Below are 72,089 nucleotides of genomic sequence, written 5' to 3'. Positions count from 1 at the left end.
CAACTATTACTTTATCTTTATTTACCCAACTGTTGTGCGAATTATCAAAGCCCACCCATTTAACATAAACTTTATCTCCCTTCTTTCTCAGAACTTTTTCAACAAGATACACATCTGGATATTTCGTCTTCTGTAGCTTTTGCTCATAAAAATTACCTTCGATATCTTTCAGTTTATACATGACTGGATTGGAATAAAAAACAGACTGAATTTTGAAAATTTCTGTTGACCAGTTGGCAGTATATTCTTTTTCAAAAAGTCCTTTAAGTTTACTAATTCTCACTTTATCTCCTTTTTTAAATTTAGCTTTATCATTAGACTCAATGATACCTATCTTATAGTTCGTTTAATTAACCACTGTTAGCTTCATTTTTATAGTTCGATGGAATGTGTTATTGTATTTGCCAACTAGTTTCGAGACTGGATCCGATTCCTTGAAGAGCGAAATTCTTCCACATCTTTTCCTTAAGTGTTTGGTTGAATCGTTCAACAACAGATACATTTAATTCTATAAAAGTCGAATAATGATTAATGCTGTATTTTTTCACCAGCTCATGAAATTCTATGTTATAGAATTCTTTCACATTGTCTGCAGATTTTTTGGTCTCCTGGAGCTGAATATTTTTTCGAGAGCATCAGCCACATTCTTGCCTGTTTTATCCTTAAATGGAACAGCCTAGGCAAGTTTAGAAAAGACATCAATGACGGTTAATAAATATTTGTATCCTCGATTTATCTTCGAAATTCTTTTCAACTTCCCCGAATCGCTTTCGAGTATGTGAGCTTGCCATAAATCATCTATACAGAGAGAAATTACATTTCTTCATGTACATTTTTTTCTCATTGGTTTATGCTGCTCATTAATGAATTCTTCACGAATAAAGAGGGGTCATACATTGACAACTCTCACAAATTTTTTTTTACGAATTTACTTTTCTTCTTTTTACACACTGTGTAAAGACCTTCAAATCTCTATTGTCCATTTTTGTTGTTACTCAGTAAATTTTTTATACTTCAAGCAATAAATGTGATCGACTTTAAGGACTAAATGCGAAGCGTGCTCGACCATTTATATAGAATAAATTATTTCACCAAATATAATTAACTTAACAGTTTTAAGAGAATCTTTCAACATTAGAGTCAAAAACTTGACTTATTTATTATTATTGATTGATTAGAAGAACTTACTTCATAAAGATTATCATAAACACTTACAAAAATATTGAAATCATTAACTGTAAATTCTTTATTTATATTTTGGCCAATAACCATAACTTTTTTTAAAAAAATAACCCTGCACTCGAAAAAAATGATTTTTTTGTTTGCTTCCAGTCATAAAATTAAAATCAGTGATTTGTTTATCATATACTTTATTTTTAAGATTACTTAAATCATCGATAAATGGGACTAAATATGTTTTTGTGAAATAATCCGATAAAGCTTTTTCTACTTCCTTTTTTGTAAAGAAATTCTTTATAGTGTTGTAGTTATCTTGATGAATATGATTGACTTTTTCATTAAACTGTGTAGTGGTGTTATTTGGTAATATTTGATAACTCATTATCTAAATAATGTTTGTTCCCTACATTCCTTGCATCAATTGGATCATTTACATTCGCAAGTCTTCTACCTTTAAAGCCAATATATCCTGTAGCTAGTTTTAAAATAACATTAAATTCTTTCTTAAATGGTTTAATTACATTGGCTATCTTTAGCTCTATTGATGATGCAAATTACTTAATCATATTTTCTATTTTTGGATACATTTCACTTGATTTTATTTAGATTGAATGCAGGCATGCTAAGCCCTTCCGTTTGACCTATCTTATTTCCAAAAATGTGCATTTATTAAATCCAAAATATCATTTAACTTATAACCCGCTCATAAGAATTTTAAAACAATTAGACACAAATGACCACATATTAGATCGAAATTTTGTATTCTCTCAGTATGGTAGTACAGATCAGTTGTTCCTAAATAGTTAACTAGTTGTTTTGGTATATTACCACCAAATGAATCGAAAACAATTTTTATGTTGTTATTCTTATAATAACAGATCCAATGAGTACCAACATGATCAGATGTATCTAAATTAACTATTCCACATTCATATTCTCTTGGATGACCCGGTAATTCATTAATGATATATACACTACAAAAATGTTTAATTGTCAATTGTTTAGCACGTTTTTCTATGTCAAAAGATGATAAAGGACTGTTAAATTTTTCGATCAGCTCTTCGAATTTTTTTTTCTTTCTTCAGATTGACGCCAACTTTCTTCTCTAATGCTCGATTTTGTCTTTTCGGTTCTTCTAGTTCTTTATCAGCTTTTTTCTTGTTTATTACTGCATTTGTGATTGCTGCAGGTCCTTCAGCAAGTGAACCAATAGTTATTATGTAATTCAGCCAAACATTATGGTAGAAATCAACTTTCATATTGTGTTAGCCCTTTTTCTACCTTCCTTTTTGTTAGATATTCAATAATTTTTTTCACAACATGAATGCCTAACATAATGAGCAAATTTCCACCAGTTTTCATATCTTTCTTTCTCCTTTGAACATAAGTCAAAAATGATTCAATAACATTTAATTGTTCATTATTCTACTTTAATTCAATTGGTTTTGGCTTGGTTTTGACACTAGGTAGCAAAATATAATGAACAGTAAAATTGTTTATTTATATAGATTAAAAATTTAATAAGATGACATTTTTATACTCCCTATCCATTGTCATTCACACCTAAACCTATTCCAAATTTTCGTTTTCCATACATTATTCTTCTAACTAACACTGCTGCAACTTTTTCTCCTAATGAAGCATCACTTGCATGCATTCTTTCTTTTGCAGCTAACTGAAGTTCTTTATCAGCTTGGTGTCTAGATTGTAAATCTCTATGACCATGATAAGTAATATCATGTCTTTTACAAGACTTGTCTAGTTGATTAATTCCTGGATCACCACGTGCTACTCTTCCTTAGTGTACGGTCCACAGTAATTATATCCCAGTAGATGCTTCTCTGACAATTGTAAATTTAAAAGCGAATTTTCCATATTTATCACTTTCCCAAAATGTGTGTAGAACATTGTTCAAATATCTAATTAAGTATCGGATTCCTTTTGAATTGTTGATAATGAAATCACTAAATTTGTTCATCACCACCTGCGTTATGCTAACTTTTTTATTGTGAAAATTTTTATTCCCCGCTAGTTCTTTGCCATGGATTGTTGATAATCCATTGATTAATTGCCGAACATCATCCATCCAAACACACTCAACATGCTTTTCTGTACATTTTTTAACTAAACCTTCACCTTTTTTCTCAGGTGAACTAGAATCTATAGTTAGTCTTCTTAAGTTTGGAAAACAGTCATCAACAATAAGTTTTATGAAATGTTTATATTTATTACCTCTACTTGATTTTATTTTATTTGTATTATTATCAGAATATAATGCTCCTGAATTGTATAATATACCTGTATAATTTGATAAATCTACTCCAACGAATTTATCATTCATATCATCCATAGCAATCTGTTTCTCAGCTACAAGACTCATCAATCCATCAGTTCCTTCATATGTCTTTCCACCAATTGTTAATTTATCTTGTTCAAATGTTACTGGTAATTTTCCTATATATTTAAACCCACCAACAGGTGGTAATCCAAAAGTAGTATCTTCACTATGGTTTACATATTTTAGCATTCTTTCACTTCTATTTATTTTCTTAACATCATAAACCTTTATTTTTTCCGTTCTTCATCGTATTTCTCTAGTAAATTCATTATTTCCGACTCACTTAATGTGTAATCTCTTTTATCGCTTTCATAATGTTTAATTGTTGGAACAATGTTAAATTCATCAAAATAATAAGTAACCATTTGTTTTTCAACTTCTCTATTTTTGTCAGTAGCTTTCAGAACATTGTCACCTGATGCTTCAATTCCTTGTGTGACTTTTCAATAGCATCGATAGCCAGTTGATTTTGTTTTTTAAATTTTTCATACTCTGTTCTTGGTTTTTTTCCATTTTTTAAACTCTTCTTTTAACTGTTCTTTTACTCTCCTGGTCTGTCTGGCTTTTTTAACGATTTCTGGGTCGTATCTTGAAAACATTTAATAAGAATAAAAAATATTAATTAAAATATTTTTACATTTAATGTTTATATTTACGTTATGAAATGTACTTTATTTCTGAACTTGCCATCATTCGGTTTTCTAGTCATGTCTATTGTGAAAAATCCTAACTGGTCATTCCAACATTTACTACATATTTCTTTAAAATTATCAAACTTTAAATCTCCTACAACAAACCCATGGTAAATATGATTTAAATTTGTATCATCTTGTCAAATGATATTTTAAAAATTTATGTTACCTTTGACTAACTGTTTCGATGTTTTTGATCACGTCTGAGATAAGAAAGAACAATCTACTCATTTGTGTCTACCTCTAGTAAAATAATCTAACAATATCTTGATTTTTGGAAATGAATTCATCAAATACAACAACTGAATTTTCTTCACATTAATCTAATGGAATGATTTCTTCATTATTTCCAATAAAACTAACAATTTTTTCCTTAATTTTATCTTCAATTTTTCCATATATTTTTATAAGTTCTTGATAGTTTGGTTGATCTAAACTTTTTGATTAAATATACAAATGATTAATTTTGTTCCAGTTTAACTATCTTGGTGCTAGAATATAATTGCCAATCATTAATGTTGTTTTAAGACATCCACTCTGCCCAATTGTTGCACATTGAAGAGAATTTGGCAAAAGCTTACCTTGTTTATTTTTCGACTTTTTCTCTGGAAGTATTATTTTTGGCTGCCAATCAGTTTTGCTCATTTATTAATAAAAATTTTTAATAGTAAATGAGTAGATTATTTCAACTGAGTGTTAAGTCATCTGTACTTAAAGAAGATTGACTGTACCTATACGGAACAGTTACACTACTGTTTCACTAGTCGGTTTTTATTCAACTTTTTTAACTCCAAGTATTACATCGAAAAATAATAAACTTTAATGTGATGGAGAGAGAATAGAAATTCCTGTAGGTCAGTGTAGTTAGAAAAACTTGGAAAAATTTATTCAATCGAAAAAGCCCAATATTCACATTAAAGCAGATGAAATTTTAAACAGAATTGTTATCAAAAGTGATGTAAAATTGTATATAGATACAGCAGATAGCATTGGAACTTTGGTTGGTTTTAGTAATCAAGTTGTTGAGGCTACAGAAATAGCTGTAGCTAATGATGTTCCTAAAATTATTCCATTTGAACTGATCAATATAAATTTCAATCTTGCTGATGGAATGTTTGTAAAGCATACTGATCATTTTCATGGAGAAACTGATATTATCGCCTCATTCAAGCCTAATGCAAAATTTGGTGGGCCAATAATTCACAAACTGGATTATCCTGTAAATATTCCAATTTTTGGTCCAATTCATGACTTAGAAATTACTATAACTGACGAAAATATAATTTGATTGACTTTAATGGTGCTTGTATAACAGTTATTTTAGAAATTTCTTAATATTTTTTTATTTTTAAATAAATCATGAACAAAGTCGAGAGATATCAGTTTCACTCATTCCCTGTGAATGAGAAGACTAAAAATAATTTGAATCTCCCCAACAACAACACGGAGATTAATATAAAATGGTTGGGTTCATCCTAATCATGCCCAATTCTACATGAACTTCAGTATTATTGGAACTGTTTTTACAGATTATTCAACTTATGACGGAAAATCCAATAAAAAATTAATCGATAATTATATAGCAAAACTTTTTGATGTTGTCACCGTAAAACAATGTAACAACATTTTGTCTAGAATTGGATTTTTCATTTATTTCTTCATCAGATGTTATTTGATTGACTTCGACTCTAGCCAATGAGTTAACCATGGAAGTTCATATTATTACTAATGGAATGATAAAAAGTATGAAAAATGGAGTACTTTATTCATTAGAATTATTCGGTGGATTTTTTAAAGAAACAATGTGAGAAGAAGATTTAACAGTAATTTTTACATGGTCATCAAGTGCTACAGATCCCCAAGGTGGAGTTGAAGAAACGACCACACTTCCAAAAGAGGGAAAAACTGTTGTAGAATCAATGGAAATTCGTGTTCCTGTTCTTAAATTCGAACCTGAATATTCACATGAATTGAACAAGATAGACTGAAAATTCCAAAAATTCCCATATCTTTCTTTGAGCCACAAACTGTAGAGATTGCTGGATTGGATGAAACAAGAAATTCTGAGTTAGATATTACAAATTTCTATAACTCTGCAGAATTTGATATGCCTTATTTCATCTTCGTTGTTTTCCAGACAAAAAGGAAAAATAATCAGTTAGTTGACCCTCCCTTATTCGCTAATGTGAAAGTACAGAATATCTATATTAAAATGGAAGAAACGATTTTTTTTCTCAAGAAATATGGAATCTATATCATCCAAATAATTATCTCAAAGCTTATGATGCTTTCTTAGATTTTATGAGAACCACGCAGTTGAATGGTGATGTTAGCGTGAGTCCATTCAACTTTATTAAGAATTATCCTATCTATGTAATAAATATATCTAGAAAAATGAATGTGTTAGCTACTCAGAAAGCAACAATGAAGTTGTGTGCAACATTTAATGAAAAAAATCCGAAAGATACACTTATGTATGTAGTAATGTATGGTGAAAAGAATTTGACATGTGATTCGCAGTATAAAATTTTGGTTGAAAATATATGAAGTGTCTTTTTTGTGGGTGAGTTGTTTAGCACACACCGTTTATAAAAAAAATGTTAATAAGTATGTGGCTAGTGTGCTTTACCTAGCCATTTATAAGAAAATGAAAAACATGATGAAATTATCTGTGAGTGCGCCCAACATACCCACTTACTACTCATTGGGCAGAATTGAGATGGCATTTGGTGCCAGTGTGACATCATTAAGCCACCTTAAACCTCACATCAACTTCTGGGCTCTGGTAGTTTTTCGCACGAGTCGACTACCTGCTGTCTGAAGCGTGGCCAAGCCCGGCGGTGAGGTCGGAGGACGCCACACTTTTGTTTCGTTACAGAGGAAAGTCGCAGAAAATTCTGAAACGTAAGCGTCGCAGTGGAATTCAGTTATGATTTAGAAAAAGTGATCTTTTAACTGTGTTGCGCCGTGTAGTTGAAGTCATATTACGCTAATGTAATGGTATTCTATTTCTGTTGTCATACTCCAGAACTCTTTGTGTAGTTGATGCTGTAGTTCTGGTGGCCCCTTTTAGTTCCCTCTACTAGCATTTCTTCCTCTGCTGAACTCTCCTGCAACTTGTCTACCTTTGATGAGTACACCAACTTCTGCTGCACTCTGTGGGTCGCTTCTGCTTCTTTTCATCTGTTTCTCAATCCTGGTCGTCGATTTTTCTCGCTGTGCACCGTTTGACAGACTGATCCCACACCTCTCCTCCTAACTTATATCGCACGATTTCCTACTTGAGAGTTCCTCTGCACATTACACACGCAACATCTGACAGCACACTTTTCTGTTTACTGTAGTGCCCTCTCGGTACACAAATTATCACCAGCTTGGGCATAGGTGTGACATGTGTAGTCCAACCGAAACTTTGACAAGAGTGTGGGCCGACGTACCCTGAGCTGACTTTGGTGGGGTGAGAGGAAGAAAGTCTCCTACGGTGCAGGGTGATTCTCGAGCAGAGAGAAGCTGCGGCTCGTAGAAAATGAATAAGGGACGATTACAAGGACGATTTAATTTCCCGGTAGTTTAACCTTACTTGGATAAATGTCTTACAGGGGCTGTGTATCTTCACTAATCAATGAGTAAGCCCGCCCACTCTGTGTTAGGTATTTTCAGCCACTCCAGAGTCCTGACTTCTACCTTTCACCACCGGAGATGAGCGCCCTGCCTGCAACCCTTTCCGACAGTACACAGTCAAATATTTTAACCACCACTGGAGGCAAGTGAGAGACAGCGCTTGCTCTCCCTATATTCCAACCGATCCAAAATCTGAACTACAGTTGTACGCAGTCACATATCTTAATCACAATTCGAAGCACGTATGGGACAGCACTTTTTCTTCTTTATATTCCGAATATATGCAGTCAACTAATTCATTAATAAATGGTGACAAGCGAAAGACATCCCTATACTGTGACAGACAGAATAATTTCTAGAGACAAAGCGTACACTATTGGATCAAAAGTATCCGGACACCCGGCTGGAAATGACTTACAAGTTCGTGGCGCCCTCCATCGGTAATGCTGGAATTAAATATGGTGTTGACCCAACCTTAGCCTTGATGACAGCTTCTACTCTCGCAGGCATACGTTCAGTCAGGTGCCGGAAGGTTACTTGGGCAATGGCAGCCCATTCTTCACTGAGTGCTGCACTGAGGAGAGGTATCGATGTCGGTCGGTGAGGCCTGGCACGAAGTTCCAAAACACCCCAAAGATGTTCTATAGGATCAGGTCATGACTCTGTGAAGGCCAGTCCATTACAGGGATGTTATTATCGTGTAACCACTTCGCCACAGGCAGTGCATTACGATCAGGTGCTCGATCGTGTGCAAAGGTGCAATCGCCATCCCCGAATCGCTCGTCAATAGTGGGAAGCAAGAAGGTGCTTAAAACATCGATGTAGGCCTGTGCTGTGACAGTGCCAAGCAAAACAACAAGGGCTGAAAGCCCCCTCATTGAAAAATACGAACACACCATAACACAACCGTCTCCAAATTGTACTGTTGGCACTACACACGCTGGCAGATGACGTTCACCGAGCATTCGCCATACCCACACCCTGCCATCGGATCGCCACATTGTGTACCGTGATTCGTCACTCCACACAAGGTATTCCCACTGTTCAATTGTCCAATGTTTGCGCTCCTTACACCGAGCGAGGCGTCGTTTGGTATTTCATTTTCTGGCGTGACGTGTGGCTTATGAGCAGCCGCTCGACCATGAAATCCATGTTTTCTCACCTCCAGCCTAACTGTCATAGTACTTGCAGTGGATCCTGATGCAGTTTGGAATTCCTGTGTGACGGTCTGGATAGATGTCTGCCTGTTACGCATCACGACCTTCTTCAACTGTCGGCGGTCTCTGTCAGTCAACAGACGAGGGTCGGCCTGTACGCTTTTGTGTCTCTTCACGTTTCCACTTCACTATTACATCGGAAGCAGTGGACCTAGGGATGTTTAGGAGGGTGGAAATCTTGCGTACAGACGTATGTAGCAAGTGACACCCAATCACATGACCACGTTCGAAGTCTGTGAGTTACGCGGAGCGCCCCATTCTGCTCTCTCACGATGTTTAATGACTACAGAGGTGGCTAATGTGGAGTACCTGGCAGCAGGTGGCAGCACAGTGCACCCAATATGAAAAACGTATGTTTTCTGGGGTGTACGGATACTTGTGATTATATAGTGTATAGCTCTTCCACTTCTCTAACTGGCAGTAAACTCGTCATAACAGCTGTTGTTGTGTACAGACTTCTCGGCGTCTTGCTGCAGCAGCATCCATGTCCCACTCTGTACTGGCTTCTAGTCTGGGCAGTGGTACCGTTCCTCACAACTACTCACTGGTACCTCTTTGACAGCTTCCTGGTCATGACTCCTAATTTATGGTACAGACACACTTGGCTCCCAGTGGCGGTAATTTATATACTCAATTATCAGTGCCCTGTGACGAGTTTCTCTCTTCACATTGCTTTCCCCTAACTCCTCTGAAGGTCTTCCTAATGAAAAAATATTTCTAGAACATTCTGACTGGTTCGAATGTACTGTTTCTGCTGCTTAGTGCCATCTTTGCGCTTCCAGGTAATCTGTTGTGTTGTCGACCCAACACTTCCTGTGCATTGGCTTTTTTTTTTTTTTTTTTTTTTTTTGTCATCAGTTTTCTAACTCGTTTGATGCAGCCCGCCACGAATTCCTCTCCATTGCCAACCTCTTCATCTCAGAGTAGCACTTGCAACCTACGTCCTCAATTAGTTGCTGGATGTATTCGAATCTCTGCCTTCCTCTACAGTTTTTGCCTCTACACCTCCCTCTAGTACCATGGAAATTAATCCCTCGTGTGTTAACAGATGCACTATCATCCTGTTCCATCTCTCCATCTCTCCGATTCTGTGCAGAGCCCCCTCGTTGTGTTTGTGGTGTCACCGCCAGACACCACACTTGTTAGGTGGTAGATTAAATCGGCCGCGGTCCATTTAGTACATGTCGGACCCGCGTGTCGCCACTGTGTAATCGCAGACCTAGCGCCACCACAAGGCAGGTCTCGTGATACGAACAAGCACTCGCCCCAGTTGTACTGACGACCTAGCTAGCGACTAGATGTACGAAGCCTTTCTCTCTCATTAGCCGAGAGACAGAATAGCCTTCAGCTAAGTTAATGGCTACGAACTAGCAAGGCGCCATTAGCCTTACAGTGATTGTAATTAAAGTCTCCTGTGTATAGTCAAGAGCGATGTACCATAATGATTGATTAAAGATAAGTATTAATCCAGCTACGTACTTTTCTTCATAGCATTAATTACGTAGCCTGTTCCAGAATTCACGCCCGTCGGCGTGTGTGTACGCGTGCCTTTCTTTCGGCTACCTCAAGTGGCATAACAGTCTTGTTACGTCACTACAGATTGGCGACGAGTCTACAAAGGATCTTGTGTTTTACTTTGCCCTAATTTATTTGTGTCATGGCTTCGCCACATTCTCCAGATGTACTGTCCGAATTTTATCGCTTGCAGAATCAGCAGACGCAGGCGTTATTGGATGCCCTTGGACAGCTCGTCCAGGGTCAACGTACCATTCAAACCGACGCTGCCGCCGCCGCTTCACCGCTACCGCAGCCACAACCTGCCGTTGCACCACCATTTCGAAGTTTTGATGAAACCCACGAGACTTGGCGGGAATGGTCCCGCCAGTTTGCCTTCCACCTCGCCGCCTACAGAATTCAAGGTAATGAGCGGCAGCCGTTTTTGCTTTCTTGTGTCGGTGTGTCCACCTACCGTGTGATAGTGAAATTGTTTCCCCGACGCGACGTAGCAACTCTGTCCTACGAGGAAATTTTGTCTGCTTTAGATGCCTATTTCAAAGAAACAGTTAATGTGGTTGCAAAACGGTATACGTTCTTTCGTACAAAACGTACGGCCGGTCAAACTAATAGGGAGTGGGTAGCCACATTGCACGGACTTACTAGGGAGTGTTCTTTTGACTGTGACTGTGGTCTTTCTTATTCCGATACAATGGTACGTGATGCAATTGCACAGAACGTTTCTGATGTTCGCATACGGGAGCAAATTTTGAAACTAGTTAATCCCTCCCTTCAACAAGTGATAGACATATTGGATAGACAAGACACACTTGACTGTGCTCAGGACTCTTTTGAAACTTCGCCAGCAGTGTGTCACATTAACCGGCCCGCCGGGCGAGCTGCGCGGCCCGGTCAACTGCCCTCGCGCAAACAAGCGCAGCTGCCGCCGCGCTTTAAGCCACGTGTGCCGCACCAGCCCACAAATGCAGTGAAATCATGCCCGCGGTGTGCTACTAGACATTCGCGTGAACATTGCCCGTCACGCCAAGCTATTTGCTTTTTCTGCAATAAGAAAGGACATGTTCAAAGTGTTTGCCAGAAAAAGCTCCGATCAGACAATCACAATCATTCCAGGCCCTTTGCTTCGCGCCGGAATCGAACCGAGGACACTCAGGATCGTGGACACGTACAAACAACTGGGCGCACCTCCGTTGCGTGCAGCAAATGTTAAGTTACATAGTTATTCAGGACAGACAATACCTGTGTTAGGACAGTGCACTCTTTTTGCAACATATAAAGGACAAACAAAACTTGTGTCATTTTACGTTCTTCATTCTTCTACGGCAGTGAACTTGTTTGGCTTAGATTTATTTCAGTTGTTTAACATGTCTATTGTAAATCAGGTCCTATCAGTGAATCAAACTGTGCCTTCAGACAGTGTTTCTCGCTTATGTGACGAATTTGCAGACATTTTTGCACCAGGCTTAGGTTGCGCTAAAAACTATGAAGCACATTTGGAACTGAAAGAAACGTGCAACCGAAATTTTTCAGAGCGCGCAATGTTCCCCACGCATTGCGTGATGCGGTCGCACGACCGTTAAAGGATATAGCATCACAAGGTGTAAGTGAATGTGCGCAATGCCTCTTCCCTTTCAGCTCCGCTCAATCGCTTGCGCCGTACAGGTGATCCGTTTCTCTGGACGACGGAATGCGTACGCGCCTTTCGCCAGTTGAAATCGGCGTTGCTTTCTAATACTTGCCTCACGCCTTTCGATCCCCAGAAACCCCTTTTGTTGATGGTAGATGCATCGGATTTCGGGATCGGTGCTGTGCTTGCGCACAAAGTTGGCTCCCATGATCGCCCTATTGCCTTTGCGTCCAAATTGCTCTCGTCTGCGCAAAGAAATTACTCGCAGATAGAGAAAGAAGCTTTGGCTCTCGTGTTTGGTGTTACTAAGTTCCATGATTTCTTGTATGGTCGTCACTTCACCATCATCACAGACCACAAACCTTTGACATCGCTTTTTCATCCGAACAAGCCTGTACCTCCGCGTACAGCGCAGAAATTCATTTGCTGGTCTATTTTCCTCTCGCAGTACCGCTACGATATCTTGTATCGGTCCACTTCTAAGCACGGAAACGCCGATGCGTTGTCCCGTTTGCCGGTTGCTGAGGATAAAGCATTCGATTCTTCCGAACTTGCTTGCATGTTCATTGATTCGGAAACCGATGAAGTGGTCGAATCGTTTCCGATTGATTTTCGTCGTGTAGCTACAGCCACCGCTGCTGACCCTGTCCTTGCTACTGTTTTGCGTTTCGTTGCTACGCAATGGCCTTTGTCAAAGTCTCGGATCGAGGATCCGTTGGTTCGCCGATTTTTTGCTCACAGGGAGAGACTTTTTGTTCGACGTGGTGTTTTGTTGTTGCGTTCTGATAATGATCAGTCCCGAGTCGTGGTCCCACGTTCGTTACAGTCCTCTGTTTTACGGCTTCTTCACCAAGGACATTGGGGTATAGTGCGAACGAAACAACTTGCTCGTCAGCACTGTACTTGGTTCGGAATCGATGCTGCGATTACGAATATGTGTTCTTCTTGCATGGCGTGTGCCGAACAACAATCCGCACCGCTGCGGAAAGTCTTTGCATGGCCAAAAGCCACTTCCCCTTGGCAACGCTTGCACATTGATTTTGCTGGTCCATTCTGGAATGCTCGATGGTTGGTTCTGGTCGACGCCTTCAGTAATTTTCCTTTTGTTGTCCGGATGTCTTCCACGACGTCCTCCGCCACCATCCAAGCGTTGTCTGCTATCTTTTGCATTGAAGGTCTTCCGCAGACTATTGTTTCCGACAATGGCCCACAGTTCATGTCCGCAGAATTTCAGTCCTTCTGCCAGGCCAATGGTATTCAACATCTGACATCCGCGCCGTTTTCGCCTCAGTCTAACGGTGCCGCTGAACGATTGGTCCGGACTTTCAAGTCACAGATGTTGAAGTTGAAAGAGTCGCATTCTCGGGAGGACGCATTGTTGCTCTTTTTGTCTTCGTATCGCTCTCACCCCCGAGATGGTCGCTCGCCGGCTGAGTTGCTCCATGGTCGTCCTCATCGCACCTTGATGTCTTTGCTGCATCCGCCGCATCAGGTTCCTTTGCAGCGGCAGACTCCTGCTTTTGCTCCTGGCGACGTTGTATTTTATCGCACCTATCGAGGTTCACGGCGTTGGCTCGCAGGGCGCATTCTTCGCTGCCTCGGCCGAGCGATGTATTTGGTTTTGGGGGCCTTTGGTGAGGTGCATCGGCATCTCAATCAGCTGCGCCTCTGTCGTCGCACGGGTTCTGCCGCTCCCCGTCTGCTTTCAGCGACGGTGCCGTCCGGTCAGCGCCCTGGGGACCCATCTACTGGCTCGCCTCATCCCCAGGTGTTACCGACGATGCCTTCCATTTTGCCCCATGGCGGCGCGCCGCCGCAGCAGCCGCCGCCGCCGCCGCAGCCGCCGGTACTCCCGCCGGCGCCGCCCGCATTCGACGCTTCGCTGCAGCCGCCATGAGCCTCCCAGGGTCACGCGCCGCCGATCGCTTCCCGTGACCAGCTGTCCTCCGCCATGGAACTCCCGCCCGCTCCGGACCACATGACGTCATCGCGCGTCGGCTGCCCCAACGCAATGGAGGTCGACCCTTCGGCCCCTCCTGTTTCTTTACGGGCGCATACACCGCATGTTGACGTGCACCCTGGACTAGGTTTTCAGGCGTTTCCTAGCTCCCCTCGGACCGAATGGCCGGGTGCGAGTGGCACAGCCTCGCCTGTTGTTAGGCTCCCCACCTCATCGCATACGTCAACATGGGGTCCTCCCCACGGCGGGCGGAAGCCTTATCTCACGACCGTTCGCCGATTTGCGGGGGAGGAATGTGGTGTCACTGCCAGACACCACACTTGCTAGGTGGTAGATTAAATCGGCCGCGGTCCATTTAGTACATGTCGGACCCGCGTGTCGCCACTGTGTAATCGCAGACCTAGCGCCACCACAAGGCAGGTCTCGTGATACGAACAAGCACTCGCCGCAGTTGTACTGACGACCTAGCTAGCGACTAGATATATGAAGCCTTTCTCTCTCACTAGCCGAGAGACAGAATAGCCTTCAGCTAAGTTAATGGCTACGAACTAGCAAGGCGCCATTAGCCTTACAGTGATTGTAATTAAAGTCTCCTGTGTATAGTCAAGAGCGATGTACCATAATGATTGATTAAAGATAAGTATTAATCCAGCTACGTACTTTTCTTCATAGCATTAATTACGTAGCCTGTTCCAGAATTCACGCCCGTCGGCGTGTGTGTACGCGTGCCTTTCTTTCGGCTACCTCAAGTGGCGTAACAGTCTTGTTACGTCACTACAGTATTAACACTACTAATTAATAAAGTTCCTTTCTTTTCATAGCAGTCACGACACCTGTTCCTGCATGTACGGCTCCATTTAGCATGCTTAATCTTTTCCAGCCCTGATACTGGTCCTCTCTACAGTTACGCTTTGTATGACCTGAATGACGGTAGTCAAAGCACTTGATCTGTGTGTATTCAATATCACTTTCATTTTCTGTGATTTGGTAGCCACATTAATTTCAGCTTGTGCGTACCACAGGTCTTGATGAATTCGATGCGAAATCTACGTGGCAGATACGATGCTGATGCTCATGTAAACACATAAAGTGCTGTCCGTTCGACGTTCTGCAAAATAGCCTGATTAGTAATACCATCTTCTGTGAGTTCGTATATGCTGCTGCTAATTTTACGAATTCGGTCTACAAAAATCCCTATTGATTCTCCGTGTTTCTGAAATATCCCGTTAAGCTTCTCATGGTAGTACTTTGATGTGTTTTTTCTGCTATATCCTTCCAATAAGTCTTCTGCAAATGTCGACAAACGACTGTACATCCCTCGATTTGTTGTGAGACATTACATAAACCCAGCACGCTCTGCTCATTACAGTCTGCCTACTTGTCATTATCCCAGTTTTTCGACCTGTCACGGGTATTCAAATTTTCAAAAATCACAAACACGTCTTACAGTAAAATGTGGATGCCAATGAAATTTTGACAGTATCCAGGTTGGTGCACTAGGATATAATCACTTCCTCTTTTCTACGAGAAATCATTCCACTTCTGCCTGTAACTGTGCTGCCTAAACTAGGGGATAGTGTGTCGCATCCTGGGCCGGAATCTGCTTAGACAAACTGTTCACCTCCACAAGTGCGCCCTATACCCAAAATAACAGGGAAGAAAGAAAAATGGGATAAACATCATACAGGCCTAAAGAAACTCTAAAGTTAGTACATACTCACACCACTGAATAGGACGGAGTTCCAACATAATATAGGAGCGAGGACCGGCAGCTTGCATTATCAAATATAATTTTTTCTTCTGTTTGTCACAGTTGCATTAAAAAATTTTCTTTTATGGAGACAACTTCTACGCATCATTGTCCGTCTCAAACCATTGCCTACAAACAGTACATAGCTATAATGTAATCTTCACTATTTTTTTCATTCCAGATAAATTAGACGTTTCTCGTTAGTGTAATTAGCATTACACTCCGTCGTTGTAAAAGTTAATGTACAAATCCACCAGTGCACGCATATACAATGCCCATAACTGGTATTTTTATATTTGTGCGGATTAGTAACGCTTATTCAGATTCCAGTGACTTTACTAAGACAACTGGTGTAAGCTTCATCTAAACGCACATGTTATACAACATACTGAATACGATATTGCAGTGCTCGTGTTATTCCGAATTACAATGCGAAGTTCCACTGCATATGCTTGCGTCTCCAATAGAACAGGCACTGCGTCGACTACAGCCATTATGAAATACATGCAGTGTATTCTCAGCTGCGAATGTTGACAAACATAAGCTGTAGAATGGAATGACGACAACGAAAGATTGTGCCCGACCGGGACTCGAACCCGGATTTCCCACTCATCGCGAGCGGCCGCCCAACCGTCTGGTTACCCCAGAACGGCCCACGGCCAGATCAAAACTTCCATGTGTTGTCAACCATGCGCCCACAGCTTGTATTCGTACATCCATTCTGTGTATTCCCATACAGGTGAGACATTTCACTTGAAAGTCGTTCGCCTGATGTCGGTGAAAAAATACGACACTGCGACCGCTCGCGATAAGCGGGAAATACGGGTTCGAGTCCCGGTCGGACATAAATTTTCACTGCCGTCATTCCACTATGCAGCTGATGGTTGTCCATATTCGCAACTGCGAAAACGTTTCTTGTATTTCATAGCGGCTGTAGTCGCCGCATTGCCTGTTCCTTTAGACATGCACAGGAACTTTGCGCCGTAATTCGGAACAATACAGGCACTGCAGCATCGAAAATACCGTAAGCAAATTCAATGGTAGTTTGTACCCTTAGATATAAGATTGTGGCGGTAACTCTGTCATTGACGCAAACTTCCGAAAAAGTTCTGTCACTGAGCTAAAAATCCCTTCCAGGAAAAAACTCGAATGTAAATAAAACGTATCGAAACAAGCAATGCAATGGGCAACTCCGTTGAGATTTTACTACACAAAGCGAAATCAGTGGATCCCTGTATCGTAGACTACTATATTCTCTGTTAGTTTCTACTTGTAAAGATAAGATTTCGGCGCTCAATTCTGTCATTGAAGCAAACTTCCGAAAGTATAGCCGCCACTGAGTACAAAAAGCTAAGAGTGCCATCTATTTGTACTTTCATGTTCTGCGAAACTACCAGCGCCATCTATTGCATCTTTAGTGTAGTACGCCTTGATGATGAAACATCTGAATTACTAAGCTAAGAGACGATTTTACATTAAAATTTGAATTAAGATGTCTTTTTTCCATGTTTCAATTTTGATTAAATGAAGCCTAAATATTTCCTCAAGCCACTCACAAGTTACATGTGGAAAAGCCACGTAAATTCGTCTAGTAATTGTGGAGACAGCGGGTTCAAACAGAAAGACGCGATAGTTTTAAATAAGTCTTTAGACGCAATGGTTTTAAATGAATCTTTAAATTACGTTATCTTTTTTTCTGTGATCCCATTTCGGTGAAATAAGGTCTATACGTTTCCCCAAATTGCGCTCAAGTTACCTGCGAAGAACACATGAAAATTCGTCAAGTAGTTTTGGAGATTGGCGTTTAAACTGAGAAACACACAGTCATGACCGTTTTACGGTTTTATTATTAGTATAGGTAAACATAACACGTATTGTACAGTAATTCTGCTATTGAATCCCTTTAATTTACGTCTAATGTCAGTTCAACACAGATAATTCTGAAAAAAATACTTAAAAATCAATTACATATATCCTTGCGGTCTAACGCTCGGCTTTCCGGGCGGGAAGGATAGTGTGGTCCCCGGCACGAATCCGCCCGGCGGACTTGTATCGAGGTCCGGTGAGCCGGCCAGTCTGTGGGTGGTTTTTAGCCGGATTTCCATCTGCCTCGGCGAATGCGGGTGTTTCCCCATATTCCGCCTCATCTACACTATATCGGCGATTGCTGCGCAAACAACTTCTCCTTATACGCGTACACCACCGTTACTCTACCATGCTAACATAGGGCTTACACTCGTCTGGTGTGAGACTTTCCCTGGGAGGAGGGGGGGGGGGGGGGGGCGTCCACCGGAGCCGAACCGCACAATAACCCTGAAAGAGTGGTTCGGTGTGGGGTGGTGGAGGGGTGAAGTGGACTGAGGCAGTCGTCGTGGGGTTGATGTGGACCACTGAGGCTGAGGCCCCGGTTATCATATGCGAGTGTGGTTTGAAAAGTTCTCATCACCAAAAGAGGTCAGCGCTAGCGCAACGAGTTGTTCACGTGATATTCAGTGGAGTGTTGCCTGTAAACACGTGACACGTCACTGCTCTTTGAAGAGAGCTGTGGAGGCGACGTGGCTCTGTTGTTGTTCCCGCGTAGTGACTTGCGAAGATTAAAAACATCGAGATTCGAGCAGTGATTAAGTGCTTTGTAAAGAAAGGTATGAAAGCAACGGACATTCGGCCGATTTCAGGAGTACTCTGGGGGACTCTGCTCCTCCATATTCAACTGTTGCCAAGTGGACAAATGAATTTAAATTTGGTCGGTAGAGCTTAGACGATGATCCCCGTAGTGGTCGGCCAAGATGTGTCACTACTCCAGAAATCTTTGCAAAAGTGCACAAAATATTTACGGAGGATCGCCGATTGAAAGTGCGTGTAATTGCTCACGCTTGCCAGATGTCATCATTTTAACTGACGAATTAGAAGTTAAAAAAACTATCTGCAACATGGGTGCTGCGAGACTTGATGCTGTATCTAAAACGCATGCCGTCTCCTTGGCAAAATTGCACGAACTAAGGTATGAATTGTTGCCTTATTCACCTGATATGCCTCCGTCAGACTTCCATCTCTTTCCAGAACTGAAACTTTTCCTTGGTGGACGAAGATTCACTTCAAACGAAGAACTCATAGCCGGAGTTGGTAAATGTTTTGCAGGCCTAGAGGATATTCATTTTCGAGATGGGATCAAGGGACTGGAACATCGTTGGACCAAGTGCACTAACCTACATTGAAAAATAAAGTAAGTTTCAGCGATGTAACTATCTTTGAAAGCACCCTAGTATATTCGGCGCCAATAAAAACTTGTTTCAAAAACGCGAAGGTCCCGCGTTCGAGTCCCGCTCCTACACGCGTTTGTAATCTTTCAGGGCGTTTGAAGTCAGGTCGCGCTTTACATTCTCCCACGCGCTGTAGTGCATGATTTGGATTGCCGATTTTAACCCCGCAGTCTGTGTGTTACAGGCGGCCGGTGCTGAGTGAACGCCTGCTGGACTACCAGGAGTGGTACCTCTCCTTTCGTGACGACTTCAGCGCGCAGTGCGAGGAGCAGCAGCCAAAGGCGGCAAAGATGTTCGGTCTCGCCGACGCGGTCTACTCCTTCTATCGGATCAACTGGCTGACAACTAAATATAGCCCATCTGTCAGAGACTTCATAGGTGAGTTTAATACTGGGGTTCATCTATTGCAGGTCTGTGCACTGACGACTCCCGACTGCATTCTAATACGAAGAATGAGATTCAGAAACCCTTCTGAATATCCACTTGTAGACCTTACGTGATTGCCATGCAAGGTCTACTTTCCAACGCAAGCTTTTCGATTTCTTGGCAGCTCTCTGTCTGGGATCATTACAAGCCAACTATGATGATTTCCATATATTATCGATTCCTGCACTGCAGTGGTGTAGGAAGACTACGTATGCAAAATTATTGACTGCTCAGAAGAGATGAAAAAACAAGTTTTTATGTGACAGTAATGTCAGAGATGCATCGTTTCCGTGTTAGGAAGGTTTTTCCCTTAGCGGTGTACAGGGACGGTATTCAAACTGCCGCGTGATGAATACTGTTTTAGAAATTCTGCTGAGAATTTACGTTTACATTATTGCACAACTTTCGTCTACGGGCTAGTAACTGTCTAACTCGCTCAGAAACCAGGTGTTTATGAATGAAGGCTGCAGCCTGAGCATAAGGTACAACCAGCTATTCTGGAGTGCAAATCAATGTCCGAAAGAACAGATACCATCTTTATATACAGTTAAGGTTAACCGGCCATTGACCTGCTTCTTCTGTGCTGGATGCCCACGCATTGCCCAAACTCTTACGGAACTCGGTAAGATTGTCTGCAGTGCAATGGGCAGGGGCACTACGAATGTAGTGTGTGGACGTTAAGTTGGGAAAGTGGGTCTCACGGGAAGTGTGCAAGGGATAAACCCCTGAAGTCGCTCTATACTCTGTGCCATCGGTGGCTCAGCTGGATAGAGCGTCTGCCATGTAAGAAGGCGATCCCGGGTTCGAGTCCTGGTCGGGGCACACATTTTCAACTGGCCCCGTTGATGTATATCACCACCTGCCGTCAGCTTAAGGTTTTGACTTAATTATCATTTCATTCTAGAGAGCTTCACGGTCACCGATAGTATTTGTTCTTCCGGACATGTCTAAAAGAAAGATACCTTCTATATATATATATATATATATATATATATATATATATATATATATATATATATATATAAATGTCCTGGAATGTCGCCGTTGCAGTCCACTGGCCTCACATTAACAGCGCGTTGCGACTTGTCTGAAACTTCTGCTGCTCCGTCCTCAATACAGGTAGAAAACGGTCCCACCCAAAATTGTATATATATATATATATATATATATATATATATATTCAATTTTGGGTGGGACCGTTTTCTACCTGTATTGAGGACGGAGCAGCAGAAGTTTCAGACAAGTCGCAACGCGCTGTTAATGTGAGGCCAGTGGACTGCAACGGCGACATTCCAGGACATTTTCTCGGTTTTCGTGATGTTAGCCAAACTAAAACTGCTGCCGCTCCATCCACTGTGCTGGCTGTCGAGCTCCAGAGTTCAGATATGTGAACGACACGCTGGTGATCGAAACCTACCACGGTGCCTCCGTTCTATCAGGAGAACTCAATGGCCCGCAAGCTAAGGTCTGTGAAATTGTCTCCCAAGCTCTTTTCACTCACTGTTCTGCACATCGTTGGCATTTACTTTTCCAGCACAGTTGTTTTTGCAGGAAACCAACAGGGATCTTTCCTCTCCACGCTTCAGGTTATACCTGCTTTCTTCAGCCGGTCTTCCAAGCGCATAGCAATTCTCGACACTACTATCGATAAACCTACTCCTTCGAACAGTGAAACGAGATGGAACTGTAATGCCAGCAAAATATCTGCCGTTCTCCGAAACTGTCCGCAGCTAACCGAGTTTAAAAAATAAATAACTGACAGTACAAACTCTGGTGTAACAACTGGAAGAGAAGCATGCGTCTTTAAAAAGAGCGTCATAGACGCTGACATTGTTTTCCTTCTCTCTGTTTCTCAAAGCACACGTCTAAAACCTCAAATGGTTTTCAACATTCTTGAAAAGAAGCAATGCTGCCTCAGAATGTATAGGTCTGATGAAAAACAAACAATGAAGATAAACTGGTCGACTTTCTAAATTCCACGAAACTCTCGATTAGGTTGCAACCTGAAACTTCCATCCGTCATTTCAGCTCTGAAATGACGGATGAATACATTGGTGATCCACTGATCTCAAAACACAGATAAATGTATTTTGATGTCTTGGATAATGTTATAACACGACTGGAAAAAGAATGTTCACATTGTGATAAGCTGATCTTCCATAAATTAGGTGATCCTACACAGTTCGCCTTCATCGCTCGCAGTTGCATGTAGTACTGGAGATTGTGTTTTCTTTCCACGATAAAGAAATATTTCACTATATCTTTTTGGGAGACGTAATCAAATTAATGACTAAGAATCAGAAGAACCAGATTCTTCCAGAAGATTTCAGAATCTTTGATCTAATTGCTACCGTTCCTGCAATAATTGCTCCAGTCGACATAGTTCTTCTTGTCTTAAACCCGTAAAAACATATTTGAGGAACAGATGTCCCAGAATTGATTATCAGCTTTGCTTGTACCTCAACTGAAAGGCCAGTACTATGAATACTTCAGAACTGAGACACGTGGTATGACGATGTCGGTGACAGGTCCGGGAAGAAGAAAGATCATCAAGATAACTCGTGTTACAAGTGGCGACGCTCCAACAGTTCGTTCGTAAGTAAACGTGAGTGCCGTTTCTGTATTTTTCAGTAGTCATTAGCAGTAACATTGGTAGTCTTGGTAGGCGCCGACGTCACAGTTATAATAGTAGTACAAGAAGCGCTGGTGGTGGTGGTTCTTTGGTTCTTAAGACCATTATTTACGCATACATTAAAAGGAAAGGAAGGAACGTTTAGCAGTATGTTTCCCGGCCTTTCTACACCTACATCCATACTCCGCAGACAACCTGACGGTGTGTGGTGGAGGGTACCTTGAGCACCTCTATCGATTCTCCCTTCTATTCCAGTCTCGTATTGTTCGTGGAAAGAAAGATTGTCGGTATGCCTCTGTGTGGGCTCTAATCTCTCTGATTTTATCCTCATGGTCTCTTCGCGAGATATACGTAGGAGGGAGCAACATACTGCTTGACTCCTCGGTGAAGGTATGTTCTCGAAACTTCAACAAAAGCCAGTACCGAGCTACTGAGATTCTCTCTTGCAGAGTCTTCCACTGGAGTTTATCTATCATCTCCGTAACGCTTTCGCGATTACTAAATGATCCTGTAACGGAGCGCGCTGCTGTCCGTTGGATCTTCTCTGTCTCTTCTATCAACCACACCTGGTACGGATCCCACACCGGTGAGCAGTATTCAAGCAGAGGGCGAAAAAGTGTACTTTAACCTACTTCCGTTGGCTTCGCACTGCATTTCCTTAGGATTCTTCCAATGAATCTGTCTGACATCTGCTTTACCGACGATTAATTGTATATGGTCATTCCATTTTAAATCACTCCTAATGCCTACTCCCAGATAATTTATGGTATTAACTGCTTCCAGTTGCTGACCTGCTATTTTGTAGCTAAATGATAAAGGATCTTTCATTCTATGTATTCGCACCACATTACACTTGTCTACATTGAGATTCAATTGCCATTCCCTGCACCATGCGTCAATTCGTTGCATATCCTCCTGCATTTCAGTACAATTTCCATTGTTACAACCTCTCAATATACTACAGCATCATCCCCAAAAAGCCTCAATGAACTTCCGATGTTATCCATAAGGTCATTTATATACATTGTGAATAGCAACGGTCCTACGACACTCCCCTGTGGCACACCTGAAATCACTCTTACTTCGGAAGACTTCTCTCTATTGTGAATGACATGCTGCGTTCTCTTATCTAGGAACTCTTCAATCAGTCACAAAATTGGTCTGATAGTCCATATGCTCTTACTTTGTTCATTAAACGCTGTGAGGAACTGTATCAAACGCCTTGCGGAAGTCAAGAAACACGGTATCTACCTGTCAACCCGTGTCTATGGCCCTCTGAGTCTCCTAGACGAATAGCGCGAGCTGGGTTTCACACGATCGTCTTTTTCGAAACCCATGCTGATTCCTATAGAGTAGATTTCTAGTCTCCAGAAAAGTCATTATACTCGAACATAATACGTGTTCCAAAATTCTACAACTGATCGAAGTTAGACACATAGGTCTATAGTTCTGCACGTCTGTTCGACGTCCCTTCCTGAAAACGCGGATGACCTGTGCCCTTTTCCAATCTTTTCGAATGCTACGCTCTTCTAGAGACCTACGGTACACCGCTGCAAGAAACGGGGCAAGTTTCTTCGCGTACTCTGTGTAAAATCGAATTGGTGTCCAATCAGGTCCAGCGGCCTTTCCTCTTTTGAGCGATTTTAATTGTTTTTCTATCCCTCTGTCATATATTTCGATATCTACCATTTTGTCATCTCTGCAACAATCTAGAGAAGGAACTACAGTGCAGTCTTCCTCTGTGAAACAGCTTTGGGAAAAGACATTTAGTATTTCGGCCTTTAGTCTGTCATGCTCTGTTTCAGTTCCAATTTGGTCACAGAGTGTCTGGATATTTTATGTTGATCCACCTACTGCTTTGACATAAGACCAAAATTTGTTAGGATTTTCTGCCAAGTCAGTACATAGAACTTTACTTTCGAATTCGTTGAACGCCTCTCGCATAGCCCTCCTCACACTACATTTCGCTTCGTGTAATTTTTGTTTGTTTGCAAGGCTTTGGCTATGTTTATGTTTGCTGTGCAGTTCCCATTGCTTCAGTAGCAGTTTTCTAACTCGGTTGTTGTACCACTGTGGCTCTTTTCCGTCTCTTACGATCTTACTTGGCACATACTCATCTAATGCATATTATACGATGGTTTTGAACTTTGTCCACTGATTCTCAACACTATCTGAACTTGAGATAAAACTTTTGTGTTGAGCCGTCAAGTATTCTGAAATCTGCTTTTTGTCACTTTTGTTAAACAGAAAAATCTTCCTGCCTTTTTTAATACTTCTATTTACGGCTGAAATCACTGATGCTGTAACCGCTTTATGATCGCTGATTCCCTGTTCTGCGTTAACTGTTTCAAATAGTTCGGGTCTGTTTGTCACCAGAAGGTCTAATATGTTATTGCCACGAGTCGGTTCTCCGTTTAACTGCTCAAGGTAGTTTCCAGATAATGCACTTAAAAAAATTTCGCTGGATCCTTTGTCCCTGCCACCCATTAAATGCGTTTGGGTCTCCCAGTCTGTATCTGGTAAATTAAAATCTCCACCCAAAACTATAACATGGTCGGAAAATCTACTCGAAATATTTTCCAAATTTTCCTTCAGGTGTTCTGCCACAACAGCTGCTGAGCCAGGGGGCCTATAGAGACATCCAATTACCATGTTTGAGCCTGCTTTAACCGTTACCTTCACCCAAATTATTTCACATTTCGAATCTCCGTCTATTTCCTTCGATACTATCGCACTTTTTATCGCTACAGACACGCCTCCCCCTTCAATGTCCAGCCTGTCTCGCCGGTATACATTCCAATCTGAGTTTAGAATTTCATTACTGCTTACATCAGGTTTCAGCCAACTTTCCGTCCCTAGTACTATGTGGGCATTGTAACCGTTTATTAATGAGAGCAGTTCTGGGACCTTTCTATAGACGCTCCTGCAGTTTACTATTACCACATTAACAGTGCCTTTCTCAGAATTTAGGTCCGTGATCCGCCACTGATAAGCAGTGCTAAAACGTACAGTTCTTATTCACCTGCGTCAGCTACAAAGAGCCCCACCTAATATGTCGCTATAAACGCAAAGTAAGCGTCATTCACTAAACCAATCTTACCGTCTCCTCATCCCAACAACTCCTTGCGTCCCATCCGCACCATCAAAGTCGTTTATTTCGAAACACTGTTTTACTCAACACCAAGTACCTCTGAGTGTTCACATATATAATCCAGCAAATAATGATAACAGCCCTATTCACCTTCTATCTAAATTTCGAATTCAACTGCTCCGAAACTCTATCCTAGTTTGTCCTGTATCTTCTTTTGTCCTTCGTTTTTACAAAAGCCTTATCTGTCCCATCATCACCTCTGCAAAACATAGCTCGGAATTCTGTTCACTCAAAATATTACCATTCCTTACAGGGTCTAGAAGGTCATGCTCTCTGTACCTTCTCTCATACCTGTCTTCCACTCTCACATGCAATTTCCACTAACTGATCAAAATTCCCTCTCAGTAGTTGCTCCAACTTTAACACAGATGCTATACAGCCTGTAAAATTGAGAAGCAAAACCACCTTGTCTCGCCAAACTTCTGCAAACCAAGGTTCCAGCTGTGACTGTACCAACATGTCCAACCCCTTTCCACCTCCATACCTTTCATCTCCGATTCCAAGGAAACTTCAGCAGCCTGATTCTTCCTGTACCAGAACACAAACCACACACCTACTCCCATACCTACCGATCCATACACCTTTTTTGATCCTCACTCCCATTCTACAATATTACCCATGTGGCACTTGTTGAGACCAGACCTCCATGATTTGCTAGAAACCACACCTTTACCTTCATCACAGTACTACCATCCATGGACTTTTATAACAAATAGTAAGTCTCTTAATTGAAACCAGTAATTTTATTCATTGTAACTGCTAACCTATATGGGTATCTTTTTAATGGCAAGAGGCTGAAGAATAGCAATATGTCTGGAGCTTGCCTACCAATCTGTCACGTGGTGGGTGTGAAATGAAACATAAAGAAGAATAAATGTAAACGTTAAGGTCTTGTTTTCTGTCTTTTGCAGAAACAACCTGCCTATAAGATTATTTTGGAATGTATTCATCTTACAGAATCTACATTTGTGCTCAGCAAATTGCACTGTGTGTGGTGAGTGATGAGTACTGGATCAGTATCATTTTCTTTCGCTTTGTTATTTGAACATGAACGGTGCTCAGGAGAAATGACTGTCAGTACTTCTCAGAATGTAACAGATAAAGCTCTCCTCAAGATGAATGTTGGTTCAGTCACTGTAGTGCCTCACTAACCATGGTCCTGTTGTATGTGGTGGGCTCTGGCTGTCCTCCAACTTTTGAACCATCTTACTCAGACACTTATTGGGATAACCATGGTGCAGCCGCGACAGTTTCCACATCGACAAATCACTGTCGTAGGTGAAAGAAACGATAAGCAACAAAAGAAATCTCAGGAGTAGTCTCTGATTCTCTGACTTTTGGACATGCAGTCGAACAGTCGGCCACTCGGCAACCGAGCTGTGTCCATCCCAGCAGCTCCCCTACTGTGGCGCTATTCTCATCATGCGATAAGTGTCAGAGGAAGTAATACTCATGCAACTCTACAGGCGGAATGGAAGCTATACTCACAGAGTATTAAGAATGAACCGTTCAGCGGGACAGAAAAATTTTCTTCACCGTTTCGCTACTGGAGTTTGTTGAATTATTTCTTGACGTTCTCGCGCTAACGAACAAACTAGTGACAAATCTCCTTCGCTGCTCTGAACTCAGTGTCGCGATATGTCTAAGCTGACAAACAAAACCGAAGTATACTGGAAAGGTGGGAAGTCAGGATGAGTCATCCTTCACACAGTGTGGCGGAAAGTCCATACCGCTACCTCAAAACAAAAAGTTGTAATTGGACTACTTAGATATGAAAAGTACATATTTATTGTATCAGTATGAGGACCAGCGCGCCTTACACAGAGATCTGTGTGTCTCCAAATCCCCTCTGACATCTTGTGAAGTGTCTATGTAGGTACTTTTAAAAGGTTTTGTCAAAATGTTTGCTTGCTTTTTCATTAGTCCTGTTATGTTGACTCAAATGGGACTTTATCCCTCCCCATAATCAGTTGCTGGTGTTGTAAGGTTCAGAATACGTGGTGTCCATTTCGATGGGGCTGGAAATGTTGCAGAACCACTCCCAGACCACAGTGACGTTGCCCACTGTGCAACTCACACACATGAATAGCAGATTGTGCCGGAGTTCTGTCCTACTTTAACCACTCACGATCCATGATTGCCTCGCCTTCGAGCTGAGATGTTAACCTCGTTTGCAATATCCATCCGTATGCCGTTCAAGAAACTGTAGCCTGAAATAGTATCATGATGGCATCCTGGATCATACAATGTGAGACGCGTTCCTTTCTAGCTCTCGCAAATAATGAGGATTTCCCTCGGACCAGAAAACGGTATAACTCTTTTGTTGACTGCAGTATAAGGCACAGTTACTGGAAAAGTAGGGACCCGCCTCGGATTCTCATGGGAAGCACTAAGTGTCTATAGCTGGACGACTTGTAAATTATCCACGCAAGCTTTTCCCATGAAACAGTTTATGTATTAGCGAAAACCTTTTCCTAATCCCTGACTTAATTGCTGAGGTTAGTCTTCACAATTAGACACAAAAACGTGGTGGGCAAAATTTATTTACAAAGTTAATCGACAAAACACCTGTGGGAAACATAGTAGGCACTGTGGCAACAATGTAAGGCAGGGTGCAACTTGCTGTTCCATGTCGTAGACACATAATTCATTCACAAACATCGGCCTACATCCTTTCGTTTTCTAACTTTTTAGTGTGGTCGCTCATTGCTAAGCGTGCTGCCCGATTTCAGCTCAATATTTGCCAACGGATTTCAGCTCAATTGGCTGACGGACGATGGCACACGTTTCTACCCACATATGTCGAGTACAGCCTGTCTTTGAAACAGCCTGAGAAATAGAAGAACAACAACTTTCTCTCAATCAATCAGGGTTGCTTTACGAGATGGGCCTTGGCATATGCTCTCGGTACCTCTGTCACGGTTTGCCCTATCCGTGGACTTTCATACACCCCCGCACGCGGCACTAAACGTACCTTTTCAGTGCAACTGTGTCGGCATGGAATCACAAGTCACAGAATGCAACATTGAAACAAGACAGTTCAGTACCGATGCCAGTGTCTTTCATCATCTTCAAAACAGAGACATCAATAAAACCTACTTATTTCCTGAATTACACAAATTCGAAGGTCTTCTTGGACACCCTTTAGATGATGCGTAGTATTCACTCAATGGATCTCTGGTATCTTTCTTTGTGAACACTAAAATTTACGTTCACTTTCCGCCTTACGTCATCCCTGACAAATACGCCTGGTTTTTGTTGGTTGTGGCCTTCTATAACCACTGATTATCGATGATTTAATTAAACAACACCCAGTCGTATAGTCCAAAGAAGACTTTGGGTTTAGATAGCTATAGCGTACGAGCACCAACTACTTGCTGTCGCTCTTTTCCAGATGAGAAGTGGCAGCTGGAGGACCAAAGCAACGCCGTGCTCAACGTGGACACTGACTGCCTGCAGCTGTTGGCTGATGTCCTGGAGCACCCCACGTGCCCACTGGACGACCTGCCACCGGAGACCATCCAGCAGCGCCTACAGTGCCGCGAGCAGCTGTGGAGCGACGTGGTGCAGAGGTCGCCCCACGTACCCGTCACCAGCTACCTGGCCTACACGCAGAGGGTGAACGTCAACCTCTGTCTGCTGGCCTGGATGGCAGTCAACTCGTTTGGCATTTGTCAGGACGTCCCATTCAGTATCATGCAATCCGTGCACGACGCTCGCTGCTACTTCGATAGTACTGACGACCAGTCGTGTATGGAATCGAACACCACAGACGCCCTCTGCTCTGTCTCCAGAGCTATTCTGCTGCTCAAGTGTCACGACTTTTCTTTCCACGAATCTACTGAGCTGTGTGCCGTCAGATATTACGGAGCTGGACTGTACCCAGATGACTTCAAAGCAACGTGGTCAAATCCCCTCAAAGGTTATGTAAAGCCAACAGAAAGGACACTGAGTTACAAAGAGAGTTTACATAGTGCCACCTTGAAATACAAGAATTTTAAAATCGACAGGTTAAAACCTTTAGAAATATCGTTCGTAGTGGTAAATATTCTTTTCCGTTTTTTGACTGCCGGACTGTACATGCGCCTTCCACATTTACGTAATCTGCCTGGAAAGATTTTCTTGTCCTTCCAGATCACGGGTATAGTCCAGATCCTGTCTTCTGAGGTCGTTTATCGGTTGGCAGGCGTCCCCGACTTATCTGTAATGGTACTGATCGATAGCGCCCTCACGTTTCTCAGCTGTACCTGGCTAAACTCATTCTGCTACCACATGTACGCTTGTGTTCGTCATCTGAGGCTTCCTAACGAGCTAGCACCTACTGAAGCAAGCCAGATATTCCGTCGTCAGGTGCTGTGTGTGCTAATACCCTGGGGTATAGTATGCGCAACCTGTATCGCTTTGGAAAAAACGGCCAGGTACTATCTGATCTATAGTCGGATAATATTGCTTGGGGCGATCTCACTATCGATATCTTTCAACTTGGTTTGTCTCGTTCTGGTGGGGATCATGTACCTACGAACTCGGAAATCAATGCAGCAACTAAAAATTTATAGGAAGGGTAAATTTGCCTCAAAGAAAGAACTTGTTTTTATGTCAGTTAAAACTGTAATCTTAAGTGGAATTGGGATTATTATTAGAATTGGGTTTCACCAGGTACAGGACGTGGCACAGCTTGTGTACTGTGTACATATAGCTACAATGGTGCAGGGACCACTGATGTATGTTTTTTTCATTTGTAACGGAACAACGCTCCCCATACTCAAGAAGATGATACTGGCGGGTTTCAACCCAGACATCACCATCCCGGAGCAAGAGCTGTGCTCAGCAGCTGAGAGAAATCTAGCGAGGAGGGTGAAAGAACAGGCTGCCGTTGCAGAATCCTCGTTGTAACCTCTGTAAGCATTCTTCTGAAAGGATTGTCTTTCACTATAGATCGTTCTAAAGCGTGTGATTAGTCATACAGACAGAACCTAGCAGACGAGACAAAATTAACTGCGACTGATTTCGCAAAACAGTGCCTCAGATTTATAATGGATTCTATATTTACAAATAATTACTTATTTGTATGTGGTTGCATAGAAGACTGTAATAATTAGTTATAGGTATCCTACATAATCTCAAGTGAACACACAGAAGTTAAATAAGAGTTTTACATAGGAGTGGACTAATGCGCTTTTGTGGGATGGGATGTTGAGTTGGTGATATAGAGGTACACAAAAGTGGTACACAGGACGTCAAAAAGTAATCTGTACCCTGTGTTGTAGTCTTAAACAAGGAAGAACACCATTTAAAAAAGGATTTATGCAGATAGTATTATGGTAGGAAAGAGATGTGCCAGAAGTTGAACTGAAAGGACATACATTTTTCCATAAGTGTAACAGCGTAGTATGTACTGTTTATTGTGAATTGTTACCAATAAAAGAGCGGCCATAAGAAATGAGTGACCGACCAGTGGAAATGAAACTGCTACCTGTGTGAATTTAATATGCAGCCCAACTGAAGACCTGGTACAATATAGATGTAATTGTCAGAAACAGTCAAATTACAGCGATAATCACTCACATACCGACCACCTATAATCTTAAGAGCGAATGTCGGGAAGGAGGAGTTGCCACTTAGGATACAGCACAAGTGGAGACTGCAGCACGACTCGCCATCTTGTTACGTCACGAGGTAGGTACTACCAGGTGCGACTTACTCGCCCACACCTCTGATCGCAGAGAGACGCTGACACCAGAGACGATCCCCACTGCCGAGGCGGCCCTCCCCTCCCCTCCCCTCCCTGCCAATCTCTGCAGACCCTCCCCTGCCCCCTTCCCCAGTCTCCACACCACTGCCGCCTGCATGCGTTGCGCCAGACACGTGACGTGGCAACGTTTACTGGTGGACCCGCATTAATTTCCTACTCGGCTACACATGTTAATTCAGTCTGACGTAAGAGCCGGCCGCGGTGGTCTAGCGGTTCAGGCGCTCAGTCCGGAACCGCGGGACTGCTACGGTCGCAGGTTCGAATCCTGCCTCGGGCATGGATGTGTGTGATGTCCTTAGGTTAGTTAGGTTTAAGTAGTTCTAAGTTCTAGGGGACTGATGACCACAGATGTTAAGTCCCATAGTGCTCAGAGCCATTCTGACGTAAGAGACGCTAACCTCGCTTTAACCTGCGAGAAAGGAATAAACTGCTTGTAATTATTAGCCCCGCTGCTACCTAGCTACTGTGAATTAAAATTCCGAGATCCGACTAGGGGACTGGGCAGTCCACTGTTTCGTCCCCCACAGAGCGTATCCGGACTGCACTGGTAAGATGCGTACATCCACAGCAGCCTCCAGTCATAGGTCTGTGTCAACTGAAACAGCACCGTATTGCATCCACATTGGTTAGAGAACAATGCAGCTGTTTCCTACATTACACTGTACGAAATACTATAACCAGCCACAAGTTTTTCTGAATTGATTTTGTTTCGGTATAGGAATGGTTGAATAAATTCATTTCAGAGAAGCAGCATCTGTTTCAAACGTGACAAGAAATTCCTCGAGATGACATTCAGGCTGTATGCTTGCATGAAATACATACACTGAAGGACAAACCATTTGGTAAACCTGCCTAATATAGAGTAGGGCCTCCATGAGCACACAGAAGTGCCCCAACACGACGTGGCCTGGACTCGACTAATGTCTAAAATAGTGCTGTAGGGAACTGACACCACGAATCCTGCAAGGCTGTGCGTAAATCCGTAAGAGTACGAGGGGTTGAAGATCTCTTCTGAACAGCACGTCGCAAGGCATCCCAGATATGCTCAATAATGTTCATGTCTGGGGAGTTTGGTGGCGAGCGGAAGTGTTTAAACTCAGAAGAGTGTTCCTGGAGCCACTCTGTAGCAATTCTGGACGCGTGCATTGTCCTGCTGGAATTGTCCAAGTCCGTCGGAACCCAAATGGGCGTGAATAGACGCAGGTCATGAGACAGGAAGCTTACAAAAAAATGATTCAAATGGCTCTGAGCACTATGGGACTTAACATCTGAGGTCATCAGTCCCCTAGAACTTAGAACTACTTAAACCTAACCAACCTAAGCACATCACACACATCCATGCCCGAGGCAGGATTCGAACCTGCGACCGTAGCGGTCTCGCGGTTCCAGACTAAAGCGAATAGAACCCTCAGCCACTCTGGCCGGCCAGGAAGCTTACATACGTTTCACCCGTCAGATTCGTATGTAGACGTATCAGGGGTCCCATATCACACCAACTGAAGATATCCTACACCATTACAGACCCTCCACCAGCTTGAACAGTCCCCTGCTGACATGCAGGGTTCGCCGGCCAGAGTGGCCGTGCGGTTCTAGGCGCTGCAGTCTGGAACCGAGCGACCGCTGCGGTCGCAGGTTCGAATCCTGCCTCGGGCATGGATGTGTGTGGTGTCCTTAGGCTAGTTAGGATTAATTAGTTCTAAGTTCTAGGAGACTGATGACCTCAGAAGTTAAGTCGCATAGTGCTCAGAGCCATTTGAACCATTTGAAGATGCAGGGTTCATGTGGTTGTGTCCATACCCATACACGTCGGTCCGCTCGATGCAATTTGAAACGAGACTCGTCCGACCAGCCGACATGCTTCCAGTCCAATGTCGGTGTTGACGGCCCCAAGCGAGGCGTAAAGCTCTGCGTCGTGCAGTCATCAAGGGTACAGGAATGGTCCATTAGCTCCGAAAGCTCGATGATTCGTTGAATGGTTCGCACACTGACACTCGTAGGTGACACAGCATTGAAATCTGCAGAAATTTGCGGAAGGGTTGCACTTCTGTCACATTCAACGATTCTCTTCAGTCGTCATTGGTCCCGTTCTTGCAGAATATTTTTCCGGCCTCAGTGTTTTCGGAAATTTAATGTTTTCCCAAATTCCTGATATTGACGGTACACTCCTGAAATTGTCGTAATGGAAAATCCCTACTTCATCGCCACCTCAGAGATTCTGTGTCCCATCGCTCGTGCGCCGACTATAACACCACGTTCAAACTCACTTAAATCTTGATAACCTTCCTTTATAGCAGCAGTAACGGATCTAAGAACTGCACCAGACACTTGTTGTCTCACACAGGCATATTCTACCTGTTATTTATCTCTGTATTTGAATACGCATGCCTAAACCAGTCTCTTTGGCGCTTCAGTGTATATGTGTGTGTGTGTGTGTGTGTGTGTGTCTGTGTGTGTGTGTGTGTTTGTGGCTCTTGTGAGAACTTTAGTGGGGACTACGTAAATCATGTGGAAGATAGGAATTAACTTTGTTTTAAGTTCTCTTCAGGAAGGACTAAACACACGTGATATTTTAGTACACGCTCTTAATGTTCCACCATAATATTTATTTAATAGTCTGTTATGAATCTGCTTTCGGCTTCTTAAGCCATCGTCAGTTATCTGACGGTCGCCAAAGAAGCCGAAAGCAGGTTCATAACGAACTAGTATATGAATATCATGGTGGAACATTAATACTGTGTATTAACATGTCTATATTCCTCCAAGAACGAAAGGAATATTCTATAAACTACATCAAACATTTGTAGCTAACAAATTTTAGTTACAGTTCTTTGACCGTGTAAGAAACCAAGAGTCCAGTTTGGTAAAATGAATTGTTAGAGACAGCTTTGGGATTTAAAGTGGTAGATGCCATGTAGGTTCTGAAGGCCTTTAGTGAAGCGCGCAATACGTTCTACACTTGACAGCAAGAGTAGCTCTATTTATTGTCTGTCTTTAATAAGAACATTCCTATCGATCCCAATATGTAAACATTATATACCGCAAAGTTTGTCATCCTATTACCTTCACGTTAAATCGCAAAAGAATAAATGGGAAGCATAATTTTGAAAATAAATACACGCCTAACGCACTGTAGCTTTCCAGAATTTAATTTATTCAAGTAATAGCAAATGCCACCAAAACTTACGGAATCATAAGAATTATATTCAAGCTGTTCAAGACTATTATGTATTATTCACTATTGAAGCAGTGAGCCTTTTATGTAGAAAATGTAGTTGGCTCTACAAAAAATTCTTTTATTTAGTGTATATATCATGTAACTGCAATATGTAAACAATGGCTTATAGACATTTCTTTGTTCGTAGAGAAAAGAGCAGCTTTCGTCCGCTGCATTGTTGGAGCTTTATCCATCACAACCGAGCGGTACTGCGCACTGTCCACTGCTTTGTCGAACTCTGAACAGTAGTCAGCAGCAGAACATCGAAGTCGCAGCCGACGGCCGTGCTCTAGGACGACCACTTTCACTGCGAAGCTCGTGTTCAGACGTCCTGTACTGTTATTATTAATGCAGCGCCAACACGAAACCCTCGTTCGCAACTCCCGACGACTGTAGAGCACACCAAGGCCAGAAAATCACTTTACTATGAGGGCTAACGGACACAGCTGCCTCTAAATCGCGACACCACGTGGTGCTTTTTATCCACGGCGTGTCAACAGGGTGCTGCACCAAACGAACTGCCGGTGGCGTGGTGGGGGGAAGCCACTGGTGTTACCTGGGCAACGGCGTCATGTCCCCACCGATGAGCCAAACGCCGAAAGTCGCAACTAAGTTTAAACGGGCCGTAATAGAGCTCACTGTTAAACACAAATTCTCAAACATCTGGAAATATTTGTCCATTTCGTATGCAGCAAGAGCTAATCGCGACGCTGAAAAAGGTTTTTAAGGAATGTTTACAGACTTGTCTCAGTTGCTCCCCCAGAGCTTGTGTAAAACTACCTCTGTCGAAACGTAAACGCTTTCAGTAGAGCCTGGCGTCCTCCGATCGACTGCAGTGCCGATGCGCCCACACTCTGTCGGCGTCCGCCTCTGCTGGGTTCACCCTGTCTGAGTGACGTCACTCGTCGACACCCAGCAAACTAAACTTTACACGCGTACCTCCTCCAAACATTCACAAAGTTTTTTTTTTTTGGTCACTGACACCTATGCGTACGCGCTCGGGCGCTCGCGCGCGCACACACACGCACACACACACACACACACACACACACACACACACACACACACACACACAATCCACGTGAAATTGTCAAGGGAGGAAGCTTGATCTGTAACTCAATTTCCGCCGTTCGATCAGTGAAACGTCAGCAGCGGACCTAACGCTTTGAGTTTGTTACTCGTTTACTACCGACTCTGTTGGCAACACAGTTTGCAGACAGTATCCAGATACGTCACTGCTGACGAGGTACGATGTCGTAAACATCGGGATGCACGAAAAACTCGCCTTCGCTTCAAATGGAGCGCAAATCCCTCTGGCTGTGCCACTCGGCGTCTCGCACTGACAGTACTCGGCGACCTTCGGTAAACTTTGAGCACGATTTCAAATCTTTTCTAAACTTGCATGCTAAACGCCGAATATTTAACACATTAACTCAGTTGCAAAGTAATGAGAAGTTTCAAGCTGTTTTATACAGGGAAGTTGGATTCTTTAAAGAATCGGAGGTTTGCTCGTTACACAGTACGAGGCAGACAAACTGGGATGAACTGGCTCACAACACGTTTCGCTCGTACGATCTCGCGGGATTCCTCGACGCGACTGATTACTGTTGAGCCTGCGGTTGTTCCGTCGAGTTGAAGTTCACATTTTCAGCAAGTGAAGAACACGGCTGACTCGGTGGTAACTCGACAGAAGACCCCAAAGCACAGCATTGTTTAACTAATATTCACAACGAAGCCCACAGAACGGAAACTACTAAACCTATTCACTAAACACATATTTTATCGGTTCATCCCGCGTCACGAACACAATTCTAAACAATATATTGACAGGACGGAACTGTTTACAATTACCGCAAAGTGGATCGACTTCGGAAACAAGAGCAGGCGGCATTTACAGATGGACAGTCATCTTGGACGTTGCTGTGGTCATCAATATGTGGCAGATGATCGCTAAAAGGAAAAAAACTCCGTATCTCAAAAGTTACGACTCAATGAACAGCTTTGTCATGTGGCCTCCTGACAACGCAAGTACACACACACACACACACACACACACACACACACACACACACACACATACAGAATGATCAAACGCTGAGTGGTCTGCCGGTCCCCACTCGACCGAGCCAGATATTGCACAAATTTCCTGTGCAGGTTCTCTGACCAATCAAAGGGAGGCGTACTAATTTGCAGCCCCAATAGGGAGACCAGTAGGTAAAGGGTGACGAAAAGTAGCGGTGACATCTCAAAAATTTTGGCCCAGTTTCAGTGAATTATTCTGATAGAACCCTAAAACCTGGCATGATAGTTGCACTGTTCATATTGCGCACAACATGCAAGTTTTATATAATTTGACTCTCTGCTTTTGTTCCAAGCGGCTGACAATATTGTTGCCACAAAATTTTCCCCACGTAATTGGAATACTGGGCTCTCGTTTTCTGACCTTGATACCTGCTGGCTTGTTTATAAAGCGAGTAAGCCAACGATCTGATCCACAGGGAGACGCCTCCCCCCCCCCCCCCTCCTCCCTCCAGAAGCCGGAGTGCGAAGCCCACCTTCTACGAGCGAGGTCAACGTGGTCTGGAACCGTTTGCTGGCGGTGGGACTGGAGCAGCTGTCCAGACGCCAGGAAAACCGGATCAAGCCTTACTGCACACTGGTTGCAGGGGGCGGGGATAACGATACGCATCACTCCGTGCTCTTTGAAGTGTGTAAGGTTTGCGGACAAAAAATATATTGCAACTGTTGCCGGTAGTAATAGTTGAATTCAGTGTAAAGAGCGGGAAAGTACAGACACCTATCTATTATAATTATCAGTACATACTCAGTTTAATTTCAAAATAGACGAGTTTTCTCGTTGTTCTAGTCATCTCGAAAGGCAGCACCATGCACTTCACAACTCATTCTGGTAGAATAAATTCAGCTCTTCGCGAAACAAATTTTATTCCGTGAAACTTCCTGGCAGATTAAAACTGTATGCCGGGCCGAGCTTCGAACTCGGGACATTTGCTTTTCATGGGCTGCAGAGCGGAAATTTCACTCTAGAAATTTTATTCCGTGTTTATAAATGAAACTGTGACTGAAAGTACTCCCGATGAAATAAGTAGGATACTTCGCACTCCATATTCACTAAATAAAATTCGTTCATATTGGCAAATCTACATCAAACTAGAAATGGCCCACTTCATGTCTATACAAGACTCTTACAAATAGTTATCCACCTAGATGAACATATGGCGTTAACTAAGCCGCCTTCTAGGGCCAACAAAAATATGATTCTCAGTATTTCACGCTGTTCTTGGGCGAATTTTAAAGTTCTGTGGTAAACGGCCCGTTAAAAGGTATAAACTTGTATTTAAAGCCCTGAGACAGTGTGAAAAGTATTACGACGGCAAACTCCGTATCTGTCTCGTTCAGCGTATCTCGTGAAGCCCAAATATCCCACAATATGTCTGAGAAAGACACCACTTGGCGCCTTGCAACAAAGTTTGAACATTATCTCTAACCTTCTCAAAACTTTGCCTCGCTTCCATGCATAACGTCAAATACCCGACACAGTGACGCATTTATAAAGTAATCTGACGATTGCAGGAGTACTATAAATGGGAGTCGTAGTCTTCACAGAATCGGGCGTGGGGCGTGGTTTATACTGGTTCTGACCTGAAATGAATTGAGAGCTCTCCATTCTACCTCGTGCCGCTGTAGGACTTCCAGCAACTTCGAAGTTTGGCCCCTACGTCTGTATCTACGTCAGCAGTCGGCAAGTCGAGTCACAGTGTGTGGCAGAGGGTGCTCCTGCTACCACTGACTGCTCCCAGCCGCCTCACCTGTGCCGCTCGCGAGTGGTACATGGTACACGGTACGTGGTACGTGGTCGTCTCGCTGATTTCGCTTCGAGGAGCTGCGTTGGCAGTGCGGCGCTGCGGTCTGTCAGCAGGGAGTGGGCGTCCGCAGACAGCTGAGTGTCGCCAGTGCAGGGCAACACGGCGGAACTATGACGTCATCAGCGCTAGGCTAACACCTTCTGCCGCTGCAAGACAGCCTGTGCGTTAGAGCCGATGAACGTGTATTTCTTTCGTGAAACCATAACATATTCACTGATCGTTGAATTTACCCTTTACAGATAAATTGTGCCGCCCTTGTATGATATCGCGCGCAATGTGGCACACTGATTACAACACAGTGTGATCTCCTCCTGTTGTGTTTAAAATCGTATGCAAAATCTGACTTACTTGTTAAGAAAAACGTCGCTACAGAAACCTAGATCTATTAGTCAGTAAATGACACTAACGGAGATACTTCGTAACAGTTAACAGACAGGATGATGATATTATTGTAGTGATCATAAGTTTATTACTGGGACAAAAATGTAATTCACTGCGCCATGAATGGCTCACCAATGATCCCATAGATATTGGAGATATTGTCACAGTGAAAAGTTCAATTATAAACGCTCATTTAACTAAGGCAAAAGCGTGAAATAAGACTCATTTGTGGTGTAAATTCAAGAACATAATGAATAAATCTACTCAAAGACCTGGGTATTCTAACCACTGCTTCTCAGTATATTTATTCCTTAATGCAATTTGTTGCAAACAATATGTCTCTACTTCCAACCAATAGCTCAATACATAGTACCAATACTAGGAATAAGAACAATCTACATAAAGACCTAAAATCACTTACCTTGGTCCAATATTCAGGAATACACATTTTCAATAAATTACCAGCAACCATTAAAAACTTGATTTAAGATAAAGGTTGAAAAGCTTCTTGGTAGGTAACTCCTTTCGTACTCTACAGATGAATTTTTTTAACAGGGACTGTTAGAACAGCTAAAGTAAAAATGTCTGTTAGATTTAAGCTCTGACAGCATTTGGCCACAACAGTCATGATTAGGTAATTTGTGTATGATATATTTCATAAAAGTGTATAATTATGTTTCGTTCTGACTGTGTACATTCTGTAGATATTAGCAGTTTCAGTTTACTGTAAAGTATCTGGATATATTGACAATCTACTGGCAAAATGATCAGGGAAGTGAGTATTATATTAAAGTGTCCTATGTTTTTATGTTATATCTTCTGACATGTCCCACACCTATAAGACTTATATCATTTTTGCGTCTACAGTACAAAAACTGAATCTACTCTAACCTTTAACTCACATAGCAAAATCAGGGATTTAGTAAGTTTGACACCTTTGTCTGTCTCTCTCATCAATACTCTCAAATATGTAACAGAATATTTTTGATAATGATATGACATCATTGTAAATAGAATATAGGCCTAATTTTATGCACATTCATTTTAAGCAATGCAGCTACACACATCAAGTAGAGAAAAGTAGGAATTAGGAGAGAATGACAAATGTAAATGTTTGTTAACCTGTCACAAAACTTTTTCTAAACTACTTTACAGTTGACAGTTTTCTCTTTTTCATTTAACTGCCAATATGGCTGTCATTAATTTTTTAACATAATTATTGAGAAATATATTACATGCTACATTTACTTCAGACTGAAGAATTTTGTCATCAGTGTGATCTACCTGACTACAAGAAAACTCCCTTAGGAAAAAGACTTCCCTTTTAATTACATCAACAGCTAACTAGATTTCTCTAGGATGTACATCTCATGAAGGAGAGCTCATGTTCTCCAGACACCAAGTTTTTAACAATCAAAACAGTGAAAATAACAGCATTAATGACCTCATTATTAGGGCAATACAATTCACTTCTATCTACCTTTCTTATAAGTTCATAGCTTTCATCACTTTCTATTACTGATAATGTTTTATCAAGCACTAAGTATGTTTTACATGTTTCACACCTCAGCTTCTTAAGAACAGCTCTGGCACAGTATCCTGACAAGTATGTGAAAACAGGCAAGTATTCCTGAACAGACTGAACTTGTTCTTCACTGAAATCCATTATGCTCTCAAAGTTTGATGGTGGTGGTAGGGTAATATCATCTACACAATCACTTTCAAAAGAATCTAAATCCATGCCATCTTCACCAAGAGCATAGGATGAAATTTTCAAGGAAAGCAGAGTCTAAATTCTTAGCTTGGATTCAATTTCAAATACCTGTCTCAAAGATACCAAACACTCATATGTTGCCATAGTTCGATATTTTGCAAATCTTGCTTCTAGAGCATCTGTCTGAAGCTTACCTGGCAAAAGATATTTAAAATTCAGCTCCTCAGTGCAATACTTGTTCAGTTCTAGAAGGGTATGTGATATGGCCAAATGTGTATCATTGGATAATCCAAATGTACTACCAGAAATATGTTACCATTTATCCAGCCATGATAGAAATCTTTATAAATATCTGATATTTTCATTACTTGTGCTCGAGAGTGGTTTCAGCATTGCATCCTTGAAACGGATATCTTCACCAGGTGACCTAATATTAACAATGTTCCACCATGTACAAATTAATTTAATGAATTTAGCAGTGCTCTCAAAACTTTGAATATGATGATGTTCCCCCAAGGCTAGCAAACCTTGGACAGTCATCTCATTGAAAACATTAAGTACAAGTTTGACATTTTGACGTTTTGTCACTCCAGGTTACTTGGAGAAAGAGACTTTAAATTAAGCTTATTGGCAAATTTTACTATCTGTGTACACTCTGTGTCATGAAGTTTTTTAACTGAAGAGAATCTGGCCATACACAGCTGTGTATTTTCTGAATCTGTTTCAAACTGGGGGTACATAATTGACTGATCAGCATCGTTTTTATTAATCCAATTGTTTCTGACACACTTTAAAATGTGAACAGAATCTAAAACATAAAAAAGAGGATCAGTGTCATCACAGGGGTGTTTGTACACAATTGACAGTTGAGGAGGGGAAGCAAAGAATGACATTGCCCTTCTGTTAACTGAATTGTTGTCACTAACAACACAGACTACCTTAAAACCTATTGCATGCAGTCCGGAAAATGTTTTCTTTATTACAGTGAAAAATCCTTCACCATTTATATTTTTTAGTAGAAGAATGTGGACTACATCTTTATATGAAGACAACAAACTCTGTATCACAAAAACCTGAGCACTAGTTGCCACATTTTTAGAATTTAATGCAGCACCCAAAATGTTACCTCCTGTGAAGTCTAAATAAGGTTTCAAGTGTATTTCATTTACATTAGTGAAACATGATCTGATTCACAAAGAAACTGGAATTTCTGTTTTATATACATCAGAAAATTGCCACCTAGCTGCTCAGCTGCTGGGTTTGTTTGAAAATGTGAACAGATTTTATGCAGGGTATTAGGATGAGGTAGCACAAGATACTGTGTACTTCTTATAAGCTTATAAGCATGTGGTGATATTGAAAATGGAATACTACAAAATATAATACAGTCTGTTGAGTATCTGTAATGGCTCTTGTGGACTCCCATTAGATTCAATTGCTCACATAAAAGAATTATTTCGTTACTTTCACTCTCATCAAAATGTTTTGCCATATCTTTCAAATAATCAGTAACGAATAGCAAGTGGTCTTTTCCAGTGCTACCATTGTTTTTCCTAGTAAAGTTCTCCAAGTTATCAATAGTGTTAATTAAGTCATTTGAATGGTTTATAGTTAAAGAGAACTTTCTTGTACCAAGTTTTGAGATTACCCTTTTACCTACATATAAAGACACACTCAGGTCAGTAGTCACCACAACACAACACAAAAGTGTAGGAATATCTTCAACACCTATTAGAACAAAAGTTATGGAACTTTCTGACTTTATCAGATGCCAGTCATTAGGCAGCTTGATATGCACTAAACACTTAACAAAACCATTAAAGTCCACAAAATGTCTTTCCTGTTCATACTGAGCATGAGTTGCTACACTCGCTGCAATAGCTATTTCTGTTTTCTAGACGCTTTCGTCTCTCATCTCCACTTTCCCTCGAACAAGAAGCTGACGAAAGATACTTCGGACAGTTAGGCAGAATGGATGGTATGGCTCCTGTTTTAAGGCGAGGTTTTGGAAGTGGCACAGAATATTTCTTCCCTGTGGAACTGTCGAAATATTCACTATGTTTCAGAATGAGGTCTTCAGTGAAGTTGTGCTCGCAGACCTTGAAATAATGAGAAAATCTTTTATCAGCTACATGTAATAATCTCGAGGGGAACTAATGCTAACACATGGGATTAGTGCCAGTTATCTTCAGATCAAATCGATTATTGTTCACTCGGTATTTCAGGTTAAAAGGCTAAAGCTATTCTTGCATAAGTAAATCACAGTTTTCCAGTGACTCAGTAATGTATGTAATGTAGTTGATCTTCAAGAGAAAGGCATCAAATCAATCGAATTCGCGTTGTTAATGAACATCTAAAGAGCGTGCTACTTACATATGTGATTAGTTGCTCCTGCTCTCTAAATTAAAGAACACACACCCTGAGACAATCTAGCTGAATTGTAAAGAACCTGAGCTTACCTTCGAAATCTGTGTAACCTAGAAATTTTCACGATGTGTTGCAGATATCCATTTCTGGGGTCTAGTGCAGCAGGGGATACAACCCGTCGGCTTTGAACAATGACGTCATTCCTTAGTCATAGATCTTAATGTCTTCACTTCGAGGCATAGATAATAAAGCAGTTCTGTGTTCTAATAAGCTTTTGCTGTTATGTTTCAATTTCGTTTTTTTTTACTGATTGCTTAATAAAGTAGGATCAGTTTATTCTATCTCGTGAGATTTTTTTTTTTAAAAAGCCAAAAAACGCTTGTCAGCTACTGAAGGCAGCTACAACACTAGAAGAATCGCTTCTCGGCTTTTGACAAGATTTTGCTTAATAAAGTAGGATCAGTTTATTCTATCTCGTGAGATTTTTTTTTAAAAAAAAGCCAAAAAACACTTATTAGGTACTGAAGGGAGCTGCTTAATAAAGTAGGATCAGTTTATTCTATCTCGTGAGATTTTTTTTTTTAATTCAAAAAACACTTATTACGTACTGAAGGGAGCTAGAACATTAAGAACAATCGCTTCTCGGCTTTTGACAAGATATTGCTTAATAAAGTAGGATCAATTTATTCTATCTCGTGAGATTTTTTTTAAAAAGTCAAAAAACACTTATGCTTTTGACAAGATCAATGTTTATCTCTCTCGCATTCCTTTGTTTCTCAACATTCTCCTCAGCTCTTTCATCTCTGTAATACATGCTCTCTGGCGACTTGTGACGTCATTGTTCAAAGCCGACGGGTTGTATCCCCTGCTGCACTAGTCCCCATTTCTGCTGTAGTTCAGTGTTTTTAGGAAAAGAAAACACCGCTACTCGTGGCCCATTTTCGTAATTTCCTCTGCAACGTGGAACACAACTCTTATACACCACTTTGAACGATTAAATCAAATCTCAGAGTTAAACGGAGATGTAATTTCAACGAATCAACCACTATCCTTTGAAAGTAAACAGAACACAAGTTTTGTTTCCTGGGTAGGTTAGCCAACATAAACACAGAATTTCGAATTCAAGGTAAATCCACACAAATTAAGCACAGCATCTCACAGTGCAGATTTCTTATCGCATATTGCTTTGTAAACGGCGCTACTTTTTCATGCAGTGCTTCATATACTCATTTTCAATTAAACGAACAATGTATTCTACCGGTGCCTTTTGTTGCATGGTTGGTATGGCTATTAGATCCAGTTTTGGCCACCAGCAGCGCTAGTTGTAGGAAAATCTGTCTTTCCACCACTGCCCTAGTGGAAGTGACGTCACATGGCCTACTCGTCTTGACTGGGAGGCCTGTATGTTAGAAGGTGTTGTGCAGGGCCGGCAGCAGTGGGAGGTGACGTCACGCAGCAGGCTGCCGACAGTAGTAGGCGGGGGGGGGGGGGGGGGGGCGTAGCGGTGAGGCGCAGCGTAGAATGGCCTCTTTGCACAAAACACCCTCCGCCACACACCGTAAAGTGGCGTGAGCTTTTGAGGTGCAAGTTGTAACTCACCTTTACTGCATTTTGCATCACAATATAAATTATTACAACTTCGTGTTTAGATTTGATTGGTACGTGAGACATGTCGATAAGGAGTGATGTAACGAATTACGATTACGCAGATAAGAGTATACCGGTACATTCATGACGGCGAATTCATTTATATATTGCCCCGTCACTATCAACAGACCACCATATATATATATATATATATATATATATATATATATATCCCCAGTGTTTTCCGTATCAGTGTGGAACGTCGCCTTCAAACGATATGAAGCACGCGAAATGCGCCGTTATGAATGTACCGGTATACTCTCATCTGCGTAAAATGGGGGTTCCTATTACAAAAAACGCAGTTGATATCCGTTTGACCCATGGCAGCGCCATCTAACGGGCCAACCATAGCGCCATCTGGTTTCCCCCTTCAAGGTAGACGAGTTTCGTTCTTTATAGTTTTTTCGTTTGATGCTTATTTCGTGAGATATTTGGCCCAGTCACTATCAATGGACCACCCTGTATAATTGTTTACATGGTGGGATAGTTTGACAACACACATCGTACGATTTTTCGTTCCGGTATAGGTGCAGTGAAACAAGGGTTCCGTGTTCACCGACTCAGCTGTGGAACTCTGGAAATGAAGTGAACTGGCCGGGAGATGATCCTGTCCTGGGTTGCTCGGCCGGTAGGAGAAAGTCGTCCTCTTTCACGCGAATCGGGCGATTTGCGCGGCGCTGAAGACATGCTGAAGTCATGGGGGCGGCACAAACAGCCAGACCGCGAGAGAAAGAAATTACTAACTCGGCCGGGAATCGAAGCTGCGAACACTTCCGCACAAACTGTGAATGCGAGTCGCTGTAAGACACGCTGTGTCGTGTGCTGTGTTGGGTTCACCTCGTCTCTTCACAGCTTTAAATTCTTGCGTTAGTTACCGCTTTAACAATGTCGCATTTTGTGTGATTTTTTTTGTGGAGGGCGGGGGCGTGGGCAAGATGTACAAAACAGTGCATCAAGAAACGTAGACGCGTAACAACAAAGTGCATATTCTGCTGGCCTGGAACCTTTTCCGCATAATAACGAATAATAAAATAACAAATAAAAGCTATGTAGCCAATGTCGAATTTTCTTCGCAAATTGGAAGCTACTGAAAGGGTTTCCATGTCGATGACAATTCTGTTCGCGTCGTCTCTGACTGAAACAAATCCAGGGGGGAGGGGGGGGGGGGGGGGCAGGGGGCAGCGCACGCTCTGCCTCACACGGCGAGCCAGCCGGCCGCCGCTGCTCAGCACATCTCCTTCTGGGCTGACGCGACTCACCCCGTCTGACGTGACCGCAACACCACAGCACAGCACAGCAGTCCAGTGGCGTTCTAGAGAGAATTAGTCCGTCACATCCTGAGTGTTCTCGCGACAAATGTTTGAAAAACTTGTTCTCTGCTCCAGATGCCACACATTTCGCTTACAGTTCTTCACAGCGGTCGTGGAACTGTGTTTGGTCACCCAAAATATGAGCAGAATGACTGAACATGTATCGACGTGCGGCTTTCGCTAAACTACTCAAGTTGTAGCCGATCTGGTCTTCCGTTTAATTGTTGCTGTTGTTGTTGTTGTGGTCTTCAGTCCTGAGACTGGTTTGATGCAGCTCTCCATGCTACTCTATCCTGTGCAAACTTCTTCATCTCCCAGTACCTACTGCAACCTACATCCTTCTCAATCTGCTTAGTTTATTCATCTCTTGGTCTCCCTCTACGATTTTTACCCTCCACGCTGCCCTCCAATGCTAAATTTGTGATCCCTTGATGCCTCAGAACATGCCCTACCAACCGGTCCCTTCTTCTAGTCAAGTTGTGCCACAAACTCCTCTTCTCCCCAATCCTATTCAATACCTCCTTATCAGTTACGTGATCTACCCATCTAATCTTCAGCATTCTTCTGTAGCACCACATTTCAAAAGCTTCTATTCTCTTCCTGTCCAAACTATTTATCGTCCATGTTTCACTTCCATACATGGCTACACTCCAGACAAATACTTTCAGAAATGACTTCCTGACACTTAAATCTATACTCGATGTTAACAAATTCCTCTTCTCAGAAACGCATTCCTTGCCATTACCAGTCTGCACTTTATATCCTCTCTACTTCGACCATGATCAGTTATTTTGCTCCCCAAATAGCACAACTCATTTACTACTTTAAGCGTCTCATTTCCTAACCTAATTCCCTCATCATCACTCGACTTACTTCGACTACATTCCATGATCCTCGTTTTGCTTTTGTTGATGTTCATCTTACAGCCTCCTTTCAAGACACTGTCTGTTTAATTAGGATTTTTAAATGACACGTGCAGCTACTTTTCCCTGTTACTTGGTGGTAGGCATATGTTCCGAAGAATAATGAAAATACCAAAAGGTCGAGATACAATTATAAACGAATCGTTATTGCGCGACTATTTTTACACGGTAACGATCGAACGAAAAGTAAAAATGAGAAATAGTGAAATATGGAGTAAATAACCTAAATCTGCTATAATTTTAGATTGAAAATAACTTACGAACGGTGGGCAGCTCAACTACTGAAATTACTGTGTCATTCATAATTATTAATCTCGATGTATAAAAGGCAATGTCCTGACGTCTGAACCATCATCGCGCAGCCCAGGCCGTTAGGGGGAGGAACTCGAAATCTCCAGGAGGTGTGCGGGTCTTACACTGTAGGCGGCGTGTAAGGAGGGATTTCCCGAAATTTCAACCCTAAGGGGGTGAAACGGGGATGAAGGATGTTTCGAAAAATGTCGCTATTAAGGCAATTTTGAAGGTAGAACTGCGAAAACTGGAATCTGGTTTCTGTCAGGAAACAAAAAAATACTTGTTTCATTGTTTATGAAAATCCGGCCCTGAAGGCAGTCCATCAGAGCATGAAAATTCTTAAGAAAATATTTCGTTTCATTAAAAAAGTTTCAAAGCTAAATTTATGAAAATTGGTACTTTGCTCTTCTGTTAGATGTAATGAAATATTTGATAGTGGATCAAAGTTGCTATGGAAATATATCCACAAGAACGCAAAAGGCGTGATTAAGAAAAACTCTGCACTCCAACTTCCAGAATAGCTTTTTGGACAGAAATACATTCCGAAAACACCATGCCTACATGGCCTAAATTGGGGTAGAAAGCTGAGGTGGTGTTCCAGTTTGTGAACAACATAAAAATTCGACTAAATAACAAGAACAAATTTTAAGGCCTTACAGACTACGCGATCTAAGCGGCGATCGCTCAGGCAGTTGTTTCTGGACTGCAGTTACGAACCAATCATCGGACTGCAATCAGGTGGGAGCGGAACCAGAAGCACTGAACCTAGCTCAGACGTCGAAACACGTTTAAATCCATGAGAGACTGTCAGTCATAAAACCAGGAGAACAATTTGTACTGAACACTTGACATGTTAAAAGTCGACGGTTTGCAAAACAGTTCGGGCAATGAACAACTTTGCGTTACTGACTGTAACGATAGGTGGTACTGATTTCAGAAATGAAAACCTTCAGATATACTTTTCTGTTGTAGTAAGTTATTTTTACAAAGCTCATAATCTTTTATGTAGCGAAGAACGAGTAATTTTACACTTCCTTGACTCTTGTTGCAGTAAGGTGCGGAGTATACTGGTGCGCCTATCTTCAATGATCTACCACGAGAATTCAAACATCTTAGCAGTAACCCACGCGCTTTCAAATTGAAACTGAAGAGTTTCCTCATGGGTCACTCCTTCTATTCTGTCAAAGAGTTCCTTGAAAAATTCAGCTGATTCATGCATTATATTGTTGAATGCGTTTACATAAACTTATGGCGTGTCTTTTTCGGGGTTCATAACCATTTTATTTTATGTCTTATTACTCCTATGCTGTAATTTCATGTAGTGACACGCTACATGTCCTTGGAGATTCGCTCATCAGTTTAATTCTACGGAGCTAGACGTGTAAAATAATAATAATAAAAAAAAAAATACTGTCGACGTAATTTGCAAATATGAGTTAAATTTGCAGCGCACACAGAAAAAGTAAAATGTATGATTCTGTGGTAATATTTTGTGAAATTATGTTTTTGCTCTTAAACTTTGTCATTATTCGACATAAAAGTTTTCTGGGTATGGTACCGCGTCATAACCTAACCAAAAAAAAACTATTAGACCCAGAAGAAGGCCGCTGAAACCGTGGCCAAATTGTTGGTCTTTCTCCAGCAGCAGTAGTTTTTTTTTTTTTTTTTTTTTTTTTTTTTACATTATGACGCGGTACCATACCCAGAAAACTTTTATGTCGACTGACTCTGGCCGCGGAAGCCTACGCAATTATATTTGTCTTTATTCTTTACCTTGTTGCCCTGCTAAGCAAGAAAGTTAACTGATGTTAAATGACAGTTTTGAACAGCACCCTCTTTTGTAAATTGGTCTTGTTTATCATTGTTACCGAAATTAAGTAAGCTACCAGGTCCAATATCTTACTATATTTTCACTGGTGGTGTTCTTGGAGTCTGTAATGGTGAAAGGATGGGACGCTGTTAGGCAAATGATTGAGGTAAAGTTCATTAGGCTATAACACTTGCTGCACTGAACACTATTATTCAGATAAGAAAAACTCCTACGCTGGCAAGCCTTGTAGAAGGTAAAGATTAAACTGGTGGGATCTTACTTTAATGAGTTGCTGCTGGTGCGACGTAAGGCATTGTTTGTTGGCAGCATGTGGCAACAGGCTGCTCCTAAATGTCGCTGCACATTACAAGTTTGGGCCCACAGTACTATCTTGGAGCCGGCCAGGGTGGCCGAGCGGTTCTAGGCGCTACAGTCTGGAACCGCGCGACAGCTACGGTCGCATGTTCGAATACTGCCTCGGGCATGGATGTGAGTGATGTCCTTAGGTTAGTTAGGTTTAAGTAGTTCTAAGTTCTAGGGGACTGATGACCTCAGCAGTTTAGTCGCATAGTGCTCAGAGTCATTTGAACCATTTACTATCGTGGAATGTCAGTGCCCCCAGATGGTGGCGTACTGCCCGCACTTACGACCACACACTACGCCTGAGCGTGTGTCGCAGATCTCAGGGTTGACTCCCCACGTCGTCTGCCCCCCACCACGTGTCCTGCCACCGGCAGCTCTCCCCCCCCCCCCCCCCCCCCCCCCCGCCCCACTACCTCTTCCCGACAAGACTCCTTACTTCAGACGTATGCTGCTGCTCTGCACAACAGTAAACTTCGCTGACTAGGCCACAGTTTCCACTACATCGCAATTCCAGTCTTTTCCTACTAGTTCATTTGAATCAGTTCTTTGACATTTAAATTACATGACAACATTAATATAATAAAAGGTATATAAGACGGAAATGACCGAATTACATTATGGTTACAGAATTTATTATGTGAAAAATTTATTAGGTTCTGCGTTAATGTTTCGAAGCGACTCTTTCGTTTGTAGCTGCCTAAGTATGGCAATGACTACTTTTTAGTGGAATTGTATAATTTTCCGTCGCTTTGTAAACAGTCTTCAAAGACGATATGGCACTGACATGCGTGGAACTTAATGGAGCACTCATTGTGTTGACCCTGACTACTGACCGATGCACGCCAGAAAGCGATTTCTGACGTTCATGGCCGCTTGCTAAACTTCGCCTGGACTTAATTTAGCGTGGAAGTGTGTTACACCGTGGATGTTGTCTTCGTCAGTCGTCTGTTTTTCACTCTAGACTTTTTAATTTTCCGCGCAGACAAAAATAAGGTGGTGTTACACTTGGAAAATGTAAAGGTGTGTTGTATTTTCCGAACGACTGATCCAGTTGTCTCCAAATGTTCACTAAAGAAGGTGTCTATCTTCGCGCAATGGGCAGGACATCCGCCATGTTGACACCGCGTAGACTGCTTTTCGACCACAGCCGGTATGTCGGTTAGGCCTGTACTACACTATCATATTTCTATTTCAAGGTTGATATGTCAAATATTTATGTCAAAGATATTTGATGGTGTAACAGGGAACTTTGTCCAACCTCGCCTGTCGTCAAACAAAGACGGTAAAATCTGTGGCCTCGCCATAGATTTGATCATAAACGGCGTTCGTCTTCTGTTCACTGCAATGTGAAACGTAACCGCTTCGAGCGCTGGCGTCGCTACAGCTCTTTGTCGTCTCCATATTGTGTTTGAAACATAGCTTCAAAGTTTATTTGTTCCTTTGACTCTTTTTAATAATTTTGCTGCGACTAGGGTGCTGGGAGAGCAAGCATCACAGAGCACGCTATTAATTGTGTGTTGATGGGCAGGTGGAATATGCTACAGGCGACTTCGTGTCCACAATCACAGCTACAGCCGTCCACGTCTACATCTGGAAACATCTAGGCAGCTTTTCAGCAAGACCGAACAGAGGATGTGGTCACATTCTAAAATAAAAAAATTCTTTCTTCACTTTCCATCCTACTTTGTCTATTTTTGAACTCTGGATTGCACAAGGTAAAACGCGCTTCATCTGTTTCGTACAACTACAAAATTTATATAATTTTGTAGTTGTTGGAACACTAATTCCATTACTTAAATTATACAAAATTAAAAATAGTTTTTATTGGCTGTATATTGCACTAACCATTTATTTATCTTGACATATTCCCCCTCTAGGGCTTTATAAATCACTTCACACGTTTCTGGAATTATTTTGGCTAATGTGCAACGTCATATTCACTGAGTGCTGTGTTGTAAACCAGAGTAGCTCTCTCCTTTATCAAGGAATTGCAATGTCGCGGTTTGCCTGTCTTCTGCACATATAGCATTTCTCAACGGAGTACTCTGTTTTGTAATATGAGAAGGCATTGTACTGAGCAAATACTGAAATACATTCTCATCCATTTGTAAGTAATTTATATATTAAGACTTGACTTTCTCCACTTGTAGTTTGTGGTGTGCATACTGTAAGACCTTCGGTACATGCACCATCAGGTTATTTGACTTGTTGCTCTAACGAAGTAGGCGAGTGTCAGCAATATGTCTCGTGGTCTTATCGTGGTGTGTTATCTTCTGCCGTTAGGTCAGACGATAGAAATGCCACTTGCACGCTTAGAGTAGCAGATTGACGGTGACAAACTTTAAACAGAACTTGATTAATTTTCACACACATTTATTAAAATAATAACCAGCATAAAAATTACTTAACTTGGTTCTGGATGCTATTTACAATCGACAATCTGAAATTCCTTTGGTCTTGGTACGTTAATCTTATTCTCACGTATCTCTGATACTTGACAAAGTGTCTATTCATTTATCTTCATGGCTATGTACAGGAATATGCTACTCTTATGAGGTGCAGACTGAAACTTGACTACAGACTGATGCAGACTAATGCAGACTGACTAATCGGAGGTCTGAACACTCGTTATAATACCTCGTGCGTTCAGGTATCACTGCGCGAGTGTGATCCGGGAGGAGAAAAGGTTCTACGTTAGCAGCAATCTCATCGGCTGCGTTACATATTAATGCGCGGTTCGGCGGAAGCAGAATTTGGTCCGGCTCTAAGGCAGCGCCATCTGTTGGTAGCACCGTTACAATCAGCCACTTTCTCAGAGTGCTGTGCTGTGAGTGCCACTCCGTACTGCTCACAGGCCTGGTGGAAGAAAAATTCATGAGTTGGGGCTACCTTCTGATTAAAAACAAAGTAAGGTATTATTACCGCAGAGTGAAGTATTAGTAAGCATGCGTCTGAGGTGATGGGACGTACTTTTGTATTTTAGGCAAACAATTTAATTTCGGATTTGTTAACGTGAAAATTTAAAAGACAGTGTGATATACTAAAATGTGACAAAATAACGTAACATAAAAGCAAAAACTCTGCAACAACAGTCTTCAAAATTGTTTACTTCAGTTCAACCATGAGGACCTGCAATGTCAGAGTTTCAGTTTTAAGAGTCAGACCCCCTAGAAACTGGAAGATGGAGTCAACCCTACAAGAAAAGATAAGTAAACTAAAGCGTTTATTGCAATCTCGCTCTCCTCAAATCCTCAGAAAAGACTTTACACAATGTGGACAGCAGCTGCAACTAGGAAGGAGGTGGTAGATTACAAGATATCTAAAGTCACTAGTGAATGAGGTCCCAGTGGAAACGGAGATGGAATTAGAATGAGATTTTCACTCTGCAGCGGAGTGTGCGCTGATATGAAACTTCCTGGCAGATTAAAACTGCGTGCCCGACCGAGACTTGAGTCTCGGTCCGGCACACGGAGATGGAATTAGTTGCCAGAATTGTAGCTGCCTGTGTTATGATTCGAAACACACCGGGGATATTTGTCAGGGTGCGTCAGAATCTTGTTTGCCCATGTCATGCGTGAAGTGAGGTCGATGGCCGTCAGTTTCAGCACATTTTGTAAGATACAGCAGAAACGGTACGTTTAATATGTCGGTGATGGTATTTGTAGTTAACTGTAACTAACGTAAACAAAAAAGTACTCAGTAATGTGATTTTATTCCTGTTATCTCCTTAAGCTGGCTTCTCTGACGCGAGGTTCCCTGCCACACAAATTGTTCAGTGGAGCATCCTCTGCGCCCTGTCAAATTTTTTCACGCTTTAAAAGTTCTCAGTGACAATATAACTAAAAACGTAATGCTTGGAATTTATAGGGTGCTCAAAAAATGGGTAAGTTAATACAACATTTCTCTCTTGTCATATATTACAAACAGTGGTCAAAACTTGGACAACGAAAGTTTGTATAAACTAGAAGCATAAACTCCTTGCTTGAGGATATCGGCTGTCCAAATTTTCTATACACCTGTGATCGAATAAGTCAGTATGTATTTTCGCCAGCGACGGAAAGTTTCATAAACAGAAAGAAAAACACGCACAATTATAGGTCATGGTTCCTGTAAAATTTTCGAGAAACTGTCTTCAATCGGAGAGAATACTATCACTTCCAGGCGAGACTTTTCCCTTCCACACAAAAGGGTTTATTCTTCATTTCTCTCGCACAGTTGGCAAACACACCTCGCAACCGTTAAGTCGGTTTTTGTAGTCTCGTCTCTGGCTGCCTGGTTAGTTGTCTTCTTAAAGCATATTATCTCCTACACCGTAAGTGATCGACAAATGGACTCCTTTCAGGTCCTTGGATCGCTATTCTACGTATGGTTTCAAAAGTTACAATCCTAATTCACGCAGATGTAGTCCCCTGGCCTTCGATTTCCCTTCACTCAGCTGAGGCACATCCTTCTGGAACTTTGTGTGAGACTTGACTGCAGCCATATGAAGCAGAGTGCGGAACCACCTCCTCCTCTCCCTGTTTGTAGAGTGTGTCCGGGGCAGCCGCTCTACAGCATCCACTCCTGCCTTAGTGCAATTGCAGGTATGTGTGGGTCTTCCTCTTTGCTGCGTCAGCTTCTATTCCTCGCAGCAAATTTTTCTTCAGTTTTTCCTGTGTGACGCTGGAGACATCTGTTACTGGAGGCTTCTTAGCCGATGAATCTGCGAATGCAAACTTGGAGGAATACACCTCTCTGCTCTCTGTCGTCTTAAGTTCTTGCGCTGTGTGTTCTCTGCAGGATTTGAAAGACCTAACTGAGGTAAGCTTGCAATCTTCTTGAAGCTTGTCCGCCTATTTCCCAGAAGTGTACAAGTAGTGAGTTGTGACGCTGTAACCTGTATTCTTTATTGGCTCCATCAGCTTCTTCACAATCTCAAAAGCACCTGTGAAGCAGATCTGCTGTCTATTCCAGCGTACACTTTCACTTTATTTTCAACTCTGTCGCACTTTCTTTGCATTTCCTTGTCTTGGTGGTCGTCATTTCCCTACATGTCTTCATGTCGCCTTGTCTTTTTGGAGTGGACACTTTAATGTGTTGCAGACTGGATGGCTCATGCTCTTTTATTATTGTTATCAACGATCCGAGACCACATGCTCTACGGTTTTAATACCTTCCTCCACTTTCCCTTGTGGTGTATGTTTTCCACGTTTTTTGTTCGTTCTATTCGTTTTCGTTTAGGTGTGGTGTTGGGTGCTTTTGTTCCATGAGTTTTGCCTGCGTCAGGGAAAAGGGACTGATGACCCTATAATTCTGGTGCCTTTATACCCCAAACCAAGCAGTCTGTAACCGGAAATATCTGCGAAATGGGCATTAAACGCCAAAGTCCCGCCCTAATAGAGCTCCAGTACATAAATCCACACGTTCTGGCGTCCAGTCAGTGAACTGGGTCCTGCGTTACAGTAGTAGTGTTGCAGAGGTGGCACAACACATCACTGGAATCTGTGAGATACTGAATCATAAAACTCTCATCAGACGCAAGTTTGCGAGTTCCATAGGACCGTCTCGAAGAACGAGTGGTCTGTGACTGAGATAGAAACAATTTGCTATGTTTCTCATTTTTTGCTCATGGGTGAATTACGCATGTGGAAAACAAGGAGTAAAATTGTACAGGATTAAAGCAACGTATGTTTAACTCTTAAGGTGTGTGTGTGTGTGTGTGTGTGTGTGTGTGTGTGTGTGTGTGTGTGTGTGTGTGTTTGTATATACAGTGTGCAGTTAGCAGTCCAATGACTGTTTGGCAATAATTTCAATGAAATACTCCAGCTGCTGTGTTCCTCTGGTTCTTTTCCTCTTGACAGATTCATCTATTATCATTAGACCGTTACGACTCAGAAAATTAGTGAATAAGCATTCCTCCTCAGATTCTGTTTCCTCTTCAGCTGTAGGAGGTGGTTACGAGGTCGATGTTCTAAACTACAAGCAGAAAGACGTACAGTTGAGTGGGTAAAATTCACACATGTTCATTTACAGTGTTCCTGTAGTCAAGTTGGCAAAATTACCAACATAAACTACTTACCATTCCCTGCCAAGCTGACAGTTGTTCATTTAACTGAACAAATCTGCTCATTGACGGCCTCATAGTTTCTTGTTCACTGATGATACGGTGCAGGTATGGCCACGCTGCCTCTGTGAGGCTCCGACGGCAGTCTTCCAGTCTTGGTCATACCTCACCCCCCAGTTCCCAGTTCTCCGCGAGCGTCAAAGTTTAAACAGCCGCGGATGAACACTTTGGGCTGTGTTGAGGGCGTGGCCAGTAGTAGCGACGTCCGTCAGCGAATGTGTGGCTCCCGTTGTCGTCCAGTCTGGAGGAACTCGGCTGTCGCTGGACCAGTGTGATGGCAGCATGGTGTGGTGTGTGGTCAGGTGTGGTCAGCGTAAACATCACCAGTCCTACACTCTTTTCTTTTTTTTTATGATCCAAAGTGAGTTTCTGAAAATGTAGCTTCGTCTTTCTGAGGAAATAAAGTTACTATATCCGCTGGATGGACGCCTAGCGTAATCTTCCGTAATTTTTCCCTTTTTAAGTCATTCTTCTTTCTGTGGATGGAAATTGAAATTTTTCTTTCAGGAGTCGTGGACAGTTTTCCTCGTCCACTTATATAACGCATAAGAGAATATAGTTGGTGTCCGCCCCGGTAGTTGAGTGGTCAGCGCGACGGAATGCCATGCCAAGGGGCCTGGGTTCGATTTCCGGATGGGTCGGGAGTTTTCTCCGCTGAGGGATGGGGTGTTGTGTTGCCTTCATCATCATCGCATCCCCATCAACACGCAAGTCCTCAAAGTGGCGCCAACTCAAAAGACTTGTACCAGGCGACTGGTCTACCCGACAGGAGGCCCTAGCCACACGACATTTGGTTTTGACTGTTATCAGTACGATCTGCGCCGCTGTGGTACCGTCACTTCAGCTACAAAATGATAGTATACGTGTTAGTTGAAGGGAAAAGATATTGTCTACAGCTGGCTACGACATATTGTGGTGTGCGTGGTTGCTGCATGTTGTCCTGTCGAACAATTCGAGAAATGTTGAGAATGAGTTACGGGCTGGGTAGGCTTGCTTCTAGTGACAGGGAGAGAGTATGATTGCACTGAATGTGTAACACTCTACGTCAAAAGAGAGGAATGTCCAATACTCCTAGTGTATTGGAATAGTGTAATAGGGGTCAGACAAACACACATTTATGAGACCATTTGGGGTGCTTGGCAGGAATGAGAGAGGAGAAAGAAACCAATAATTTGCCATAAAATTTCTGCTAGTATCAAGAAATATACTCGCCAACCACCGAACAGAAGCAAATGTCAGCAGAGCCTCAGCTTGTCAGGGTGTGGACCACTGCTGTTTACTGTAACAGCCATTCCCAGTAACCACATACGTGCAAAGCAGAAACTCTGCGTGCTGTAGATAACGATTGTCTGTTCGAGAAAACGATTTAGAGTGCTGTGAGCACCCAAAGTCCACAATCATTTGTGGTATGCGTTCCTGTCTCTGTCTTGCCCTATAGTTTTTACCCTCTAACCTATCTCTAGTACTATGGCAGTTATTCCCTGATGCCTTCACCTATAACCTATTACACTGACCCTTGTACTGGTCACAGTTTTCCTAATATCGCTATCTTCACCTATTCTGCAGAGATGTGCCAGAGTTCCTCTGTTAAGTATTCGCCTAATTTGAACATCCTTGAATAGCATCACAGTTAGAATGCTCAGATTCCCCTCTTGTTTTTCCTGTAATTTATGATCCATTTTCATACAGAACTGTGCTCCAACCATACATTCAGATATGTCTTCCGCAAATCAAGACCTATCTTTGGTATCAGTAACTTTGTTCTGTGCCGAATCTCCTATTTTCTGTGCTACATTACTCCTTATAACAATCACTATTTGTCCCTCAGCATAAATTGCCTTCACAGGTAGTAGAATCGCTACACTTCGTCTACTTTGTGCTCCTTAATTCTGATGTAAACTTTGCCACCAATGTTGTTTCTGCCGCTCGCCAATACTTTCCTCTTTCTTCTGTTCGCTAGTCCCAATTCAGTGCTCATTCGACTGTTTATTACATTCACCAACTCTGGTGACTCTTTCTCACCTTCAGTGAACACAGAAATATCACGACTGAATTTCATTAACGAAATCATTTTCACCCTCAGTTTTAATTAAATTCCTGGAGATTTCTTCAATTCCTCCAATGATTCTGCAGTGTTCAGTCTGAAGATTTGTGGTGATGATCTGCATCGCTGTCTTTCATAGTCTTTAGTCCGAGTGCCAACTGGATCCTTTACGCCAAGTTTAGCGTCCTCAAACTGATCCTCAGCTTTGTCTTCTCTCCTTTTGCATGTTATTATTATTATTATTATTATTGTCAGTAATTTGAATTGATGAGCTGTTCAGCTATCGCACTTGTTGGCCCTTAGTCGCTTTTGTAGTGTCTGGATGGTCTTCCTCTGGCACTCTCTTGTTACGACTCCTGTCTCATGGATTACACAGACGAAAGTGGAAACTCCTTCGATTGCCATCTTCCCCAACGATCATGTAAGTTCCGAAGGAAAGTTAACTAACCATTCTGCTTTGTTTGTGTGTAAGTTTTCCAATTCGGCTTTCATCTCTTCTTCTGTCACGTCGTCTGATACTTCCTCACACTCCTGTGTTCTGCCATTTACTATCTCCTGCACATTGGACAGTGTAATTCTTTTCGGACTCTTGTTGACACCTGTGCATTTAATTTCACTGAAGATTGTTCAGACTTCTCTGCATGCTGAATTTGTCCTTCTTATGTTCATTTTTTCTAATTCTTCTAGCAATGATTCTACTTTTACTTCCTTCAAATTTCGGATTAATTTCACTCCTTAGTGATCCATAATGCTGTATTCCTGTCTTGTCCTTTTTCTGTTCGTCAAACAGTTCAAATATTTTTTTCCATTTGCGAAGAGCTCTTCAGAGTTCTTCTCCTTGTACCTACATTTTTCTGTCAAACTGTTGTTATTGGCCTTTTCAGAGATGTCAACTGTTGTTCACCTGAGCTTCCAGCGATGGTATTCATTATCTCATTATCTAGAGCCTCATAGAAGTGAAAATTCCCATTCCATTCCTCAGTACTTCAGTATCCCATTTATTTACACATTGATTCCTCATGACAGTTCTCTTAAAATTCACTTCACTCATCATTAGTAACTTGTGATCTGACTGTACATCTGTTCCTGGGTACACCTTTATATTCAATACCTGAGTTTCGAATGTGTGTGTGGTTGTGAAGTAGTCCAGCTGGACACGTCTTTGCCAACTATGCCTCTGCCTCCCTCCCTAAGAGCCGATACACAGAAGCAGCCATACGAATGTCCCAGAATAAAGAGTGAAGGCTTGCAGCAAGTCCGCCACCCAGAAGCTCGTGGAACGCTGCAGTAGGGAGCACTTGTAACGGTAACACTGACCACCTTAAACGGCAATTGATGCTAATGGTAGATGTCTGTGAGGAATTTTTGAGAAGTGACTGTGAGATAACCTAATGGGAACAAAACAAACAGACTGGAATTTGTTTCCGCAACAATCCAGTAGAGTATAACCAACAGTAAACAGGTGGGTCAGGAACAGACATTCTCTCAGCACAAAAGCAAGTTGTTATAATATGTATTAATATCGGTCGCTAGCCTAATTAGGCATTCGTGTGTCAAACAATATAATAAAGCAGAAGGCAGTGATAAGGCTAACATAACCTTCCATCACACACACACACACACACACACACACACACACACACACACACACACAAACACACAGCACACACTTTCTTTATATCTTCGCACACTAAAAAACAGAAGCCTAACCTTGCAGACAAATGTACTACTAACTTGGAAGTCATGTAAGAAATGGTCAGCGAAATAGCAAACGGTAAAATGTGCCTCTCAACAACACGTACCTTAAATGAACTAGATGCAGCAATTTATAGAACCAATCACCAACAAACATTAGTACTGCTATTAGTTTTATGGCAGGGCAGAACATCAAATGATTCTGGTTTAAATCAGGCGGTCTATTAATGAACGCACCCTGTAACATCAGGGTCTATTTGCCTGTGCATTAACAGACTTGCATTAGAGTAGCTAACATGGTAATTCCCCCACATGAAGGCCCTTAAACTTTCGTGGTTTAAAAAACATGCTCATTAACAAAAGTACACATGTGTGTATGGGAAGTGGTAAGTATTCTCATCAACAATTGTTAAGTAAAGCACAACGAACTGTAACTCTTTAAATAACAAATATGCTTTGATAAGCAGTCTTTAAACCTACTCAAAATATAGTTGGCTGTGCAAACGCCAACACAATATTAAAGTGAAATTCACTCATGAAATGAACCGTGACAGAACTTCGCAATTTTGATCAGAGTGTATAAATGCTACAATTAATAATCTTTATAACTTCAAATCGATATTACTGTTTTTTTAACTAACAGCTTCACTATTTTCGGACAAATTTTCAAATAAGGCAAATTATTCAAGAAAATGACTGCAGATTGATTTACGCTACTAAAACTCTCTATTGAAGAAAAATACCGCAGTGAGAGATCAGTAGTAGCGGCTGTGGCTCGCCAGCTAAATGGTAACGTGGCTGCTCTGTGCGGGGAACGCTGCATTAGTTCTAGGCCCTATACCCAGTAAAAGCCTGAACATTTTGTCTCCTCTTCGCGTCATCTGTTACCAAGTTAGAGACTTCCACATCCAAAACCATTAAGGACATCTTAACTTAATCATCTTGAGTCTCATCGCAGTTTCAGTTTAGTAGCCCATCGATCTAAAGGTGAAAAATGTAACAAACTATGACCATGTACACTATTTAAAATTATATTTACCCTATTATACCGACACACATCTCAATTTTTTTGAAGACGCAATTCCGTTGATTACTTGTGGCATTGAATAATTCCTTAGCTGTGTTTCTTTCTCCATTTATGGCGGGCGTTCTTGCCCACAGAGTAAAATTCATAATGCGTGAGGTAACTGGCTCGTATGAAACTAGTGTGGGTAAAGAGAGATCAGTTATCCAAACTGTTTGTGAATACACACCCTTCGTAGCTGCGGCACTCTCTCCCACGTTTCACTGCGCTGTAATGCCGCTCGATATCGAGAAGGCTTTCTACAGGGTGAGCAACCAGTGCCTTCTGAAAACAATGGACTTTCCCCAGTGTTTTGCCAACATCATTGGTAGAATTTTGAAGAATTGCAGGTCGTCGGCAAATACGAACTTGCATCAGGTGCGAAGATGAGCAACGCTAAATCACGCATCGTGAATGTGGGGCGTGGAATATCTCTGCGAAACACGCGAGACTTCAATGTAGTCAACCATATGCAAATTCTGGGTTTCGACTACAGGTCTGTTACAAATAGTACTACAGCTGCCAACTCTAGGAAAACACTTGCCAGCGTGCCAGCTACTGACAAAGAACATAGCGTGAGAAGACTTGATGACATACCATGGGCAGACTTTGCGAATATGTACATGGTCTGCAAAGTCAACTGTGTGGCACAGGTTGTACCCATTCCATGTGAAACACCAGCAACATTCCTCTCAGCTTTGGGCCATTGGGCCATTTTGTAACTCGTGGTAATATTTTTAAGATAAAGTTTGACATGTTGACCGTCTCAGCCCGAAATGGGGTGTATGTGAGGGTGGGGTGGGGGGGGGGGGGGGATTAAATCTCACCGACGTTGGGATAAAGTCACAAGCTCTATTCGTGTGTTGCACATACTAGCTGTGGAAGAAGACACCCTCGGCCCTCATGTCCCACTTAGCAGGCGAAACTACTCCCACTGTCTTGCATCCACCCGTAGATGTATGGCACGTCCCCAATGGCTTTTATCATTTCGAACAATTTCGATTCGAACTCAGTTACACTCAAACCAGAGGTTTTCCCGCCGAATATGGTAAGACTTAAGAACATGTACGTGGAGTTGATGAGAAGCAAAAGCAGAAACGTGACTGCACAAAAGTGCTCGCACTGCAACTGCAAGGCCATTTGCACCAACATCGGCACCCTTCACCTACCAACAAATGTGAAAACTACTCGGTACAGGAAAGTAGAAACCACAGCGAAACTTCATGCAATGCATCTGGGTGATTGGCCAATTCGGGAGAATTGTGACCTGGCAGACACCGAAGAACACAGGTTTGTGTGCGCCGAAGTGAAGGACATCTGACGAGTTATCAGACATCTGGTAGCCACAGTAAAACGAGCACTGCGCACAATACGTTGCCTTCCAGTTTTTTGAATCCTAGCGACGTCCCATGCCCATTTACAGTGAAGAAATGCTGTAAACTGGCTAAAAGGACAAACAACGTATTACCTCGTAACGGAAGAAAACAAAACGGGCGGACGTTGGATGGGGCGCCGCACGCACGCCAGGCACAAGCGGACCACGGGGCGCCGAAGAACTACGAGAGAAACTTCGCAAAATTTTTTCAGTTAATACAGTTACGTGAAACAGTATGCAAAGTGAATAAAAAACGACGTAAAAACAAGAACAACATAATGAATCATCCTTAAGCTCTTTTGTCTTAAACGGTATTTTTTACTGGTTAATTTACTTATTTTTAAGGGAATAGAAATCTTCACTAAAATACGTAGGTCAGAAGCACCCTATTTTGTGTTGGAATCCTGGAGCAAAAATTTATCCTCACGACAGAAGTCATGGTACTTTTTGCTACATTTAATTTTACTTTTTTTCCGAATGCCAGAACTACTTTTAACCAGAATAAGGGACTGAAGGTGGCAGGGGTCAAATACAGGGCTCGAAAGGCTATTTACAATTTGTACAGAAACCAGATGGCAGTTATAAGAGTCGAGGGCCATGAAAGGAAAGCAGTGGTTGGGAATGGAGTGAGATAGTGTTGTAGTCTCTCCCCGATGTCATTCAATCTGTATCTTGAGCAAGCAGTAAAGGAAACAAAAAAAAAAAAAAAAATCGGAGTGCGTATTAGAATCCATGGAGAAGAAATAAAAACTTTAATGTTCGCCGATGACATTGTAATTCTGTCAGAGACAGCAAAGGACCTGGAAGAGCAGCTAAGCGGAATGGACAGTGTCTTGAAAGGAGGATATAAGATGAACATCAACAAAGCAAAACGAGGATATTGGAATGTAGTCGAATTAAGTCGGGTGATGCTGCGGGAATTAGATTACGAAATGAGATGCTTAAAGTAGTAAAGGACTTTTGCTATTTGGCGATCAAAATAACTGATGATGGTCGAAGTAGAGAGGATACAAAATGTAGACTGGCAATGGCAAGGAAATCGTTTATGAAGAACAGAAATTTGTTAACATCAAGTATAGATTTAAGTGTCAGGAAGTCTCTTCTGAAAGTATTTGTATAGAGTGTAGCCATGTATGGAAGTGAAACATGGACGATAAATAGTTTGGACAAGAAGAGAATAGAAGCTTTCGAAATGTGGTGCTACAGAAGGATGTTGAAAATTAGATGGGTAGATCACATAATTAATGAGGAGGTATTGAATAGAATTGGGGAGAAGAGAAATTTGTGGCACAACTTGAATAGAAGAAGGGATTGGATAGTAGGACATATTCTGAGGCATAAAGGGATCACCAATTCAGTATCGGAGGGCAGCACGGAGGGAAAAATCGTAGAGGGAAAACAAGAGATGAATACACAAAACAGGTTCAGAAGGATGTAGGTTCCAGTAGGTACTGGGAGATGAAGAAGCTTGCACAGGATAGAGTAGCATGGAGAGCTGCATCAAACCAGTCTCTGGGCTGAACACCACCACCACAACAACAAGGGACTGCTGATTTCTTCTGTTCTGCGTTACATTCATCATTACCCCAAGTATCAGGAATCGCAGCACGCAGCTTCCAGCGAGTGGAGTACTCAGATACAGCAGAGGACCAACTTCCTCAACAAGCCTCGGGAACTGATGCATTGGATGACAGAGAAGATACTGCGAAATAAATCGGAAAGCAAAGCGTCGTGAACACTAACTTCAAGCCGTTGCTCACAGGTGAGATGATTGTGTGTGGACATGGTCTTCTGGAGGAAGTATTAAAAATAAAAAAATTTAAAAATCGTACACGAAAATAAAGGATCGCCTCGGTGACAGGTGTGGGGGAGGAGTCATGGCCAGGCCTCCTCGCCCCCGCCTGCCTGCCTGCCTGCCTGAACAAGAAAGTCAGAACATCGCAAGGAAAGCGGACAGCTGAGACAGCATGGCGGATGGGCCTCTGGGTGCTTCACCTGTGCCCTCTTTATCGCCACCTGCCTGACACTGACGCCCTAAAACATTAAAAAATAAAGCTTTGGCACGGAAGATATCGTGTAGAGAAAGGGATGGTGTAGTGGTTAAAAAATAAAATGGAAAAAAGTGGTTAAGGTGGCCAGTTTTAGTCTGCACTTAGTGGGTTCGAATCCTGTCACTTCCATGAATTTTAATTCGTGCTAAAAGTTATTAGTTAAAGAAGTTCAAATGATTCTAGCTACGTGTGCCGAAGTTCTGTGTTCGTTTCTCACGTCAGGCAATCTTTTTTTATCAAGCAGAAGCAGCATCTCCCCCATCTCTGGTAACCTGGAGGAGAGTCGGTACTGATTGGGCCCTGACAGAGGAGGAAGTCATGCCAGTTCGGAACTCTGTCAGCAGTTACCTTTCTTACGCGGTATTTTTTTTTTTTATCAATGAGTCAATCGCCGTGCAAGGTCATAGGGCACTTGACTCTTACTGTAATTGAGCTTGAGATATGGAAAATATTGGTGCCGCATTCAAATCTCCATTTTCGTCACGTCTGAGCCCTTTGAGATGATACATTTCCTTCGTTTCATTGTTTCGTCATGTGTACAAAGTCCACAAGACCTCCACAAGCCACATGTCTGGGTTCGAATCCTGGCCTGTCATTACAAGTTGCAACGTGCGCGCATTAAACTACATGTGACAAATTATTGTTAATGATTCTCTGGGCTTTGTCAACAATAATGATGGGTACTAGTTTAGACTCCCAAGTCAGACACGAAAATTTTCGTCATATCATGTCAGGCTCATGCCGCTCCTAGCTTCTCGTGAAAAATAATTCGATAGTCAACGTGTCTTTGTATGTAGTCAACAACGAAGTGTGTAATGTTCGATTGGTAGTCAGCACAGAAATTTTCGTCATGTTATTTAGAATTCAGACGTGTAAATATTTCGCTGCTGTTGAAGTAAGCCAACATGCAACACATGACAAGAAGTGAATGTAGTGGGGTGCAGGGTTCGAATCCTGGTAAAGCAAAACATTTTCGTCTTGTTATTTCAGTTTATCATCTCGCCACTGGTTAAAAATGACGCTTTCTAATGTTTGATTGTGCTTACTTAACTAAGTCCTGGGTTCGAATCTCTGGTCGACAGAAAACTTTGTCATATGATATATTTCTGCCGTTTCATTGTTTCCTCACGTCTGCAAAGTCATCAAAAAATTCACAAGAGGCACATGTTTGGGTTCGAATCCTGGCGTGTCATTTCACACATGAGCACTCTTTCTCACTTGTGAAACCTTCGTTATGATATCCGGGAATAGTAGCTGATAGATTGTATTTGGAGAGCGTACTGCAGAAACAAAATTTTCGTCGTACAATTTCAAGGTGAAAATTGCTTTTCCATGTGTCGTTTATTGCAATAAATTTGCGTTTACAAGTGTAATGGCTGTGTAATCTCTAATTCCGTATGTTCTGGTATTTGTATTATCGTAGTATTAATTTCCATCTAGACTGGTAGTCACACAGAGCAGTTGTCTCTTGTGTTCTCTTGCAGTAACCATGTGGTATAATGAAACGACTGTACCCAAAAGGAGCAGAGGATCTGTGTTATGTGGATTGCCTACAAATCAAGTGAAACACAATTCTGGTCATTCGGGTAGTTTTGAGTATGATAGTACATGTTAGATGAAAGTGCATTTGCTATCAGGCCCACCAAATCTGACACACACACACACACACAAATTTTTTATGGGGACAGAGTTGCCAGTTTGGTGTTTTTTTATATCTGTACAATTCTGTGTGTGTGTGTGTGTGTGTGTGTGTGTGTGTCTGCCTCTCTGTCTGTCAGAAACTTTCAGTACTTGGTGAGTCTTTGTCAAGAAATGGACCGATAATTGGATTGAATTTTTTTTTTTTGGTGGGGTATGAGGAGAGTGACTTCGAAAACCAGGACATGGGATTCTTCTTGAGTGTGATATCTGGTAGTTAAGCTGCAGACAGAGTAGTAGTATTAGATGCAACAAGGCTGTTCTGTAGTGGAGGTGAGCAACTGGTTAGCTACAGCGTACTGAGATCAAAGGAGCTGACTTCCAGGAATGAGTGTGACAAAGTGTGACAACGTAATTGTTTCAGAGATTGTACAATGGTATTTGTAATTGATGATGAGAAAAGATTTTTTTTATGATGGAAGCAGAACAGATTTACTGTAGCTTAATAGACACAGAGTTGCGCACTGTTTTGTATTGCAGGAGGAGAGATATGGTAGGTTTGTTTCAGGACAGATTAGTATTCACTGCAGTTGTGTTGTCTCGTGTGGCAGTTTTGCTCATTATGTGTGATGTGTGTTTGTAGCAGAGAGTGGCAATTTGTGTGTTTTGTGCAGGAGGCTCCCCGCAGAGCAGAGAGGCAGGAGGCTGATCCTGGTGACTGAGCAGGGAGCAGTGGGGGAGATGAGGACGCTGCTCGCCGTGGGGGCCGACGTGGGGGCGAGGGGTGGGGCGAGGGGGTGGACCGCCCTGCACGTCGCAGCATCCAGGGGAGACGTCGAGGCGACACTGCTGCTGGTGGATGCGGGGGCGGCTGTGGACGCCAGGAGCACCTGGCAGCAGTGGACGCCTCTGCGCGTGGCTGCGGAGAGGGACAGAGCCGCTGTGGCGCGGCTGCTGTTGCGGGCTAACGCCGACCACAAGGCCAGGGATGGCAGTGGGTGGACGCCGCTGCACTTGGCTGCACGCTGTGGCAACGCAGAAGTGGTGGCTGCCCTGCTCGAGGCGGGGGCCGACAGGGATGCCACAACTGGTGACAGTGGGGCCACAGCGCTGGACCTCACCAGGGAGAACAAGGACAGTCGGCTGATGGAGATGCTGTCATGAAGCAGCCAGTCCGACAAACTCTCTGCAAAAAAACTGAAACAACTTCTCCAGTAACAATTTGCATCTTTCTTCAATAAACAATTCAAAAATTCAATCCTACTGTCACTGACTAATTTTCCCCTCCTTGAGTAGCTCACAAAAACGTCTCGAGTACACTTCTAGACTAAACTTTACAAAAGTCAACAGTTCGTTGTGAACAAACACAACTGATCTATAATATCTAATCGCCGAAAAGTATTTCACACCAGCCAACAAGGTGCTACATCAGACTATTCTAATTTGCAACATACTGAGATCATTCCTATATCAGTTCTATCACCAGAATTTTCGCTTCTGATATCAGAAGCAATTTACATCAATTTACTTCAGCATTTTCAACAAATATTGTACTCTACCGTACCTCCTGCGTTTAATAACAATGGGATATTAGTAGCAATATTCACACTACATCACGTGCCCATCATCTGGAACTATACAGTCAGTCCACATTTAACTAAACACAATAAGAGCACAACCTCACACCTCACAGCTCCCACACAGCTGTAATGCTGCTCTTGCAAAACACGCCACCACCTACCAGATGACGTGGACCTTTACTCTGACTTTAGAGAGTAATGCAGTTGATTTACCCGCTCTCTCTTCCACATTCCCCTCCTGTCGGTATGCCCTGCACTTGTAGACCACTTCGTTTATGAAGACACAAAAGGTCCATTTTGATTGTAACGGAAAGCAGTCACCAGATACAGGAAATTAGTTGGAAAGCAACGATGCCACATACACTATGTAGAGGAAATCCTGTCCCTATCCTATTTTTGTCTGTATTTTACATAAAAGATTGCAACAACCAAAGTAATTCTAATTGTATTCGAGACAGAACCCTGAGGCCCAAATTTCAGCACATGAAAGCAATTTTACAATGACGCACACGAATCTCGACACTCAGTCACGATGGTGCAGCTGAGATGGCAACGCAAGTCGTGGAACTGCAGGTAATAAAATTACATTTACTTTGATTCATACACCGAGCCAATACGTATAATGAAGACTGTATGCCTATCGAGTCAATTACTATTACGTTACTCAAGTCTCTTATTTCTGACTCCACAGTTTCTCTGACTTTAAACAGATTTTAAGTCGGAATAATTCGTCTGTATTTTTTAAATAAGCAGCCATTCCGTATCGCTGCAGGTACCAACGGCAGGGCCAGCACTACACTTTCTGGGCTGTGAGTAAATGTTGCTGGGCCCCTCGTCCAAATTTATTTTAAACTCCTTAATATGGATAACGTCAGAAAGTGTTAATGCAAAAGATCAGTCAATGGCTTCTTCTTAAGAAACTGTAACTCTCACAGTTTGCATAACTGTACTTTCTCCCCACCTTTTTTGGAAGCTTAAACTTCTATAATCCAGATATAATGCAATGAGTGCATAAATTCTGATCCTGTTGCGATCGTAGCTGATCCAACATGCCGCTCTTGCTCCACCGTCGTTCTGTAACAGTTATCAACTCTTGCAAGAAAGTTCAGATATACTCTGCTTGGGCGACGCTAACACGCAAAGTGCAGAACAATCCATAAGGCAGTCATTGTACTTTGCAGTTCGTCACTGAAACTGTACTTACGAAGCGCAGAAGTGGCTCAGACACAAAATTGCCTTCACGAATCTTTTTTAACAGCAAAATTTCTTCTCTCACAGCCTCCTCATTAACATCTACACTGTAGAAAGATTCGTCGTTTTCCACAAGCTGTGGGTCTGGAGAATCGTGTTCGCTTACGTAGTTCCACAGGAAACGGAATGTGTCCGTGTTGTATGTGGCTGCACACGGTACACTTAAGTTTCCTGCAGCTGTTTAATAACGTGGGAAGCAGTTAGCTGAAAACTGTTCTTCGAGCTCTTCAATATCAATACTTACACTCTGCAATTTCACATTTATGCTATTAAATCTCTGTACTATGCACTTCCAAACTGTCAACAGGAATACTGGTTCAGTAAAACTGAAGCTTCATTTCACGCTAGTGATTTCTCACAAGGATTATATTGGTGACATGCGTGAGAGCATCGATAACGCTCTCACAATTTTCATTTGGACTGTTCTGCCGACCAATGTTTTTTTGATAAACTTTTGATTGCTTCCGGTTTAATGAAAGAAAGAAGTTAAACCCAGCGTTGTGTGACGCGCTTCCGACAACAGCTTGGAACTGTGGTGTCAACTAAATTCTAAGAATGTGCTGCACGAGTCACAGAATGCACACTCTGATGTCGCTACTAATTGCGTGCCTGAGAACCTGTGAAAGCTCTTGACGAATTGCTAGCGCCGCTGTCATCAACGGTCAGGAGTATTAACGGGATTTGTGGGCAGGACTTTCAGTACGGCCTCAGCTAGGTTTCCAGACTTGTGACTCCTGGATTTAGTAACAAGAAAAAGAAACGTTCAACACGCTCACCATTCTCGTTCACATACCTCAGTACGAAAGATAATTGATCAATATGTGAAATGTCAACAGTACATCTACATCTACATGGTTGTTTTGTTGTGGTCCTCAGTCCAGAGACTAGTTTGATGCAGCTCTCCATGCTACTCTGTCCTGTGCAAGCTTCTTCATCTCCCAGTACCTACTGCAACCTACATCCTATTCATCTCTTGGTCTCCCTCTACGATTTTTACTCTCCACACTGCTCTCCAATACTAAATTGGTGCTCCCTTGAAGCCTCAGAACATGTCCTACCAACCGATCTCTTCTTCCAGTCAAGTTTTGCCACAAATTCCTCTTCTCCCAAATTCTATTCAGTACCTCCTCATTAGTTACGTGACCTACCCATCTAATCTTCTGCATTCTTCTGTAGCACCACATTTCGAAAGCTTCTATTCTCTTCTTTTCCAAACTATTTATCGTCCATGTTTCACCTCCATATATGGCTACACTCCATACAAATACTTTCAGAAAAGACTTCGTGACGCTTAATTCTATACTCGATGTTAGCTAATTTCTCTTCTTCAGAAACGCTTTCCTTACCATTCCACTTTCGAACAGCGGCCAGAAAAAAGGAACACTACAACTTTTTGTACGATCTCTGATTTGTTGTTCTGTAGGGCGGGCAACCACAGCCAAACGTCGACATTTTCCCAAAGAAAATTCCGCACTGGCTGTATGAATGAAATGGTTCAAATGGCTCTGAGCACTATGGGACTTAACATCTGTGGTCATCAGTGCCCTAGAACTGAGAACTACTTAAACCTAACCAACCTAAGGACATGACACACATCCATGCCTGAGGCAGTATTCGAACCTGCGACCGTAGCGGTCACGCGGTTTCAGACTGAAGCGCCTAGAACCGCATGGCCACACCAGCCGGCCCATATGTATGAATGATTTTTATTAAATCTGCGACTGGTTTCGCACCACTTATCGGTACATCCTCAGGCAATCTCTACAAAAAATAATATAATAAGAGCTCAAATAAACTATTCGGTCCCCCAATTCTGAGATATAAATTGAAGTTTTAAACAACCAGTTTTTTGAATGAAACAAGAAAGTACTCACATACGCTATTTATGACATGGTAATGTTGAACTGCCACGCGGCTCCTCTCAGCTTGCACAGTAACTTCTGATATGCTTACATGGCCCTAATTCCACTGTTTGTTCATGCTATTGTTTGCACTCTTTGTCGTCCGAGTTTAGGGGAGTTTTATCACCATCGTATTTTATTTTTATTTTTAGGTCATTCCCACTACCGCTTTCACAAGATGACGGTATATTGGACGTGAATGGTGGGGAGTGGCTACAGGGCAATGTTCAACGTTACCACGTTATAAATAGCGTATGTGAATACTTTCTTGTCTCATTCAAAAAACTGGTTGTTTAAAAGTTCAATTTGTACCTCAGAATTGGAGGATCGAATAGTTTATATGAGCTCTTATTATAGTACTTTTTGTACAGATTGGCTGAGGATGCACCGATAAGTGGTGCGAAACCGGTCGTAGATTTAATAAAAAGCCGGCCGCTGGTGGCCGAGCGGTTCTAGGCGCTTCAGTCTGGAACCACGCGACCGCTACGGTCGCAGGTTCGAATACTGCCTCGGGCATGGATGTGTGTGATGTCCTTAGGTTAGTTAGGTTTAAGTAGTTCTAAGTTCTAGGGGACTGATGACCTGAGATGTTAAGTCCCATAGTGCTTAGAGCAATTTGAAATTTAATAAAAATCATTGATACAGCCAGTGCGGAATTTTCTTTTGAAAAAAGATCTCTGATCTCCCTTATTTCTCCCTATGTAGGTCGGCGTCAACAAAATATTTTCCCACTTAGAGGATAAAGTTGGTGATAAATATTTCGTGAGAAGATTCCGCCGTAAGGAAAAACGCCTTTGTCTAAATGATGTCCACACCATATCCTGTATCCTGTCAGTGACACTCTCACCCATATTTCACGATAATACAAAACGTGCTACTCATCTTTGGACTTTCTCGATGTACTTCGTTAATCCTGTCTGGTTAAGGGTCCCACACCACGCAGCAGTACTCTAAAGGAGGACAGACAGGTGTAGTGTAGGCAGTCTCTTTAGTAGATATGTTGCATCTTCTGAGTGTTCTGTCAATAAAACGCAGTCATTGGTTATCCTTCCCCACAACATTTTCTTTGCACTGTAAGTTGTTCGTAATTGTAGGTCCTAAAGTCGAGCCGATATATGATGATCCCTGGTGTTTTGGCCTGACTGTAGGTATTTAGTTGAATTTACAACCTTTACATTAGACTTATTGGTCGTGTAACCGAAGTTTAACGGATCCCTTTTAGCACTAATGTGAATGACCTCATACTTTTCATTATTTAGGCTCGATTGCCAATTTTCGCACCATTTAGATATTTTTTTTAGATCGTTTTGCAATTTGTTTTGATCTTCTGATTACTTTACTAGTTGATAAACGACAGCATCAATTGCAAAAAACCCTAAGACGGCTGCTCAGATTGTCTCCCAGATCGTTTATACAGATAAGCAACGGCAGAGGGCCTATAACACTTCTCTGGCGAACGCCATGAATTAACTTCTGGTTTACTCAATGACTTTCTGTCAGTTACTGCGAACTGTGACCTCTCTGACAGGAAATCACGAATGCAGTCACATAACTGAGACGATATTTCATAAGCACGCAATTTCACTGTAAGTGTCTTGCGTGGCACAGTGTCAAAGGCCTTCTGGAAATCTAAAAATAAGGATTCCATTTGAAATTCCTTGTCAATAGCACTCAACACTTCGTGTGGGTAAAGAGTTGTGTTTCACAAGAACGATGTAGAATCTACTATTATAGAGCAATATTTGGCTTGTTTGATATCACATACGCTAATCTTTTTTTGAAGAGATATGAAGTGAAGTGATGGAAGTGAATGGGGTAACCAAATCAAGACAACCTGTAAATGAAGAATGTAAGATTAAATACTGTGTTTATGATGAAGAACTGAGTGATATTCTGCACAATGCTCGTGTAATGCACAATGCTCATGTAATGGCTGGCCACAGTGAATGTGACTGAATGATGAAATGCTTGAAACAAAGTTCTGTAATATACATACAGAGGTGTCCAAATTTATCTTAGTTTGTGGGAGCCTTGTTGAGAAAAGCAAAAAGGTCAGAAAAAAGGAATAGCAGTGAATCCAATGTTGTTTAAGGGACTAAATTCCAGATGTCAAGTTGAGCTCATCGACTTCCAATCGGAACCAGATGGAGATTACAAATTCTTAATGGTTTACCAGGACCACCTCACTAAATTCATTGTTCTCAGGCCACTGAAGTAGAAAACAGCTGAGGGGGTATGCGAGAATATTATTGACTTTTTACATTGTTATGCGCTCCCTCAGTATTGCAGTCTGACAATGATAGAGACTTCGTTAGCAAAATAATGAACAGTTTAACCGAACTTTGGCCCAATTTTAAGATT

The 72,089-nt window shown here is 42.1% G+C and overlaps 1 protein-coding gene across 1 annotated transcript; it reads left to right on the top strand.

The window, feature by feature from the left end:
• Positions 1 to 18,686: 18,686 nt before the first annotated feature.
• Positions 18,687 to 66,160, top strand: LOC124553936 (ankyrin repeat and protein kinase domain-containing protein 1-like). Its single transcript, XM_047127955.1, has 3 exons — positions 18,687 to 19,537; positions 28,763 to 29,030; positions 65,671 to 66,160. Exons 1-3 carry the CDS (start codon positions 19,450 to 19,452, stop codon positions 66,158 to 66,160), a joined length of 846 nt encoding a protein of 281 aa, XP_046983911.1. The 5' UTR covers positions 18,687 to 19,449.
• The last annotated feature ends 5,929 nt before the right edge of the window (positions 66,161 to 72,089 follow it).

Source organism: Schistocerca americana, chromosome 11, assembly GCF_021461395.2.
Source record: "Schistocerca americana isolate TAMUIC-IGC-003095 chromosome 11, iqSchAmer2.1, whole genome shotgun sequence".
Classification (NCBI taxonomy): Eukaryota; Metazoa; Arthropoda; class Insecta; order Orthoptera; family Acrididae; genus Schistocerca; species Schistocerca americana.
This window is presented reverse-complemented; position numbering and strand designations above follow the sequence as displayed.

What these genes read in the sequence shown, in the direction of transcription:
- LOC124553936 (XM_047127955.1), top strand. Translation starts at nt 19,450, where the DNA reads ATGTTCGGTCTCGCCGACGCGGTCTACTCCTTCTATCGGATCAACTGG. An exon ending in ATCTGTCAGAGACTTCATAG is followed by an intron (nt 19,538 to 28,762) that starts GTGAGTTTAATA and finishes GCTCTTTTCCAG; the next exon opens with ATGAGAAGTGGCAGCTGGAG. An exon ending in GCCTGGATGGCAGTCAACTC is followed by an intron (nt 29,031 to 65,670) that starts GTTTGGCATTTG and finishes TGTTTTGTGCAG; the next exon opens with GAGGCTCCCCGCAGAGCAGA.